The sequence below is a fragment of the Oncorhynchus mykiss genome, chromosome 2 (genome assembly GCF_013265735.2).
Source record: "Oncorhynchus mykiss isolate Arlee chromosome 2, USDA_OmykA_1.1, whole genome shotgun sequence".
Classification (NCBI taxonomy): domain Eukaryota; kingdom Metazoa; phylum Chordata; class Actinopteri; order Salmoniformes; family Salmonidae; genus Oncorhynchus; species Oncorhynchus mykiss.
In genome coordinates, this window is record NC_048566.1 from 50,632,089 (window position 1) to 50,704,177 (window position 72,089).

The 72,089-nt window shown below is 44.2% G+C and overlaps 1 protein-coding gene and 1 long non-coding RNA gene across 2 annotated transcripts; one reads left to right on the forward strand and one right to left on the reverse strand.

Moving 5' to 3' along the window:
* Window positions 1-33,207: 33,207 nt before the first annotated feature.
* On the reverse strand, window positions 33,208-46,725 carry rbm41 (RNA binding motif protein 41). The gene is made up of 7 exons (XM_021564460.2): window positions 46,602-46,725; window positions 44,827-44,943; window positions 42,998-43,199; window positions 42,283-42,487; window positions 35,656-36,194; window positions 35,265-35,412; window positions 33,208-33,643 (listed from the first exon to the last, which is right to left on the reverse strand). Exons 1-7 carry the CDS (start codon window positions 46,607-46,609, stop codon window positions 33,429-33,431), a joined length of 1,434 nt encoding a protein of 477 aa, XP_021420135.2. The 5' UTR covers window positions 46,610-46,725; the 3' UTR covers window positions 33,208-33,428.
* Window positions 46,726-57,059, forward strand: LOC110491108. The gene is made up of 5 exons (XR_002468779.2): window positions 46,726-46,753; window positions 53,154-53,228; window positions 53,304-53,381; window positions 55,834-56,223; window positions 56,307-57,059. It is a non-coding gene; the product is annotated as an uncharacterized LOC110491108 (long non-coding RNA).
* Window positions 57,060-72,089: the final 15,030 nt, after the last annotated feature.

Genomic DNA, 72,089 nt, shown 5'->3' on the forward strand with positions numbered 1-72,089 from the left:
TTTTTGATCGATCTGTTTTTGGGGAGGAGGCTTCCAGGGCCCTGTCTTCCCTATGTCAGGGTAATCGATCCATAACAGACTACTCTATTGAGTTTCGCACTCTTGCTGCCTCCAGTGGCTGGAACGAGCCGGCTTTGCTCGCTCGTTTTCTGGAGGGTCTCCGCGCAGAGGTAAAGGATGAGATTCTCTCCCGGGAGGTTCCTTCCAGCGTGGATTCCTTGATTGAACTCGCTATTCGCATTGAGCGACGGGTTGATCTTCGTCACCGAGCTCGTGGAAAGGAGCTCGCGTTCTCCGTTGCCCCCCTCTCCGCATCACTACCATCTTCCTCTGCCGGCTCGGGTGCTGAGCCTATGCAGCTGGGAGGTATCCGCATCTCGACTAAGGAGAGGGAACGGAGAATCACCAACCGCCTCTGTCTCTATTGCGGTTCTGCTGGTCATTTTGTCACTTCATGTCCAGTAAAAGCCAGAGCTCATCAGTAAGCGGAGGGCTACTGGTGAGCGCTACTACTCCTGTCTCTCCTTCAAGATCCTGCACTACCTTGTCGGTCCATCTACGCTGGACCGGTTCGTCAGCTTCCTGCAGTGCCTTAATAGACTCTGGGGCGGAGGGCTGTTTTATGGACGAGACCTGGGCTCGGGAACATGACATTCCTCTCAGACAGTTAAGGGAGTCCACGGCCTTGTTCGCCCTGGATGGTAGTCCTCTCCCCAGGATTCAGCGTGAGACGCTACCTTTAACCCTCACTGTTTCTGGTAATCATAGCGAAACCATTTCTTTTTTAATTTTTCGTTCACCTTTTACACCTGTTGTTTTGGGCCATCCCTGGCTAGTTTGTCATAATCCTTCCATTAATTGGTCTAGTAATTCTATCCTCTCCTGGAACGTCTCTTGTCATGTGAAATGTTTAATGTCTGCTATCCCTCCTGTTTCCTCTGTCTCTTCTTCACAGGAGGAGCCTGGTGATTTGACAGGGGTGCCGGAGGAATATCACGATCTGCGCACGGTGTTCAGTCGGTCCAGGACCACCTCTCTTCCTCCACACCGGTCGTATGATTGTAGTATTGATCTCCTTCCGGGAACCACTCCCCCCCGGGGTAGACTATACTCTCTGTCGGCTCCCGAACGTAAGGCTCTCGAAGATTATTTGTCTGTAGCTCTTGCCGCCGGTACCATAGTCCCCTCCTCCTCTCCCGCCGGAGCGGGGTTTTTTTTTGTTAAGAAGAAGGACGGGTCCCTGCGCCCCTGCATAGATTATCGAGGGCTGAATGACATAACAGTGAAGAATCGTTATCCGCTTCCTCTTATGTCTTCAGCCTTCGAGATCCTGCAGGGAGCCAGGTTTTTCACTAAGTTGGACCTTCGTAACGCTTACCATCTCGTGCGCATCAAGGAGGGGGACGAGTGGAAGACGGCGTTTAACACTCCGTTAGGGCACTTTGAATACCGGGTTCTTCCTTTCGGCCTCGCTAACGCTCCAGCTGTCTTTCAGGCATTAGTCAATGATGTCCTGAGAGACATGCTGAACATCTTTGTTTTCGTTTACCTTGACGATATCCTGATTTTTTCACCGTCACTCCAGATTCATGTTCAGCACGTTCGACGTGTCCTCCAGCGCCTTTTAGAGAATTGTCTTTTTGTGAAGGCTGAGAAGTGCTCTTTTCATGCCTCCTCCGTCACATTTCTCGGTTCTGTTATTTCCGCTGAAGGCATTAAGATGGATCCCGCTAAGGTCCAAGCTGTCATTGATTGGCCCGTCCCTAAGTCACGCGTCGAGTTGCAGCGCTTTCTCGGCTTCGCGAACTTCTATCGTCGTTTCATCCGTAATTTCGGTCAGGTGGCAGCCCCTCTCACAGCCCTTACTTCTGTCAAGACGTGCTTTAAGTGGTCCGTTTCCGCCCAGGGAGCTTTTGATCTCCTCAAGAATCGTTTTACATCCGCACCTATCCTTGTTACACCTGACGTCTCTAGACAGTTCATTGTCGAGGTTGACGCGTCAGAGGTGGGCGTGGGAGCCATTCTTTCTCAGCGCTCCTTCTCTGACGACAAGGTCCACCCTTGCGCGTATTTTTCTCATCGCCTGTCGCCGTCGGAACGTAACTATGATGTGGGAAACCGCGAACTGCTCGCCATCCGCTTAGCCCTAGGCGAATGGCGACAGTGGTTGGAGGGGGCGACCGTTCCTTTTGTCGTTTGGACTGACCATAGGAACCTTGAGTACATCCGTTCTGCCAAACGACTTAATGCGCGTCAGGCGCGCTGGGCGCTGTTTTTCGCTCGTTTCGAGTTCGTGATTTCTTATCGTCCGGGCTCTAAGAACACCAAGCCTGATGCTTTATCTCGTCTCTTCAGTTCTTCAGTAGCCTCCACTGACCCCGAGGGGATTCTCCCTGAGGGGCGTGTTGTCGGGTTGACTGTCTGGGGAATTGAGAGGCAGGTAAAGCAAGCACTCACTCAAACTCCGTCGCCGCGCGCTTGTCCCAGGAACCTTCTTTTCGTTCCCGTTCCTACTCGTCTGGCCGTTCTTCAGTGGGCTCACTCTGCCAAGTTAGCCGGCCACCCTGGCGTTCGGGGTACGCTTGCTTCCATTCGCCAGCGCTTTTGGTGGCCCACCCGGGAGCATGACACGCGTCGCTTCGTGGCTGCTTGTTCGGTCTGCGCGCAGACTAAGTCCGGTAACTCTCCTCCTGCCGGCCGTCTCAGGCCGCTTCCCATTCCCTCTCGACCGTGGTCTCACATCGCCTTAGATTTTGTCACCGGACTGCCTTCGTCAGCGGGGAAGACTGTTATTCTTACGGTTGTCGACAGGTTCTCTAAGGCGGCTCATTTTATTCCCCTTGCTAAGCTTCCTTCTGCTAAAGAGACGGCACAAATCATCATCAAGAATGTTTTCAGAATTCATGGCCTTCCGTCAGACGTCGTTTCGGACAGAGGTCCGCAATTCACGTCTCAATTTTGGAGGGAGTTTTGCCGTTTGATTGGGGCTTCCGTCAGTCTCTCTTCCGGCTTTCACCCCCAGTCTAACGGTCAAGCAGAACGGGCCAATCAGACTATTGGTCGCATCTTACGCAGTCTTTCTTTTCGCAACCCTGCGTCTTGGTCAGAACAGCTCCCCTGGGCAGAATACGCCCACAACTCGCTTCCTTCGTCTGCGACCGGGCTATCTCCTTTTCAGAGTAGCCTCGGGTACCAGCCTCCGCTGTTCTCATCTCAGTTCGCCGAGTCCAGCGTCCCCTCCGCTCAGGCTTTTGTCCAACGTTGCGAGCGCACCTGGAAGAGGGTCAGGTCTGCACTTTGCCGTTATAGGGCGCAGACTGTGAGGGCTGCTAATAAGCGTAGAACTAAGAGTCCTAGATATTGTCGCGGTCAGAGAGTTTGGCTCTCCACTCAGAACCTTCCCCTTAAGACGGCTTCTCGCAAGTTGACCCCGCGGTTCATTGGTCCGTTCCGTATTTCTCAGGTCATTAATCCTGTCGCAGTTCGACTTCTTCTTCCGCGATACCTTCGTCGCGTCCACCCGGTCTTCCATGTCTCCTGTATCAAGCCCGTTCTTCGCGCCCCCGCTCGTCTTCCCCCCCCCCCCCCATCCTTGTCGAGGGCGCACCCATCTACAGGGTCCGTAGGATTTTGGACATGCGTCCTCGGGGCCGTGGTCATCAGTACCTAGTAGATTGGGAGGGGTACGGTCCTGAGGAGAGGAGTTGGGTTCCCTCTCGGGACGTGCTGGACCGTGCGCTGATCGATGATTTCCTCCGTTGCCGCCAGGTTTCCTCCTCGAGTGCGCCAGGAGGCGCTCGGTGAGTGGGGGGGGTACTGTCATGTACTGTCATGTTGTGTCTTGTTTCTGTCCTTTCCCTTCACCCTGTCTCCCTCTGCTGGTCGTTGTTAGGTTACCTTTTCTCCCCCTCTTTTCCCCAGCTGTGCCTTGTCTCCTCCTAACTACCTCGTCACCCCTTTTCCCACCTGTTCCCTTTTTCCCTCTGATTAGTCCTCTATATCTCTCTCTGTTTCTGCTCCTGTCTTTGTCGGATTCTTGTTTGTGTTGTTCATGCCTGAACCAGACTATCGTCATGTTTGCTGCAACCTTGTCCTGTCCTGTCGGAACCTGCCGGTCCATCTGAGCCTACGTTTTGTTTTGTTATTAAAGAAGCTCTGTTTACGTTAATTCGCTTTTGGGTCCTCATTCACGCACCGTAACACGCTCACCAATTTAGATCTTTTATGACCGAGCCAAGGTCTCCCTGTGTAGATAAGCATTCTAGCCAGTCTGACAATAAGTTCATTAATTTCTACCAAGGAACAGACAGTCAATGTTCCAATTCTTGATTATATTTACACACATTATATTCAGTACTAGGATTAAAAGAAAATTCATACATCTATCTATACAGTAACATAATAGTATTCTGATTATTCAGTCCTGATTGAAATGTATACGTAATTAGTCATTATTGATTAAAAAAATCCCTTAACACAGTCAACTTAGTGTATGTACACTTCTGACCCACTGGAATTGTGATGCAGTGAATTATAAGTGAAATAAATCGGTCTGTAAGCAATTGTTGGAAAAATTACTTGTGTCATGTACAAAGTAGATGTCCTAACCGACTTGCCAAAACTATAGTTTGTTAACAAGAAGTTTGTGGAGTGGTTGGAAAAACGAGTTTTAATGACTCCAACCTAAGTGTATGTAAACTTCTTACTTCAACTGTATGTATACTGTAGCTACTTTTTATTTTTTTATTTCACCTTTATTTAACCAGGTAGGCTAGTTGAGAACAAGTTCTCATTTGCAACTGCGACCTGGCCAAGATAAAGCATAGCAGTATGAGCAGACAACACAGAGTTACACATGGAGTAAACAATTAACAAGTCAATAACACAGTAGAAAACAAAGGGGGAGTCTATATACAATGTGTGCAAAAGGCATGAGGTAGGCGAATAATTACAATTTTGCAGATTAACACTGGAGTGATAAATGATCAGATGGTCATGTACAGGTAGAGATATTGGTGTGCAAAAGAGCAGAAAAGTAAATAAATAAAAACAGTATGGGGATGAGGTAGGTGAAAATGGGTGGGCTATATACCAATAGACTATGTACAGCTGCAGCGATCGGTTAGCTGCTCAGATAGCTGATGTTTGAAGTTGGTGAGGGAGATAAAAGTCTCCAACTTCAGCGATTTTTGCAATTCGTTCCAGTCACAGGCAGCAGAGTACTGGAACGAAAGGCGGCCAAATGAGGTGTTGGCTTTAGGGATGATCAGTGAGATACACCTGCTGGAGCGCGTGCTACGGATGGTTGTTGCCATGGTGACCAGTGAGCTGAGATAAGGCGGAGCTTTACCTAGCATGGACTTGTAGATGACCTGGAGCCAGTGGGTCTAGCGACGAATATGTAGCGAGGGCCAGCCGACTAGAGCATACAAGTCGCAGTGGTGGGTGGTATAAGGTGCTTTAGTGACAAAACGGATGGCACTGTGATAGACTGCATCCAGTTTGCTGAGTAGAGTGTTGGAAGCCATTTTGTAGATGACATCGCCGAAGTCGAGGATCGGTAGGATAGTCAGTTTTACTAGGGTAAGCTTGGCGGCGTGAGTGAAGGAGGCTTTGTTGCGGAATAGAAAGCCGACTCTTGATTTGATTTTCGATTGGAGATGTTTGATATGAGTCTGGAAGGAGAGTTTGCAGTCTAGCCAGACATCTAGGTACTTATAGATGTCCACATATTCTAGGTCGGAACCATCCAGGGTGGTGATGCTAGGCGGGCATGCGGGTGCAGGCAGCGATCGGTTGAAAAGCATGCATTTGGTTTTACTAGCGTTTAAGAGCAGTCGGAGGCCACGGAAGGAGTGTTGTATGGCATTGAAGCTTGTTTGGAGGTTAGATAGCACAGTGTCCAATGACGGGCCGAAAGTATATAGAATGGTGTCGTCTGCGTAGAGGTGGATCAGGGAATCGCCCGCAGCAAGAGCGACATCATTGATATATAGAGAGAAAAGAGTCAGCCCGAGAATTGAACCTTGTGGCACCCCCATAGAGACTGCCAGAGGACCGGACAGCATGCCCTCCGATTTGACACACTGAACTCTGTCTGCAAAGTAATTGGTGAACCAGGCAAGGCAGTCATCCGAAAAACCGAGGCTACTGAGTCTGCCGATAAGAATATGGTGATTGACAGAGTCGAAAGCCTTGGCAAGGTCGATGAAGACGGCTGCACAGTACTGTCTTTTATCGATGGCGGTTATGATATCGTTTAGTACCTTGAGTGTGGCTGAGGTGCACCCGTGACCGGCTCGGAAACCAGATTGCACAGCGGAGAAGGTACAGTGGGATTCGAGATGGTCAGTGACCTGTTTGTTGACTTGGCTTTCGAAGACCTTAGATAGGCAGGGCAGGATGGATATAGGTCTGTAACAGTTTGGGTCCAGGGTGTCTCCCCCTTTGAAGAGGGGGATGACTGCGGCAGCTTTCCAATCCTTGGGGATCTCAGACGATATGAAAGAGAGGTTGAACAGGCTGGTAATAGGGGTTGCGACAATGGTGGCGGATAGTTTCAGAAATAGAGGGTCCAGATTGTCATGCCCAGCTGATTTGTACGGGTCCAGGTTTTGCAGCTCTTTCAGAACATCTGCTATCTGGATTTGGGTAAAGGAGAACCTGGAGAGGCTTGGGCGAGGAGCAGCGGGGGGGGCGGGGCTGTTGGCCGAGGTTGAAGTAGCCATGCGGAAGGCATGGCCAGCCGTTGAGAAATGCTTATTGAAGTTTTCGATAATCATGGATTTATCGGTGGTGACCGTGTTACCTAGCCTCAGTGCAGTGGGCAGCTGGGAGGAGGTGCTCTTGTTCTCCATTGACTTCACAGTGTCCCAGAACTTTTTGGAGTTGGAGCTACAGGATGCAAACTTCTGCCTGAAGAAGCTGGCCTTAGCTTTCCTGACTGACTGCGTGTATTGGTTCCGGACTTCCCTGAACAGTTGCATATCACGGGGACTATTCGATGCTATTGCAGTCCGCCACAGGATGTTTTTGTGCTGGTCGAGGGCAGTCAGGTCTGGGGTGAACCAAGGGCTGTATCTGTTCTTAGTTCTGCATTTTTTGAACGGAGCATGCTTATCTAAAATTGTGAGGAAGTTACTTTTAAAGAATAACCAGGAATCCTCAACTGACGGGATGAGGTCAATGTCCTTCCAGGATACCCGGGCCAGGTCGATTAGAAAGGCCTGCTCACAGAAGTGTTTTAGGGAGCGTTTGACAGTGATGAGGGGTGGTCGTTTGACTGCGGCTCCGTAGCGGATACAGGCAATGAGGCAGTGATCGCTGAGATCCTGGTTGAAGACAGCGGAGGTGTATTTGGAGGGCCAGTTGGTCAGGATGACGTCTATGAGGGTGCCCTTGTTTACAGAGTTAGGGTTGTACCTGGTGGGTTCCTTGATGATTTGTGTGAGATTGAGGGCATCTAGCTTAGATTGTAGGACTGCCGGGGTGTTAAGCATATCCCAGTTTAGGTCACCTAACAGAACAAACTCTGAAGCTAGATGGGGGGCGATCAATTCACAAATGGTGTCCAGGGCACAGCTGGGAGCTGAGGGAGGTCGGTAGCAGGCGGCAACAGTGAGAGACTTATTTCTGGAGAGAGTAATTTTCAAAATTAGTAGTTCGAACTGTTTGGGTATGGACCTGGAAAGTATGACATTACTTTGCAGGCTATCTCTGCAGTAGACTGCAACTCCTCCCCCTTTGGCAGTTCTATCTTGACGGAAGATGTTATAGTTGGGTATGGAAATCTCTGAATTTTTGGTGGCCTTCCTGAGCCAGGATTCAGACACAGCAAGGACATCAGGGTTAGCAGAGTGTGCTAGAGCAGTGAGTAAAACAAACTTAGGGAGGAGGCTTCTGATGTTGACATGCATGAAACCAAGGCTTTTTCGATCACAGAAGTCAACAAATGAGGGTGCCTGGGGACATGCAGGGCCTGGGTTTACCTCCACATCACCCGCGGAACAGAGAAGGAGTAGTATGAGAGTGCGGCTAAAGGCTATCAAAACTGGTCGCCTAGAGCGTTGGGGACAGAGAATAAGAGGAGCAGGTTTCTGGGCATGGTAGAATATATTCAGGGCATAATGCGCAGACAGGGGTATGGTGGGGTGCGGGTACAGCGGAGGTAAGCCCAGGCACTGGGTGATGATGAGAGAGGTTGTATCTCTGGACATGCTGGTTGTAATGGGTGAGGTCACAGCATGTGTGGGAGGTGGGACAAAGGAGTTATCAGGGGTATGAAGAGTGGAACTAGGGGCTCCATTATGAACTAAAACAATGATAACTAACCTGAACAACAGTATACAAGGCATATTGACACTTGAGAGAGACATACAGCGAGGCATACAGTAATCACAGGTGTTGAGTTGGGAAAGCTAGCTAAAACAGTAGGTGAGACAACAGCTAATCAGCTAGCACAACAACAGCAGGTAAAATGGCGTTGACTAGGCAACGGGGCCAACAGATAAAACAAACAAGCAGAATGGAGTACCGTGATTAATGGACAGTCCAGCGTGCATCAGCTATGTAGCCAAGAGATCAGTGTCCAGGGGGCAGCGGTGGATGGGGCAGGGAAGCTGGACTGGCGAGTGTTATCCAGGTTAAAAAAACTAACAATGACTAAATAGCTTGTAGCTAGTTAGCTGGTTAGCTTCTGGGGGTTCTTGAGTGAGTACTAAAAATTAAAAATAATAGCGATTCCGTATCACATTGGGTGAGGCAGGTTTCCGGAAGGTATAAACAAGTTAAAAATCAAAAAGAGATAGAAAGTAAATATGGATCCAGTGAGTGTTTGGGACGCGGCGATTCAGACGGTTAGCAGGCCTGTGCTAACAAGCTAACAGTTTGTAGGCCCGGGCTAAACAAGGTAGCAGTTAGCGGACCGGAGCTGGACAAGCTAGCAGTTAGCAGGCCGAATTAGCAAGCAGGGAGATAGCGAGGGCTAGAGAGTTAGCCTTTGGGGGACGTCGCGATGGGGTGAGTCTGTTTATTCCTCTTCATGCGGTGACATCGATAGACCGGTCGTGGGCCTGGGTATTGTAGCCCAGGAGTATGCTACGGTGGTAGCACAGGTGCGCTGGCCGGGCTAGCTTCAAGCTAAGTGGGTGGAAACGCTAGCCAGGAGTAATCATCCGAGGTTGCGGTTTAGCTAGATAGCTAGTTTTGAAGATCCAGCTGGGAAATGTTCCGTTTGCGGTGGGAATCCGGGGATGAATCCGGGGATGAAAAATAAATAGGTCCGTTATGCTCTGGTTAGTCGCGTTGTTCGAACTGGCGAGAGCTTTCCGAGCTAAAGGTTAGCTGATGACCGGTTAGCTGAAGACCGCTAGCACAGCTGGTGGTTAGCTGGCTAGCTTCAGTTGAGGGGTTCCGGTTCCGAAGTAAATATAAATACTTTAGGAAAAATAGCTACATTGGGTGAGGCGGGTTGCAGGAGAGTATTGGAAGCTTAGGTTTAGCAAAATGTTTTTAAAGAGATATGCTTAGAAAAATATGTAAAAAAACATAACGAAAGTAATACTAAGTGAATGTTGTGTAGTAAGCTGTTTGTAGCCCATGTGCCTCACAGTAAGAATTTGGTCCCTTTTCCCCTCATAACTTAGCCTACTATTGTGACTTGGATTTGAACATGTAGTCTATAGCCTGTTTTAGAGAAATGTCATCATCAAATATTGTAAGAGATTTCATTGTCTGCTTATATGCCTGCTTTACTTATCCTACGGTTCTGACTTGGTGTGCAGGGAGAATAATGTTCTGAATTCTGTAGCTGTACATTTGAAAAGTACTGAACAAATAGTTATATTGACTATGTCCGTCTTAGCTCGCTCATGAATGTCATAATCGAAATGACTGATTGCCTCTTATCAGCTCATTGTTCCCTTATGGCAAAGTTTGTACATGTTACGGTGCGTGAATGAGGACCCAAAAGCAAATTAACGTAAACAGAACTTACCAAACAACAAAACATAGGTAGGCTCAGATGGACCGGCAGATTCCGACAGGACAGGACAAGGTTGCAGCAAACATGACGATAGTCTGGTTCAGGCATGAAAAACACAAACAAGAATCCGACAAAGACAGGAACAAAAACAGAGAGAGATATAGAGGACTAATCAGAGGGAAAAAGGGAACAGGTGGGAAAAGGGGTGACGAGGTAGTTAGGAGGAGACAAGGAACAGCTGGGGGAAAGAGGGGGAGAAAAGGTAACCTAATAACGACCAGCAGAGGGAGACAGGGTGAAGGGAAAGGACAGAAACAAGACACAACATGACAATACATGACAGTACCCCCCCACTCACCGAGCGCCTCCTGGCGCACTCGAGGAGGAAACCTGGCGGCGACGGAGGAAATCATCGATCAGCGCACGGTCCAGCACGTCCCGAGAGGGAACCCAACTCCTCTCCTCAGGACCGTACCCCTCCCAATCTACTAGGTACTGATGACCACGGCCCCGAGGACGCATGTCCAAAATCCTACGGACCCTGTAGATGGGTGCGCCCTCGACAAGGATGGGGGGGGGGGGAAGACGAGCGGGGCGCAAAGAACGGGCTTGACACAGGAGACATGGAAGACCGGGTGGACGCAACGAAGATATCGCAGAAGAAGAAGTCGCACTGCGACAGGATTAATGATCCGAGAAATACGGAACGGACCAATGAACCGCGGGGTCAACTTGCGAGAAGCGGTCTTAAGGGGAAGGTTCTGAGTGGAGAGCCAAACTCTCTGACCGCGACAATATCTAGGACTCTTAGTTCTACGCTTATTAGCAGCTCTCACAGTCTGCGCCCTATAACGGCAAAGTGCAGACCTGACCCTCTTCCAGGTGCGCTCGCAACGTTGGACAAAAGCCTGAGCGGAGGGGACGCTGGACTCGGCGAACTGAGATGAGAACAGCGGAGGCTGGTACCCGAGGCTACTCTGAAAAGGAGATAGCCCGGTCGCAGACGAAGGAAGCGAGTTGTGGGCGTATTCTGCCCAGGGGAGCTGTTCTGACCAAGACGCAGGGTTGCGAAAAGAAAGACTGCGTAAGATGCGACCAATAGTCTGATTGGCCCGTTCTGCTTGACCGTTAGACTGGGGGTGAAAGCCGGAAGAGAGACTGACGGAAGCCCCAATCAAACGGCAAAACTCCCTCCAAAATTGAGACGTGAATTGCGGACCTCTGTCCGAAACGACGTCTGACGGAAGGCCATGAATTCTGAAAACATTCTCGATGATGATTTGTGCCGTCTCTTTAGCAGAAGGAAGCTTAGCAAGGGGAATAAAATTAGCCGCCTTAGAGAACCTGTCGACAACCGTAAGAATAACAGTCTTCCCCGCTGACGAAGGCAGTCCGGTGACAAAATCTAAGGCGATGTGAGACCACGGTCGAGAGGGAATGGGAAGCGGCCTGAGACGGCCGGCAGGAGGGGAGTTACCGGACTTAGTCTGCGCGCAGACCGAACAAGCAGCCACGAAGCGACGCGTGTCATGCTCCCGGGTGGGCCACCAAAAACGCTGGCGAATGGAAGCAAGCGTACCCCGAACGCCAGGATGGCCGGCTAACTTGGCAGAGTGAGCCCACTGAAGAACGGCCAGACGAGTAGGAACGGGAACGAAAAGAAGGTTCCTGGGACAAGCGCGCGGCGACGGAGTTTGAGTGAGTGCTTGCTTTACCTGCCTCTCAATTCCCCAGACAGTCAACCCGACAACACGCCCCTCAGGGAGAATCCCCTCGGGGTCAGTGGAGGCTACTGAAGAACTGAAGAGACGAGATAAAGCATCAGGCTTGGTGTTCTTAGAGCCCGGACGATAAGAAATCACGAACTCGAAACGAGCGAAAAACAGCGCCCAGCGCGCCTGACGCGCATTAAGTCGTTTGGCAGAACGGATGTACTCAAGGTTCCTATGGTCAGTCCAAACGACAAAAGGAACGGTCGCCCCCTCCAACCACTGTCGCCATTCGCCTAGGGCTAAGCGGATGGCGAGCAGTTCGCGGTTTCCCACATCATAGTTACGTTCCGACGGCGACAGGCGATGAGAAAAATACGCGCAAGGGTGGACCTTGTCGTCAGAGAGGGAGCGCTGAGAAAGAATGGCTCCCACGCCCACCTCTGACGCGTCAACCTCGACAACGAACTGTCTAGTGACGTCAGGTGTAACAAGGATAGGTGCGGATGTAAAACGATTCTTGAGGAGATCAAAAGCTCCCTGGGCGGAAACGGACCACTTAAAGCACGTCTTGACAGAAGTAAGGGCTGTGAGAGGAGCTGCCACCTGACCGAAATTACGGATGAAACGACGATAGAAGTTCGCGAAGCCGAGAAAGCGCTGCAGCTCGACGCGTGACTTAGGGACGGGCCAATCAATGACAGCTTGGACCTTAGCGGGATCCATCTTAATGCCTTCAGCGGAAATAACAGAACCGAGAAATGTGACGGAGGAGGCATGAAAAGAGCACTTCTCAGCCTTCACAAAAAGACAATTCTCTAAAAGGCGCTGGAGGACACGTCGAACGTGCTGAACATGAATCTGGAGTGACGGTGAAAAAATCAGGATATCGTCAAGGTAAACGAAAACAAAGATGTTCAGCATGTCTCTCAGGACATCATTGACTAATGCCTGAAAGACAGCTGGAGCGTTAGCGAGGCCGAAAGGAAGAACCCGGTATTCAAAGTGCCCTAACGGAGTGTTAAACGCCGTCTTCCACTCGTCCCCCTCCCTGATGCGCACGAGATGGTAAGCGTTACGAAGGTCCAACTTAGTGAAAAACCTGGCTCCCTGCAGGATCTCGAAGGCTGAAGACATAAGAGGAAGCGGATAACGATTCTTCACTGTTATGTCATTCAGCCCTCGATAATCTATGCAGGGGCGCAGGGACCCGTCCTTCTTCTTAACAAAAAAAAACCCCGCTCCGGCGGGAGAGGAGGAGGGGACTATGGTACCGGCGGCAAGAGCTACAGACAAATAATCTTCGAGAGCCTTACGTTCGGGAGCCGACAGAGAGTATAGTCTACCCCGGGGGGGAGTGGTTCCCGGAAGGAGATCAATACTACAATCATACGACCGGTGTGGGGGAAGAGAGGTGGCCCTGGACCGACTGAAAACCGTGCGCAGATCGTGATATTCCTCCGGCACCCCTGTCAAATCACCAGGCTCCTCCTGTGAAGAAGAGACAGAGGAAACAGGAGGGATAGCAGACATTAAACATTTCACATGACAAGAGACGTTCCAGGAGAGGATAGAATTACTAGACCAATTAATGGAAGGATTATGACAAACTAGCCAGGGATGGCCCAAAACAACAGGTGTAAAAGGTGAACGAAAAATTAAAAAAGAAATGGTTTCGCTATGATTACCAGAAACAGTGAGGGTTAAAGGTAGCGTCTCACGCTGAATCCTGGGGAGAGGACTACCATCCAGGGCGAACAAGGCCGTGGACTCCCTTAACTGTCTGAGAGGAATGTCATGTTCCCGAGCCCAGGTCTCGTCCATAAAACAGCCCTCCGCCCCAGAGTCTATTAAGGCACTGCAGGAAGCTGACGAACCGGTCCAGCGTAGATGGACCGACAAGGTAGTGCAGGATCTTGAAGGAGAGACAGGAGTAGTAGCGCTCACCAGTAGCCCTCCGCTTACTGATGAGCTCTGGCTTTTACTGGACATGAAGTGACAAAATGACCAGCAGAACCGCAATAGAGACAGAGGCGGTTGGTGATTCTCCGTTCCCTCTCCTTAGTCGAGATGCGGATACCTCCCAGCTGCATAGGCTCAGCACCCGAGCCGGCAGAGGAAGATGGTAGTGATGCGGAGAGGGGGGCAACGGAGAACGCGAGCTCCTTTCCACGAGCTCGGTGACGAAGATCAACCCGTCGCTCAATGCGAATAGCGAGTTCAATCAAGGAATCCACGCTGGAAGGAACCTCCCGGGAGAGAATCTCATCCTTTACCTCTGCGCGGAGACCCTCCAGAAAACGAGCGAGCAAAGCCGGCTCGTTCCAGCCACTGGAGGCAGCAAGAGTGCGAAACTCAATAGAGTAGTCTGTTGTGGATCGATTACCTTGACATAGGGAAGACAGGGCCCTGGAAGCCTCCTCCCCAAAAACAGATCGATCAAAAACCCGTATCATCTCCTCCTTAAAGTCCTGATACTGGTTAGTACACTCAGCCCTTGCCTCCCAGATTGCCGTGCCCCACTCACGAGCCCGTCCAGTAAGGAGAGATATGACGTAGGCGACACGAGCAGTGCTCCTGGAGTAAGTGTTGGGCTGGAGAGAAAACACAATATCACACTGGGTGAGGAACGAGCGGCATTCAGTGGGCTCCCCAGAGTAACACGGCGGGTTATTGATTCTGGGCTCCGGAGATTCGAAAGCCCTGGAAGTGGCCGGTGGATCGAGGCGGAGATGGTGAACCTGTTCTGTGAGGTTGGAGACTTGGGTGGCCAGGGTCTCAACGGCATGTCGAGCAGCAGACAATTCCTGCTTGTGTCTGCCTAGCATCGCTCCCTGGATCTCGACGGCTGAGTGGAGAGGATCCGAAGTCGCTGGGTCCATTCTTGGTCGGATTCTTCTGTTACGGTGCGTGAATGAGGACCCAAAAGCGAATTAACGTAAACAGAACTTCTTTAATAACAAAACATAGGTAGGCTCAGATGGACCGGCAGATTCCGACAGGACAGGACAAGGTTGCAGCAAACATGACGATAGTCTGGTTCAGGCATGAAAAACACAAACAAGAATCCGACAAAGACAGGAACAAAAACAGAGAGAGATATAGAGGACTAATCAGAGGGAAAAAGGGAACAGGTGGGAAAAGGGGTGACGAGGTAGTTAGGAGGAGACAAGGAACAGCTGGGGGAAAGAGGGGGAGAAAAGGTAACCTAATAACGACCAGCAGAGGGAGACAGGGTGAAGGGAAAGGACAGAAACAAGACACAACATGACAATACATGACAGTACATCTCAGTTGTTCGTAGACACCATCTTTGTTTAAGTAAATTAGCCATATCAGCTATGTTTTTTAAAAGGCAGTAACTGAGGCTGAATGAACTGTTTCGCTGCAAGACAAGGCTCCGCTGATAACCAGGTGTAGCGGTGGTAAGGATTCACTCCATGGTGCTGAAAAGAAAGCTCTGCTGTTGGAACAGCTTTATGTAGGCCCTAACAGTTTGTGGGCTCAGTTTGTCCCACGTTATAATGCAATGAATGTATTGTTTTGTGTAGTAGCTTTGCTGGCATGCAAAAAAAAAATTGGGGGAGTTTGCCCCGCCAAAATTGACATGCTAAAATCACCACTCTTTGTAGGTATGGCAAATCAGCCCACCAGGCCAATCTTATTTCTCATGCACAAACGGAGAAACTCAAGAGAAATGCTGCTCCTTTTTCTAATGCAAGAACACATGTTTGACACAGGAACTACATTTGTAAGAGATAATAACACAGTTAAACTATCAGAGCTACAGATGCCTGCACATATTGGCATTGCAGCATTGCAACTGTAGATCACCTGGGATGCGTTATTGAAGACATTGCAAAGACAGAAATCAATATCCACAGAACAAAATGCACAGCGCTGTATAAATGCAGTTATAGGGCCTGCAGGGCAAGAGGAACTAATAAAGGACATTGTGAATGAGTCATTGATGAAAGTACTGATGTCACAACCAAGAAGGAACTGTGTTATGTGATAAGATACCACATCAAGAAAGTCTCTCAAGTCACACTAAAAACAAAATTAAAAAAGCAGGGTGATTAACTTTTACAAGCGTTATTTGAGTCTACACACACTTCCTTCAGTCATCTGTCTGTAAAGTCTAATTCCCCCTGTTTCTATAACTGTCACATCTGCTCCTGCCACACCCCCTAGTGGTCATCCGGTGTCTGCTTGACCTGCAGCCATTCCCCCAGTTCTCTCTCTGTGTGTGGTTGGAGACAGGTGTGCTGGAGTCAGAGCAGATCCATACCAGCTGCAACTCGTTCTATAATCAATACCTATTATTATTATTATTCAAGAGCCTGTTACCCTGCTGTACCTGTTTCCCTGCTTGACACTATTTATCCTGTCACTGCAGTTTTGCCACCCTGACTCTGGCTCCTGTTCCACATCTCACCACCCTGCTACCCTTTTCCGGACTCACCACACCACCACTCCCTTGGATTCCCCTCCGGACCTGTTTACCCTGTCCCAACCCAGCACACTCCAACCTCAACATCTGGTTTCCTACAACTCATCCAAGCTTCCCCGGATCTGCACTCCATATCTCCCTGTTACAATAAATACCTTGGTTCATTCATCTGTTTCCTCATCCGAGTCTGCTCTTGGGTTCCCCTGTGCTGCGTCGCGTAACAATAACTCATCCCTCATATCTCTGTCTGTTCCTCTACTCTGTCTCTGTTATGTCGTGATGGGGAATGGCTGCAGCACCAACTTGTATGGAGATCACCAGCATTCACCTCCTTTGGCCCCTTACTGGCTGGAACACTGTTGCTGGGTGTCACTTATATAGTTCAGATTAAATCATTATGTGTGATGAACCAACAACAAAGGGAGAAATGCAGAGAAGCAATTTCACCATAAGTATTTAGATTGTCATTATAGAGACTAGGTGTCTCGATAATGACAATGCTTGGATACATGTGCAAACTCTTCTCTTGCTGCTGGAAATTTTTTGGGGGGGAGTTTTCAGGCCTTGTGGGTAGGTTTTTAGTAGTCTTTGGGCTATACCTGGCAACACTAGACGATTTCGAGAGTTTAGCTGTTATGCTAACCAGGTGTTAACAACAACACTACAGTAAGTTGGAGAAAATTAGCTAGCTAGATAACTTGAAACTCAGGCGACACAAGCTTTGGAGAAGCTATTTTTTCACTATAAAATGCACCTTTTTAACAAAGGATTGAATGTATCTATCACCACATTTGTAGACTACTGTAAGCCTATTTATTGTAATTTTTTATTGATCCTGTATTTAAACAACGATGGCCTACCCCAGCCAAACCCGGATGACTCTGGGCCAATTGTGCGCTGCCCTATGGGACTCCCAATCACAGCTGGATGTGATACAGCCTGGATTTGACCAGGAACTGTATGGACACCTCTTGCACTGAGATGCAGTGCCTTAGACTGCTGCACCACTCGGGATGAGAAGATTAGATAATATTAATTGCCTAAATTACTCACTATTTCATGCAATTCTACTACACTTTATATGACTGGAGACATTAGCTGAATCATTTTTAATACGATGGTAGGCTAGGCCTGCTCTACTGACAACAGATCAATAAAAACAACCGTCTTGAATGCAACTATGTAATCTAGGCCAAAAAAGGGTCCTGACTAAAAGGGATCCAGCTTTTGTCAAGTTAGCATCAAATTACTTTTTTAGGGCATTTTAGCTAACCCTAACCCTTTTCCTAATTTAACCCGAAATCTCCTAATATGCTGCATAAATTCTCCTAATCTGCCCACGAAAAGTCAAATATGTTACTTTTACAAAAGCTGTATCCCTTCTAGTCATGGCCATGAAAAGGGGAGATTTAAATTGTACGATATGACGTCCATATCGCCTGGAGGACATTATTGTCCAAACAAACTCCAGTGGTTATCATATATTCATATATTAACCCAAATACTTATTTATTTGTTCTTAATAGGAGGGAAAATGTATAGGCCTCAATGGGATAGGGTAATCTGCTGTGTTGACTATTGGTTGTTCCAGCCCAACAATAGATTTAATCATTATTTGACACTAAAACATCTAAATGAATAGACACAACCAAACACTTAAAGAATAAGTGATATTCTAACATCAGGTGTGCTTTTCATTGGTTTATGTACTGCTGTAGGTTCACCAGCTGACCTCTCAAGACATCCATGTCGACTGGATTCCCACTGAAGATGAGCAATGCTGCAGCAGCATCAGTTTATACTTCCACTACTTTGTCGTTTTCCAGATATGAAAGGAGACACTCAGTTATACGATATGGCTGTCATATACTGTGCTTTGGATTATCCAAATTATTCTGTTGTGCCATTTGAGTAGATAGCACCTTCACCTTGTTGTCATGACAAAGTGCCCCCTTAAACCGTATGAATATATACACTGCAAAAATATAAATCTAAGTTATATTAAATATCTTAAATCAAGGCAATATATGCTTGTTTTTTTGTCTGACAAGATATTTCTTCTTATCAGTTATGTTGGAGCATTTCACTTGTTTCAAGCTTTTTTGTCCTTAATTATCTTAATAAGATAATATAACTTGTTACTGAGATTGTATTACTGGTTCTGAGTAACTTAATGCTCGAAACTTGAAGTACCAGAATTCTAAAGCTGTTTGCTCAACACTGACAAGTACAAAACTGCTTTGTCAAAGTCACAATTTCTTATTTCAAGCATCTTATCCTTTTCATCTCTTCACATAATAAGATCAGATAATTACCAAATGGAATTCACTGTTTTATTGTCAATCTTACACACAGCAATCATGTAGACAAAATACAGTACAGAACAAAGACAGTACACTTTTCATATCTGGGGAACACACTACGAGTCATTTGAACTGTTGTACAATTCTATTACATCCCCAAGATGGTATTTGTCGTGGACATAAGTTTGGCTCTTGTTGCTAATTGTGTAATAAGAGGTCAAATCAACCAGCGGCCTGTGCAAGGCGTGGGACCTCAACTTGATAAGCCATGACATTTCTATCGAAGCGTATAGTTTGAAATGGTTGATATTCAAAACAATAAAGCCTAGAATCAACAAGATATATGTTTTTGACCAGTCCAAATTCTGGCATATTACCATTCAGTACTTTGGCAAAGACCATGGACTTCTGAGTTATGTATTTATGTCATATGTCAGTTGTGCAGAGGTGAGGACGGAGTCAAGCGCAGGACACAGAACTGGGTAAAATAACGTACTTTACTCGGAACAAATGAATTAGCCAAAATAATCCACGCAGGGATAACAACCCTAACACACACGACTAACACAAACCAGGAATAATCACACACAAAACATAATGGGAACCAGAGGGTTAAATAAATAAATAATAATAACTTGATGGGAACCAGGTGTGTACACTCAAGACATAACAAATGGAAAACAGAAACATGGATCGGTGGCAGCTCAAAAGCCGGTGACACCGAACGCCGCCCGAACAAGGAGAGGCACCAACTTCGGCGGAAGTCGTGACAATTTATTTGAATTTATTACAAGCCATTTGACTGATACAGCATGGTTTACTTCATTGAAACCTAGGAAGTCCCTCAATTTTCCACATAAATATTGTAGATCTTTAACCATCTCCCTTTCATTTGAAAAAATTGGGTGTTTTGAACTGTCAATATTTTGGCAGCTTTCATATACTTGGTTCTGATTGATCAAAGACTTCCAAATATTTTTTTAATTGAGCTTGGAAGCCCATTGTTTAAAGAAACAATGTTTAGACTCAGGGTAGCCTAGTGGTTAGAGCGGTGGACTAGTAACCGGAAGGTTGCAAGTTCAAACCCCCGAGCAGACAAGATACAAATCTGTCTTTCTGCCCCTGAACAGGCAGTTAACCCACTGTTCCTAGGCCATCATTGAAAATAAGAATTTGTTCTTAACTGACTTGCCTAGTTAAATAAAAAAAAAATTAAAAAAAATATGTCTGACCCAATGACTATCTGCGATGGCAAATGTATCATACAATGCTGTTTAGGTCTGGAAAAAGCTCCTTCCAATGCTTCAAATGATTTTCAATTAGTAACTTCAACCTAGACACAGCCACAATGGAAAGAACAGGGGCAAATACTACCTGTACAATCTCTATTAGCTCAATTATCAGTCGTATATAGGCTTTGACTTCCAAACTCTCCAAAACAAATGGCAATATCTTTAGTAGGACAAGCATTTGCCCAGATGTCTGTTTTAGTTTACCATCACTTGACGTTAATGTACTAACAGAAATTGTGGATGGCCGATCTCTAACATCTAGAGGGGAATAAGGGAAACCAAGAATCCAGATCAATCTGTCCTGACACAACAAGATGATTCAAAACACATTTGATTTCCTCTGGGGCTACGCCCTCCAGAATTACATGCATAATGTCTTGGGAGTTTTTTGTATGATATCAAAGGCTGGGAATTCAACTAACTTGCTCCTTCTATTGATCCCATATGTTTTTCAGTCTTTGCCTTTTCTATTTCATCACACTGACATGCTTCTCCAATGTCCTTTTAGTATATGCATCCTCATTGAAGTGTGACTGCATGTCCTCAAAAGAACACTCAGTGTCTGCACTTACTGTAGGCAAGGCCCACACCCTCTTTGATCCCTGCTAGTTTATGTTGTGCCAGGGTGTCTCCACAGAGACACCATGGCATATATCATTTTCTCTCTGTTAATAGTTAGCATTTTAACCCCACTGTACAATGCATCCATGTCTTCCTTGATTCTATTCAATATTACATCTCCACCAGATTGACGGAGTTCTGCTGATCGAGCCATGGCAGGTAGCCTGATAGCAGCCAGTTTAGACCTGCATTTTGGATTTATATTTCCTAGGGTGTAGTACACCATTAACAACTTGTTTTTTGATGCAAAGGAGCCTAGTGGTTTACAGATTTCTATTTCATCCGTGTATAGAAAAATCTGCAATGCATTTGGCTTCTCTGAAATTAAGGGATGTGATTTCAATAGAGCACCGTCAACAATGTCACAAAAAAAAAAGACTTTCCCTGCACACCTGGGGTCCCTTTTAAACCGTGGACATAATCCTTGGGTGTGATAAGAACTGTTCTAGACTTTTGACTAATGGTACATAATAAAATCATTTGTCTTTGATGAAAATGACTTTTGATCCTCCACAGTTCATCCTGCATATGGTTTGAGCAATTGGAATTTCCTCTGCGTCCAAACAGCTAAACTGCTTCTTAATAACACTGTCCTGTCTAAATGTTGTTGCAACACCAGCAAAACATCACAAAAGTAACTTACTTGTTTCACTGCGACAGCTCCATGTTGGTTAATGCCCCTTTGCCCTTCACCGGAGTCAGATGTATGGAGTTGCTGACCAGTGATGCTGGAGTTAGCCAGAAGCTGATCGGGTTGAATGTTGTCCTGTGTACCACACATCAAAGAAACATTATTATTTGAGATTAGCTCTATTAGTGAAACTAAATACAGTTAAGTGTTTTGTTGTTTTGTTACTATTTATCATTGATTATTTTCACATTAACCCAGCTTTAGCAATAAGTCATTATAGCTAAAATGATCGAATAGCCTATGGACAGTATGACTTTGGTCCGTGTATCATCATCGTTCATTAAATTATTTTTGAAAATCCAGAGAACAAAAAAAAAGAAATGCTAGCTAGCTACTTACTTGTTCCGGTGGTACTTGGCTGCCCTCCGATAGCTGTTCATCTGGTCGGGTGCAATCAAGTAGGTGTTGAAGGTGTCTTCTCTTTACATGATGAAAGAAGGAATTTTACACTCTATATTCCCCAGTGCATCCGTCAATACCACAGAGCAACTAGAAATCAGGGCTGCGACTGTGCAATCTATTGCTATGGCTCAATAACAGTTTCAATGAAAAAGTCATAAAAACTCAGCAGATAACGCACCGTCAAAGCATCTTGAACGTTACTAAAAGCAAACACAAGTAAAAACGTTCCCACTGCTTCCGATGAAAAGGGCAGAAAGAACTGAAAATGATGTTCACAGGTGTTTATAATACGAGCAAGTAATTTGATTGGAGTAGAGTACAACAGCACTGGGACTTTTAATTATACATGTATCACTCCGCTTTACAGGTGTTCTAAGAACCGTTAATTACATTAACAATCGTTATCTTATCTTAGATTGTAAAAAAAAACTTCGACCCGCAATGATCAATGTTTCCACAAATAACATTTGAGTTCTATTATGAATGGTCGTCAGGAGAGGACGGTAACGTGTAGACCTATACAAAGTAGCAGTAGCAAGCTAATGTGTAGGAAAATGTATATTGTTAGAGTTGCGTCAATTTGAATCCGGTATCAGGATAAATATGACAATGAGTCACCGATTGTATACTATGTATTTTTTATTAGCTAAGCAATAAGTGGTAAATGCAATTTTCGTATATAGATAGACAGTTCCAACCCGTCTGTTGGCCTATCACAGTAGAGGCTGGGCGTGGTTTAAACTTACTCAGCCTATTGCAGGCGTTCAGGCGGGTCCCCTCCTCTTGGCGCTTCTGTTGATAGATGTAACTGTTGCTGCGAAGAACATCCATGCGCTCATACCGTTATCTCGCACCTGGCTCCTGTTATCTAACAAAAGACCCCTTGTTCTCGCAACACCCCGCTCTGAATGTGCCCCCCTCCCAACTCATTGAACAGGTCCTGTCTTCTGTATTTTTCCATCATGAGAAAGGCCCATGGCCTTGAAACTGTTAACAATGTTTCAAGTCAGCTATGTTGCATAACACATACATACACCCACACAAGCCAACAGCAGATAATATTCAATCACATATATGGTAACGTGCTATAGTGCATAACACAGAAACCTCATAATATGTGGTGCTTGGCAACAGTCCAGTCCCAGACCAGTTGGGGAACTATGTGTCCCAGTCCAGTGGTGGAACTATGTGTGTTGGTGGAGCCAAATAAATGATTAAATAAATAAACAAATCATAATCTGCTGTCGCTTATTACTGTTCACTAAAAAATTGCGCTTGTAGAACTGTTGTATAAAAGCAATATCACACTGGAGGTCGTGCTGTTATCCTGAATATTATTATCTGTGGCCTCGCACCTACGACGTAATCACAGCCGTGCTGATGTTCAGCACTCCCTCTCGTGTGATATTGCTTATTAATTAACTGACCTACGTTCATCGCATTATCTAGCTACATAAGGGAGGCCTAACTAAAAAGTCAAAGACGGTCCAAATCTTTGAGTTATCTAACAACAACATGAATGAAGATGGAATGGATGACACATATCCAGGCATGGATCATATATCAACCGCAGTATTAAAAGGTCATGTTCATTTGTTTATACCCGTCTACCTTTCTCCTTAGCAAGCTAACGTTAGCTAATGTTCATTTGAATTGGATAGTTGGCAAACCAAGTTAGCATGCTAATTTTAACTAGGTAACGTTGACTCTTAGCAGTTAATAACTGCACGAACGGCCATTCACTTTGGTTAGATTGAGAGTGCTTTATTGCCAGAAATAGTGTTCATGAGGTGTAAATGTGCCCTAATGATTGACACCGTCGATTATTTAGCTTCGCCTTCTTTGGCACCCTTTCTATTGACAATAAAAAATAAATAGAAAGGGCGCCAAAGACAGAGAAGCTAAATTATCCATGGTGTCAGTCATGGTCTTAACTAGGCAAGCAAAGATGAAGTAACTAATATTTTTAATATGGGAGACAATTTAGCATTAACGTTAGTTTCATTAGCTTGCACTACCTTTTTGATAGTGTTTCCATATAAATGCAACTTCTATTACTACTCTAAATGAGGGACTAGAAACAAAGTGACTATTTAGTCTACAGTGTTTCCTGTGGAATGAGAGGTTTGGGGGGGTAGTACCAGCGGAATCACTGGTCTTAATTTCAGTCTAAATTTTTAAATGTTAATTGGTCGTGTTTGTTATGTTTTCTGGCATCAGAAACTACTGAGAGCCTACAGAACCAGGCCATACATTATAAAACTCTACAGGAGATGTACAAAACCAAGGACAGACCCAACCAGAAGGATCTCCCATCTCCTGGACCTTGAATTCCAAGCAAGACGGGCCTTCATCGACTCTGATGCTACTAAGGAGCAGGACAGGCCTACCAAGATTCTTCAAGCGTATCCCTGCTTCAGAGAACTGGATCATGTAAGCAAATGTATTCATTTTAAGTAGGCCTATGATTCTTTAGCCTGGTTAACACCAGACTGAATCTCAAATGAGATACAGTGTGGGAACTGAGCAGCTTGAGAAGCCATAGCAGGGACGGGGGTAAACTACTTCAGGAAAATGTAAAACAGTGAGCTCACGAGAATTAGTTCTGGTAGTAACCAGTCTAATGCTTCCTAATGCTTCCTTACACTGTCTGTCTGTCTGCCTGTGTGCCTGCCTGCTTGCTTGCCTATGGATGAACTCCAGCGGATCCTCGATTGAGGGAACTCCCGCTTCATACCTGAACTGAAGACCCGCTGGGGGACCTTTTACAACAAGTTTTATGGAGTGTTCAAAAAGGTAATGAAGCCACTGCTGCTGGACAAAGGTAATTACTGGCTCTGTTGACAATGGAGAATCCCATGAATGGATACATTTTTGTTTAAATAACTGGCTGCAGTAAATCAAATGAAACTATTTTCGTTTTTAACAGTGAATCACTCAATCACCATGATGAAGGCTTTACCAGATATGTTCCCATCACCTGTGGTTCCACTGAAGAAGATAGGACATGCAAGTGAGGATATGCTTCACATCCTTGAGGTAAGAAATGTGTGCATGTATTAGAATTTTCATTACTTAAGTATAATATACAAAGGCTGTGAATTGTCGTTGTGGTCATATTTTTTCTCTCTCTTTGTGTTTGTGTCAGTCTGCAGAAGACCCCAACCCATTTCTTCAGGCGAGACCACTCTTCAGCCCTGTCGTGATTGTCTGCAAAACCAACTGCGTACTGGCCATTGGAACCATGCCTGTGGTGACCTTCCCAAAAGAGGACATCTCATGGCGTGTTATTACGCCTTTCACCTCACATATCCCAAGATCATTGCGACACTACTCTCTGTGCTGCAGACAGAAGTCCTCTCAGACGCCATCCACGACCGGGACATGACTTCTGCATATAAAAAGGCTATGGCCGAGTGGAAAAGGTCATTTACTAACTAGGGTTGCACAATACAATTTTTTTTATTTCCGGTCCCAATAACAGAACTGTGTGTAATTGGCCCATCCGAGAACCAATCCGATAACCTTTATTAAATAGGCAGGGTGTTTGTTGTTTATCATAAGAAGGTTTAAAGCACTGTTACGTTTGTCATCTTCCCATTGGTCGTACGTTTTCACCTTGACCACCAATGGCCTTTGATGTTGTTGTTTTTGCATCCTTCGTTCTGCTCATATCAGCCACTGGATATACTGAGTCCTCAATTAAGAAGTGAAAAGAAATTAGATTCATTCTTTCTTTAAGCAAGCCAATCTCATTTCTAGTAGTATAAGTACATTTATCTCAGTCAGATGACTTATTTTAAGCACAAAATGCTATTTTTATGTAGATTCCTGGGCATATTGACTTATTTCAAGACGACTGCAATAGCATTGGATTCTAAATTTAAGCACATTTTCCTACATAGAGAAAATAATTCTTAAATATTTTCTTTATATCTAGACAAATGTACTTGGTTTTAGTGTAGCTGTACTGGTTTTAAGATATATTTACTCAGCATACAGCCTTATTTCAAGATGATGGCACTAGCATTTGCTACATTTAAGCACATTTTCCAACATATTGAGAAAAATATTCTTAAATATTTTCTTTGTATCCAGACAAATAGCTTGTTTTTAGTCTGAACGCACTGGGTTAAAGATATCCGTGCGTTCTTTGAGACTAGATATTTTTACTTGTTTAAAAAATCTTTGCAAGTTAAATTTTCCTGTTTTGCTTATTTTAAGTAATATTTCCCTAATTTTATTGCTTTTTTTTTCTTGTTTTTGGGAACTGACTTTTTGCAGTGTAAAATGTAATTTGGAACGTGGAAAATACTATTGTTTAGGATATTGCAAACATACTGTTCTTTAATAATAGGCTATATTGTTGTATGGGTGAAATGAAAAGTATTTTGTCATCTCTGCTTTGCCTAGCCCCATTGAATAAAAAGCATTTCGTACAGCCCAACTATTTTGTTTCTTTTACAATTTAAACACATTTATCATAGACAATGTAATTGTTGTGGTAGTCTTAGGCAAACCCTCATTATCAAGTCCCACATAGACCTGGGAGAAAAGGATCTGGCACTGAACTTGGTGGTAGTAGTTGTGTGTGTTTGAAGCTAAGGATCCCATCATATCACAGACATGTCACCATCTAGATCACAAGGGTTGGATTTGCACTAAACAATTTCACTTCAACCCAAGACATGTACAAAATCCAGCATAATGATTAGCCTCGTATACATTGTCTACTGGTATCGTTTTTAAACTGAGAACATATAGCAGAATATGTAGACAATGTGTGAGTTAAGCTATTTTCTGCATTAGATGCACAATGTCAAAGGGTGCATTGCAAATGCCCGTAAGGCTAATGGGATCATACTGTAGGCCAGTGGTTCCCAACTCCGGTCCTCGAGAACTCCAACAATACATATTTTAATTGTATCCCCGGACAAACACACCTGAATCAACTTGTCAACTAATCATCAGGCCCTGAGTTTTTTTTTTTATTTTATTTTACCTTTATTTAACCAGGCAAGTCAGTTAAGAACAAATTCTTATTTTCAATGACGGCCTGGGAACAGTGGGTTAACTGCCTGTTCAGGGGCAGAACGACAGATTTGTACCTTGTCAGCTCGGGGGTTTGAACTCACAACCTTCCGGTCACTAGTCCAACGCTCTAACCACTAGGCTACCCTGCCGCCCCGAGTTGAATCAGGTACAGTGGGGCAAAAAGCACCAGTCCCTCCTGCAGCAAAGTACCCCCACAACGTGATGCTGCCACCTCTGTGCATCATGGTTGAGATGGTGTTCTTCGGGCTTGCAAGCCTCCCCCTTTTTCCTCCAAACATAACAATGGTCATTATGGCCAAACCGTTCTATTTTTGTTTCATCAGACCGGAGGACATTTCTCAAAAAAGTACTATATTTGGCCCCATGTGCAGTTACAAACTGTAGTTGCTTTTTTATGGTGGTTTTGGAGCAGTGGCTTCTTCCTTGCTGAGGGGCCTTTCAGGTTATGTCGATATAGGACTTGTTTTACTGTGGATATAGATACTTTTGTACCTGTTTCCTCCAGCATCTTCACAAGGTCCTTTGCTGTTGTCCTGGGATTGACTTTTACTTCTAGAGATGCACATACTTTGGTGCGAGGAGACAGAACGCGTCTCCTTCCTGAGCGGTATGACTGCAGCGTGGTCCCATAGTGTTTATACTTGTATACTATTGTATGGACAGATGGACACGGTACCTTCAGATGTTTGGAAATTGCTCCCAAGGATGAACCAGACTCGTGGAGGTCTACAATTTTTTTTTCTGAGGTCTTGGCTGATTTCTTTCGATTTTCCCATGATGTCAAGCAAAGAGGCACTGAGTTTGAAGGTAGGCCTTGAAATACATCCACAGGTACACCTCCAATTGACTCAAATGATGTCAATTAGCCTATCAGAAACTTCTAAAGCCATGACATAATTTTCTGGAATTTTCCAAGCTGTTTAAAGGCACAGTCAACTTAGTGTATGTAAACTTCTGACCCACTGGAATTGTGATACAGTGAATTATAAGTGAAATAATCTGTCCGTAAACAATTGTTGGAAAAATTACTTGTGTCATGCACAAAGTAGATGTCCTCACCGACTATAGTTTGTTAACAATAAATGTGTGGAGTGGTTGAAAAACGAGTTTTAATGACTCCAACCTAAGTGTATGTAAACTTCCAACTTCAAATGTTGCATTTAGATTTTTGTTCAGTGTAGAACCTAACTATAAAAATGTAAAAAATCCTTCAACCCCACTACAAGCCAGATGGTTGTGAATTAAGGTGTTGTTAACCAGGCAAGACAGTTAAGAACACATCCTTATTTTCAATGATGGCCTACCGTGGAGCAGTGGTTTAAGTGCCTTGTTCAGGGGTAGAACGAGAGAGGTTTACCTTGTCAGCTCAGGTATTCAATCCAGCAACCTTCTGATCACTGGTCTACTGCTCTAACCACAAGGCTACCTGGTATACAGATAGATATACAGTAAATCCTATAATAACCATCATATTGTCTTCTTTTCCAGAACATCATGCCAAACATTAGCACATTGCGAAAGAACCCCAAGAATATATGGAAACGTTACTGCCAAGGGGCCATGGCTGTCGGAGGTGAGGGACAAAAAGGCTGTCAGTTAGGCGTTTGGGGTCCCCCACTCTACCTTGGTGGAGATCAAACATGGCATGTCTAGCTAACATTTTGCTTTCTCCTCACAGACGGGACCACTGCCACTGCCTCCTCCTAAACCACCCCAGCTGGACCCAAGAAACGTGTTCCGCCTCCTATGCCAACCTGTAAAAAGCCCTTCTTTTTTACAACTTTTTCATGATATCCAAATGGTATTTACAGCCTTGGCCCATCACTGGAACACTCCAGCCACGCATCCTCCGAAACACAACCCTGCCAAGCTGCTCCCTTAATCCGGAAGCCGCGGCAATGTGTCGCAGGAAATAGTGCGCCGCCTCATGGGTCTCCTGGTCTCAGCCAGCTTTGACATAGCCTAGCCTCGAACCTGGGTCCGTAATGACCTTCTCAAGCAGTGCCTTAGACCGCTGCACCAGTGTTTATTTCCTACCCATTGAATCTGATGTACAACTGATGTAAGGATGTATCCAGCTAGCACAGTTTAGTAAATGCATGTTCTCTTTTTCTCAACAGGCCACAAAAGAAAAGGTAAATTTAAAGTCAACAGTTCCTTCTGTGGCCGATGCAAGGGGGGAGTTCCCTCCCACCAACGAGGATACACCGTCTTGGGTCCAGTGTGAAAACTGTGGTTTCACTTTAGATGTGTGGGGTGGAACGGGGAAGAAGAGGAGGATGTACAATATATATATATGCACATGGTGTAGCTCTTGAAAAACAAATCAGTTAAAATATATATTTTTTATGTCTTGAGTGGAGGGTTATGTGTTATTCTAATGAAAGTTATATAGCCATATAAGAACAAAAACACTGTGTGGTTCTCTCAATTCTGCATTAGATTAAAAACAAAATTGTTCAAGTAAATATGCTCAACAGTAGAATGTTTACTTGATTCTAACGCAAACTGAAAAGAAAGCAAAAGACAGGTTAGAATGATTATTTTCCTAATTATTATTATGTTTAATGTTGATACTCATACTATTGCAATGAATGACTAATAATCAAAGATGGTTTAAATATAATGACAAGGCTTTTAGGGAAGCAAATACCACAACCTTTTGCTTGTTTTATGCTTTTTTTTGTTGGGGTCTTGAGAACAGTGTACAAACAAATATCCACAGGGTGGCAACATTCTGTAAATAATGAGAATTGAGTCCCATGAAGTGGCAGGAGTCGATAATTCCATTGTTGATCGATAGAATTAGATGACACATTTGTTTGTGGTCTTTCGGACGACAGTCAGTAACAAAGCTGTATCTTTGTTTTTCGGCGGATTTGGCACAACTGTACTGTGACTGGGGTCGGCATGGCAGATAGGTCAGATGGTAGTGTTAGGGCAATTGATATTGATGATGAAACCAATGATGATCAGCTAGTTACACCGGTTGTAAATAGTCGGAACAGGAGTACGAGAAATTGCAGGCACTTGTTTGAAATTGAAAAGCGTCATGGTAGCATTTGATAAAGAAGGACATCAAGACGAAGCAGCTGCATTATAAGTGGGATGCATTGTTGAGTGCTACATCACAAGGGGTTCGTGCTGATTGTACGGAGACTGTGACAGCCGTTTAAATGGCGTCCCTTGAGAAAGCAAGAACAAGATGTATGTCAGAAGAAGTGCAGTATTATCATAAGGAGACGTTTACTTGGAAGTGGGGGTCTAAGAGAGAGAGGGAGGAAGAGGGTGAGCTTGAGTCGATTAAAAAATGGCGGGAAAAATAGAGCTGGTTTGAAGAATGGTAGAAAGTGTAAGCAGAGTGAGCTGAAAAGGAAGTGAATGAGGGTGAATTATCAGAGGTTCTAGGTGTGGTGGAGGCTTGTACTGAGGGTCAGGATAAAGATGAGTCTGACAGTAGGAGTAAAGTTTTAGGAAAAAGTGGACCCTTGCCTTTTGACTGATCCATTTGTGGTTTCAGGGTGGATGAAAACAGAGTTGGGTGCTGTAGAATCGGTGAAGGTATCCAGAAGTGGTCTTGTGATAATTGTTTGTGTTTCTGCTGGTCAGAGGGAGATTAAACGAATGGGGGCAAGAAATGTACATTGTTTTGCTCTCAAGAAAAGATAGCCATTGAAAGAAGTGATTACAGAGGTAGCAGTAAATGTAAAAGTTGAAGGGGAAGATTCCTGGTGTTTGTGATGCTCGTCGTTTGGTGTGACGCAGACAGGGTGGTAGAGTGGTGAAACAGTCTGTTCTTTTGAGTTTTGATGTTGAGTCGTTGCACGACAAAGTGATGTTAGGATATATAAGTTATCCTGTATGTGCAAAATACATTACATTCTTACAGGTGTCAAGCTTATGGGCATGTGGCAGCAGTGTGTAGGAGGGAGGTTCCTAGGTGTGAGAAGTGTGCAGAAGGGCATGAGACAAAGGAGTGTGTGGCATTTGGGAAAGTAGTGGTATGTGTTAATTGTAGGGGTGCCCATGGGGCTGAGAATCAGAAATGTCCGGTGAGAGAGGCAGTTTGTGGTTTCCAGGGTTAGAGTAGTGCAGAAGTTGCTGTATGCAGAGGCAGTGAATAGAGTAGAGGAAGATGGGTTAATGGGGAGGAGTGGTGGGAGTAGTAGATCTGTACCAGTACAGAGGGATAAACCAACAAGTGAAATATGTTTCAGTAAAATAGGATTTTTAACATTTATCGCAATGGTTATCAACTGTACTGCAGGAATGGATTGTAAGTCACAGGAAATAGAGGTTGTGGTGGCAGCTGCAGTGAGGTATTTGGGTGTGTGAGACTTAACATCAGAAGAGTTACAGTGTGTATTAAGTGGTGGTGTCCTTTCAGGCTATTGGCCTGAAGTAGGACTAAATAGATTTAAATAGTGGAGTATGGTAATTATTAAAAAATATAATTATGAGTGTAGTGTTAGAGAGATAGGGTATTTGTTAATTTATTCATTTTTTCATGCAAAGTGTAAGGGAGTTGTACTCCAGTCTAGTAGGTGGCGGTAATGAAACATTTATTGGATGCCAACCACCGTTAAACCTAATCGAAAAATAAAATAAATCGCAATGGGGGTGATGGAGGGATGAATAATGCTGGGGAAGCATTGAGTAGTGCGTGTTGAGAGTAGACCTGTAAAGCGCGGGACCCGTTTAGATAGAGGTCGGAGTAGAAGGTTCTAAAGTTATTGTAGTGTTCCCAGCAGCAGCAAGTAAACACTTCCACCGTTACATTTGACAAAATAAATGAGGAAAGCGATTGGGGTGATTAAGGATGCCAAACCACTGAGTTATGGGAAGGTTCTGATCATTGCAAATTGTTTTGAAAATGAACTCACTAAATGGCAGTCGGGTGAAATGTCACATTCCTATGTCTAAACTGAGGGGGTTATTTACTGGGATGCCATTGGATATTAGACAAAGAAGTGTAACGGGTTCGCACAGAAATATGTTGCAGAAAGCCTACTTCATTATTCAATGTTTGTTATTTTTTTACTGCATCAGGGATAGCGTACACAGACTTTTCGGCTTTACAGTCTTCTTTAGTGTGTAGGTACAATTTCCTTTCATTCAAAGCAGCATTTGTAAAGAACAACAAATGAGCAGCAGGTGCTTCTAATCAGGGTTGCCACTCATCTGCCAATCAGGAATGTGGCCTCTCTGGTCTACCTGCATACAAATTAGTCCCAAAAATATATAGAATGATAGGGTATGGGAGCACGAAGGGCAACTTACAAATCAATCGCCCAAGCTGTCCGCTCACCTAAACACGTCACATCAATTCACCACAAAGGACATCGGGCAAAGCCGCTGGGGCGACTCATAAACAATATGGAAAATCTGATATGGACAGTGTTCTAGTTTAACAGTCTAAAGGTGGCGCCTCTTCAATCTCAGGAGGCTGAAGAAATTTAGCTTATCACCAAAAACACTCACAAACTTTTACAGATGCACAATCGAGAGCATCCTGTCGGGCTGTATCACCGCCTGGTACGGCAACTGCTCCGCCCACAACCGTAAGGCTCTCCAGAGGGTAGTGAGGTCTGCACAACACATCACCGGGGGCAAACTACCTGCCCTCCAGGACACCTACACCACCTGATGTCACAGGAAGGCCAAAAAGATCATCAAGGACAACAACCACCCGAGCCACTGCCTGTTCACCCCGCTATCATCCAGAAGGCGAGGTCAGTACAGGTGCATCAAAGCTGGGACCGAGAGACTGAAAAACAGCTTCTATCTCAAGGCCATCAGACTGTTAAACACCTTTTTTTCACTATTGGTTAGAGCCTGTGAGTAAGCATTTCACTGTAAGGTTGTATTCGGCGCACGTGACAAATTAACTTTGATTTGTGAAGATGCTGGAGGAAATGGGTACAAAAGTATCTACATCCACAGTAAAACGAGTCCTATATCAACATAACCTGAAAGGCCGCTCAGCAAGGAAGAAACCACTGCTCCAAAACCGCCGTCAAAAAAAGCCAGACTACAGTTTGCAACTGCACATGGGGACAAAGATCGTACTTTCTGGAGAAATATCTGATGAAACAAAAATAGAACTGTTTGGCCATAATGACCATCGTTATGTTTGGAGGAAAAAGGGGAGGCTTACAAGCCGAAGAACACCATCCCAACCGTGAAGCATGGGGGTGGCAGCATCATGTTGCTTTGCTGCAGGAGGGACTGGTGCACTTCACAAAATAGATGGCTTCATGAGGCAGGAAAATTATGTGGATATATTGAAGCAACATCTCAAGACATCAGTCAAGAAGTTAAAGCTTGGTCACAAATGGGTCTTCCAAATAGACAATGACCCCAAGCATACTTCCAAAGTTGTGGTACAATGGCTTAAAGACAACAAAGTCAATATTGGAGTGGCCATCACAAAGCCCTGACCTCAATCCTTTAGAAAATTTGTGGGCAGAACTGAAAAAGCATGTGCGAGCAATGAGGCCTACAAACCACAAATACTGCATTTGTAAATGGTGTTGGAGTCCCTGCCTGCCTATAAAAAAATATATATGTTTTCTTTGGTTTGCTTACTTATAGTCAAGTATTATTTTACTTGGGTGACTTTCACTTGAGTCATTTTTTATTAAATATGACAATTTTTCACCACTGGACCCCCGGAGGAATCTCCCCATTAGAATGAAATGCAACAGAGAACAGATTTTTAATACTTCACATTCCAAACACAGCCTATGATCATACAAAAAAAACACTTAACATCCAGGACAAAAATACAAATTAATCCACGTTCATCGACCTTCACACAACAAATGGTACAAGGAGCAGAAATGTCAAACCTCAGTCATTGAAGAGTCACTCTCCTCCTTTGAACACATATATGTATGTGGTCGGTCTGTTTCTCTCTCTTATTTGTGTGTTGAAGTCCTGTCGTAGTATTTAGTGTCTGTAGTACTGGGGTTAGGTAGAGATGGTACACTACATTCTCTCGTTTTCTCCTCTTCCCGTTCCGTTTTTGGTTTCTTCTCATCCCTCCGCTCTAGACCAAACTCGATCACCAAAGGTTTCCCTAGCAACCGGTACCCATTCACCATCTCCAAGGCTCTCTGGGACGTTTCGGTGTCTAGAAAATTTTATAACACGACAATATTAGTGATGGGAGAAAATAAGAAATATATCAATACAGTTACATATTAGGATGTTATTTTTGGACGATATATACAGTACCAGTCAAAAGATTGGATTTAGATTTGTTTAACAATTTGTGGTTACTAAATTATTCCATAAATGCCATTTCATAGTTTGACGTCTTCACTATTATTCTACAATGTAAAAATAAAGAAAAACCCTGAAATGAGTAGGTGTGTCCAAACTTTTGACTGGTACAGTATATACTGTATATGGTGAATTCTGAATACTTTCCGACCCCTTCCCCTTCTCCACATTTTGTTACGTTTCAGCCCTATTCTAAAATTGATCAAATATTTTTTTCGTCATCAATCTACACACAGGACATAAGGACAAAGCAAAAACAGGTTTTTAGACATTACATTATTATTCAGACCCTGTACTCAGTACTTTGTTGAAGCACCTTCGGCAGCGATTACAGCCTCGAGTCTTCTTGGGTATGACGCTATAAGCTTGGCACACCTGTATTTGGGGAGTTTCTCCCATTCTTCTCTGCAGATCCTCTCAAGATCTCAGGTTGGATAGGTAGCATCGCTGCGCAGATATTTTCAGGTCTCTCCAGAGATGTTCGTTTGGGTTCAAGTCCGGGCTCTGACTGGGCCACTCAGAGAGACTACCATAAAGGCCTGATTGGTGGAGTGCTGCAGAGTCTCCATAGAGGAACTCCAGAGCGCTGTCAGACTGACCATTGGGTTCTTGGTCACCTCCCTGACCAAGGCCCTTCTCCCCCGATTGCTCAGTTTGGACAGGTGGCCAGCTCTAGGAAGAGTCTTGGTGTTTCCAAACTTCTCCCATTGAAGAATGATGGAGGCCACTTGGTTCTCGGGGACCTTCAATGCTGCATACATGTTTTGGTACCCTTCCCCAGATCTGTGCCTCGACACAATCCTGTCTCGGAGCTCTATGGACAATTCCTCCGACCTCACGGCTTGGTTTTTGCTCTGACATGCACTGTCAACTGTGGCACCTTATATAGACAGAAGTGTGCCTTTCCAAATCATGTCCAATCTATTGAATTTACCACAGGTGGACTCCAATCAAGTTTTAGAAACATCAAGGATGATCAACGGAAAAAGGATGCACCTGATCTCAATTTTGAGTCTCATAGCAAAGGGTCTGAATACTTATGTAAATAAAGTATTTCTGTTTTTAAAAACCTGTATTTGCTTTGTCATTATGGGGCATTGTGTGTAGATTAATGAGAAACAAAAAGATTTAATCAATTTTTGAATTAAGGCTATAATGTAATACAATGTGGAAAAAGTCAAGGGGTCTGAATACTTTCCGAATCACCGTACTATATTATACACAATTATTACAGCACGTGTTATGTGCAATGTATATACATAACAAGCACATTTGAATTGGTGTGTTGCTTAGAGATAGAGCGAGGGAGTGCATGTGTGTATGAGTTAGTCAGTCACCTTAAATATAGAGGAGTGTATGCATGCGTGTAATCTGAGCCTACAGGGAGAACTTGTGTGTGTGTGTGTGTGTGTGTGTGTGAGTAAACTCAGTCATCTGACAAAGTTTGTGTGTGCACACGTCAGTGTTACCTGATAGTGTGATGAAGGCGTGTCCCTTCAGTCTGCCAGTGAGTAGGCGGTAGACAACAGGCTGGGTGATGTCACAATCAAACCTGGAGAATAGCGCCACCAGCTGTGCCACAGAGGCACGGGCACTCAGGTTCTTCACACACAGCACCTATGGACAACCACAGGGACCAGACAACAGCAAGGTGGTGTGGCAGATCTCAAAGCCATGAGACTGAACTCAGACAGTTTTTTCATTTCTCATTCTTAGTCTGTAATATGAGTAGCTTATATATCAGACACGTAACCGAGTCTGGTTAATGTCATTAGAACAAGTGAGTGATACTCTTATCTCTCAGGGAAACACAGTTACTAAAACACAATTAGTTTGATGTTACGTTGAGGAAGGTTCTACCTTTGATGGTTTCCCTGGCTGGTAGTTGTGGAACCGTGGTATGCTCCGGATCCCTTGCTCTGTTTCCCGGTTCTGCTGAATCTCTTCCTCTGGAACCTCCTCTACCTTGCCCCGCACCATCACCGGACCCCAAGGCCCCGCCTTTGCCACACTACACAGACTCCCAATTGGCTGGCTCACATTTATCTTCTTTGGAGCTGACAATTGCTTGTGTACAGATCTGTCCTGATCTTGTGATAGGCCAGAAGTGTCCATTGTAGTTGATTGGTCAGAGTCCCTGATCCCACTTCTCAATGGATCAGATCTACAGTCAAGCTGGACTTGCGATTGGTCAGTGCTTTTCCATGAGCTCTGTGATTTCTCAAAGTCAGTTTGTGGTTCAGGCTGAGGTAGAGATAAGTGTCCTGTGGTTTTCAGCTCAGAGTCCTCTGATACAGACACAGACGTGTGTTTTCGCCTATCACTTAGGACATCTCTGTACAGGGAGTCCAGGGGGTTTGAGGAAGATGCCCCCTGCTGGTCAGCTTGGGTATCTTCCTCTAAGGGAAAGACCAAAAAAGTGTTAGTAGTCCATGACAGCTTGTAGCCTACTTTTTAAAAAACACATTGGCCATTTAGCAGACTCTTATCATAGCAAAGAAAAAATGTTCACTAACAGGGAGCATTTTTCTAGATTTTTCTCCAAAGCTCAGTTGTCCTGAGTCAGTAGCGGCTCTCTATCCACCGGATGTGTAGCAAACTCACTAAAAGTGGCAGTAAGAAAGCCTCTCTTGAAAAAGCCAAACCTTGACCCAGAAAATATTTTTAAAACTATCAGCCTATATCGAATCTTCCATTCCTCTCAAAATGTTTAGAAAAAGCTGTTGCGCAGCAACTCACTGCCTTCCTGAAGACAAACAATGTATACAAAATGCTTCAGTCTGGTTTTAGACCCCATCATAGACTGAGACTGCACTTGTGAAGGTGGTCAGACCAAGGCTCTGCATCTGTCCTCGTACTCCTAGACCTTAGTGCTGCTTTTGATACCATCGATCACCACATTCTTTTGGAGAGATTGGAAACACACGGAAATATATCAGTTTGTCTTTGTGAATGGTTTGTCCTCTGACAAATCAACTGTAAATGTCAGTGTTACTCAAGGTTCCGTTTTAGGACCACTATTGTTTTCACTATATATTTTACCTCTTGGTAATTCGGAAAAATAATGTCAACTTTCACTGCTATGCGGAAAATACACAGCTGTACATTTCGATGAAACATGGTAAAGCCGCCAAAATTGCCCTCCCTGGAAGCCTGTGTTTCTGACATAAGGAAATGGATGGCGGATTTTTTAAAACTCAGACAAAACAGAGATGCTAGTTCTAGGTCCCAAGAAACAAAGAGATCTTCTGTTGAATCTGACAATTCATCTTGATGGTTGTACAGTCGTCTCAAATAAAACTGTGAAGGACCTCGGCGTGACTCTGGACCCTGATCTCTCTTTTGACGAACATATCAAGACTGTTTCAAGGACAGCTTTTTTCCATCAACGTAACATTGCAGAAATTGAAAACTTTCTGTCCAAAAATTATAAAGAAAAATGCATCCATATTTTTGTCAGTTCTAGATTAGACTACTGCAATGCTCTACTTTCCGGCTACCCGGATAAAGCACTAAATAAACTTCAGTTAGTGCTAAACACGGCTGCTAGAATCTTGACTAGAACCAAAAAATTTGATCATATTACTCCAGTGCTAGCCTCTCTACACTGGCTTCCTGTTAAAGCTAGGGCTGATTTCAAGGTTTTCCTGTTAATCTACCAAGCATTACATGGGCTTGCTCCCACCCATCTTTCTGATTTGGTCCTGCCGTCAATACCTACACGTACGCTACGGTCACAAGACCCAGGCCTCCTTATTGTCCCTAGAATTTCTAAGAAAACAGCTGGAGGCAGGGCTTTCTCCTATAGAGCTAAATTTTTATGGAACGGCCTGCCTACCCATGTGAGAAACGCAGACTCGGTCTCAACCTTTAAGTCTTTATTGAAGACTCATCTCTTCAGTAGGTCCTATGATTGAGTGTAGTCTGGCGCAGGGGTGTGAAGGTGAACGGAAAGGACCTGGAGCGACAAACTGCCCCTGCTGTCTCTGCCTGGCCGGTTCCCCTCTCTCCACTGGGATTCTCTGCCTCTAACCCTATTACAGGGACTGAGTTACTGGCGCTCTTCCATGCCATCCCTAGGAGGGGCGCATCACATGAGTTGGTTGAGTCACTGACGTGATCTTCCTGTCCGGGTTTGGCGCCCCCCTAGTGTTCATGCCGTGGGGAGATCTTTGTGGGCTATACTTGGCCTTGTCTCAGGGTAGTAAGTTGGTGGTTTGAAAATATCCCTCTAGGTGTGTTGGGGCTGTGCTTTGGCAAAGTGGGTGTGGTTATATCCTGCCTGGTTGGCCCCGTCCGGGGGTATCATCAGATGGGGCCACAGTGTCTCCTGACCCCTCCTGTCCCAGCCTCCAGTATTTATGCTGCAATACTTTGTGGTGTCGGGGGCTAGGGTCAGTCTGTTATATCTGGAGTACTTCTCCTTTCTCATCCTGTGTCCTGTATGAATTTAAGTATGCTCTCTCTAACTCTCTGAGGACCTGCTCAGGACAACCTGTCCTGATGACTCCTGGCTGTCCCCAGTCCACCGGTTGTCTCCAGTCTACCTGCTGCTGCTCCAGTTTCAACTATTCTGCCTGCGGCTATGGAACCCTGACCTGTTCAACAGACATGCTACCTGTCCCGGAACTGCTGTTTTCAACTCGCTCTCTCTACAGCACCTGCTGTCTCTAACTGTGAATGATCAGCTATGAAAAGCCAACTGACATTTACTCCTGAGGTGCTGACCTGTTGCACTTTCTACAACCACTGTGATTATTATTATTTGACCATGCTGGTCATTTATGAACATTTGAACATCTTGGCCATGTTCTGTTATAATCTCTACCCGGCACAGCCAGAAGAGGACTGGCCGCCCCTTAGCCTGGATCCTCTCTATGTTTCTTTCTAGGTTCTGGCCTTTCTAGGGAGTTTTTCCTAGCCACCGTGCTTCTACACCTGCATTGTTTTAGGCTGGGTTTCTGTACAGCACTTTGTGACATCGGCTGAACTAAAAAGGGCTTTATAAATACATTTGATTGATTGAATGGATGTAAACAAATTTGTGTACACAATTTGAGAGAAATAAGCTTTTTTTTCCCATATGGAACATTTCTGGGATCTTTTATTTCAGGTCATGAAACATGGGACCAATAATTTACATGTTGCGTTTTATATTTTTGTTCAGTATATATAGATGTATGCTATATAATTTATGTGGCTATTACATTGTACTTCACTGTTCATTGTGTCGTTGTAGCCCTGTACCGAAGATGGCGGCACTATGCCTTGTAGTACATGGCACCCCTTTGATCTCTAATTAGTGGAGTCGCGTTGTATGGCGCTGTATTGTCTTGTATAGCATTAAGCCATGTTATTATTAAATGCATATTGTTTATGGTGAATTAAAGATTGTATTATGTATATAGGTCATTCACTATTGTATATTTATTTCTCTCTTTACTTCCAGACCACATACACACTCTCTCTCGGCTATTACAAGCTGTCAAAGCCTTAAAGTGCCCTAGCCCATGTACTACATAGTACAAGCACAGCACAACGTATGAACCTGTCAATCAAAGCCTTAGTCCCCTAGCCCATGTACTACATAGTACAGGCACAGCACAACGTATGAACCTGTCAATCAAAGCCTTAGTGCCCTAGCCCATGTACTACATAGTACAAGCACAGCACAACGTATGAACCTGTCAATCAAAGCCTTAGTCCCCTAGCCCATGTACTACATAGTACAGGCACAGCACAACGTATGAACCTGTCAATCAAAGCCTTAGTGCCCTAGCCCATGTACTACATAGTACAGGCACAGCACAACGTATGAACCTGTCAATCAAAGCCTTAGTGCCCTAGCCCATGTACTACATAGTACAGGCACAGCACAACGTATGAACCTGTCAATCAAAGCCTTAGTCCCCTAGCCCATGTACTACATAGTACAGGCACAGCACAACATATGAATCTGTCAATCAAAGCCTTAGTGCCCTAGCCCATGTACTACATAGTACAGGCACAGCACAACGTATGAACCTGTCAATCAAAGCCTTAGTGCCCTAGCCCATGTACTACATAGTACAGGCACAGCACAAAGTCAATCAAAGCCTTAGTGCCCTAGCCCATGTACTACATAGTACAGGCACAGCACAACGTATGAACCTGTCAATCAAAGCCTTAGTGCCCTAGCCCATGTACTACATAGTACAGGCACAGCACAAAGTCAATCAAAGCCTTAGTGCCCTAGCCCATGTACTACATAGTACAGGCACAGCACAACGTATGAACCTGTCAATCAAAGCCTTAGTGCCCTAGCCCATGTACTACATAGTACAGGCACAGCACAACGTATGAACCTGTCAATCAAAGCCTTAGTGCCCTAGCCCATGTACTACATAGTACAGGCACAGCACAAAGTCAATCAAAGCCTTAGTGCCCTAGCCCATGTACTACATAGTACAGGCACAGCACAACGTATGAACCTGTCAATCAAAGCCTTAGTGCCCTAGCCCATGTACTACATAGTACAGGCACAGCACAACATATGAATCTGTCAATCAAAGCCTTAGTGCCCTAGCCCATGTACTACATAGTACAGGCACAGCACAACGTATGAACCTGTCAATCAAAGCCTTAGTGCCCTAGCCCATGTACTACATAGTACAGGCACAGCACAACGTATGAACCTGTCAATCAAAGCCTTAGTCCCCTAGCCCATGTACTACATAGTACAGGCACAGCACAACGTATGAACCTGTCAATCAAAGCCTTAGTCCCCTAGCCCATGTACTACATAGTACAGGCACAGCACAACGTATGAACCTGTCAATCAAAGCCTTAGTGCCCTAGCCCATGTACTACATAGTACAGGCACAGCACAAAGTCAATCAAAGCCTTAGTGCCCTAGCCCATGTACTACATAGTACAGGCACAGCACAAAGTCAATCAAAGCCTTAGTGCCCTAGCCCATGTACTACATAGTACAGGCACAGCACAAAGTCAATCAAAGCCTTAGTGCCCTAGCCCATGTACTACATAGTACAGGCACAGCACAACGTACGAATCTTCAGCGTTATTAAACCACCTCGACCGTAATCCTCTGTCTTGTCATCTGTGACCTTATCAGCACACAGGAGCGAACACAAAGTAAAACAAAACTTAAAGAATATTCAGTCCACCAAGTCCTCATTTACACTAACAGGAGCTCAAACAGGTACATATAAGCAGTTGGCCCCTCCCAGGACCATATAATTACCCAAATGGCAATTACAACCAATAAACTGGTTCAACAATGTAAAAGGCAATTTCCATATCCATTGTTACATTCATCTTAAAATCAGACTTAAGAATTATTAGCCTAATGATATTTCCTCATGGAACAATCATGTCCTCTTATTCAACGTACCTTCTCCAAAGCGTGGTGCGCAGCCCACGTAGCCTATTTCTATGCACAATCTTTTACGCACGACCAGAATGATACAGACACACGGAACTCTGACATAACCCAGGAAATATGAACAAACCATGCAGTGAATTAAATAAACAGAACTTCTACCTCATGAGTCTTGCGAACGTTCATGTGCATAATAAACATTGCGCCCACTCAGATGGTAAGAAATGGTCAATGAAAATGTATTGTATCAAACATGAAACAAACGATATGGAGATGGAATGACAAAACGGTAACAATTATTGTGGGATTAGATGGAATACAGATTTTTCACATATGCATTTAAACGTGTGAAAGTACCAGTAAACATTTCAACAAGAGAACAAAGCTCTCTCCAATGGCGGGAGTTGGGAGAGCGCAAGTGGAGATGGTGCGTCTTCGCCACTGTAGGCTAATAATTCATTTGAACAACTAATTACAAATGCAAGTTTCAAAAGTGAATTATCAATTTCAAGAAATGTTGACATACCAAAAGACCAGTAGGCCTAAAAACTAAGCTGTCATTTTTGGAAGGGAACAAACTAAACAAGTAATATTCTTGATCACCTCAATTTTTTTGGGAGCTGCATATTTATTTATTATGGCTATCCTCAATCCCTACAATTTGACATTCGCGCTGCACCCGATCCTATATATGTACAGAAAATCAGCAGTCTGTTCACCTGTGTTGATTGACAGTTTGCTGGTCCAATCAAAGGGCCGAGTGCACATTTTTTTGCAAGGGAGATGCTGCGGCTACGGTCTCTGGTTATGTGGAGAGTAACCCACAGTAGACGAGACGGTCCGGACCCTTTCAGTCAATCAGAGCCTCACAAGCTGAAAGGCCAACCCACATCCTTCCTAAGAAGGCCTGGTTCCCGATAGAGATAAATGGCGAACAAAGGCACTCGCACGTAAATACGTTCATGCTTTCTTATTCCAAACGGGCGGTGGTTCGTGTGCAAAGTATATGATAAATGTGAGAATAGTTCTAAATTCATTAGTTATGTTAAACAACACTGTATTCAAAGTGTCCACTATTATTTTTGGTGTTAGTTGAATCATCCCACCTTGATGATAGAGTGCAGTGAGGAAGCCCAGGCGGTCATTGCCCTGGAACAGGGCCTTCTCTATCTCCATCTCTCTGCGGGACAGGGGTAGGCTGGCAGAGAAGCGCTGTGGGCGGGAAATTAGCTCTAACCTGGCATCCATCTTGTCCTGGATCACCAGAAGACGCTGTTGCCGCACCCCGGGGGCCACACACACCCCATGGCCCTGTAGGGCAGAACACACAACATGTCTGCCTGTAGAAAACACACCATGGCCATAAACCACCACCATGGATGCCTGAGGTACCACAGAGACCCATGGTAGGTCAAACAATCAATATCTATATCAGGCTACACCACCAGGAGGTTTTGGCATCTGAAAAAACACTCACAGTTGGTCAATCAGTAAATATCACTTTTCAAATATTTTCTTTGGTTTACATACAGGCTCTGTATTCCTTCTTGGGAGGTGTAATTGAAAACCACAACCACACCATACATATAACATATTGTCATGATATCCAGCATTATCAGTGGGCAAAACTGGTTAGAATGACATTATTACAATCTGGTTGTACTGATGTCATTTCAACCAGTTTTGCACACTGGAAAGCAACAATCACCGTCTCTTTGATATTATTACCTGCTTTTCTCAACAGGATGCAGGACGTGGGTGTCCAACAACTGTACCGTCCCTTGTTATATAATATCAATGATATATATAAATAACATTCACCTTCTCAGTGTTCTCTGGCTGGTCTCTGTTGAGCCACAGTTCTACCTCCAGGTCTGTGAGCCCCAGCTCCCTGAGACTGGCCAGCTCACTCTCCCCGTCCTGTAGAGCCTGGAACTGGGATAGACTCCTCACCCCGGCAGCCTGCTCCCCAAATGGCTTGTACAGCGCAGCAGGGGCAAAACACTTCCTCTTGGCAACACATCTAAGACAACAAATGAGAGATCTAAATCCATGTGGTCTCTCTGAATGAGAGGTCTGAGTCTGTCTCTATTTAGATAACACATCTGAGACAACACATGAGAGATCTCTATGTCCATGTGGTCTCTCTGAATGAGAGGTCTGAGTCTGTCTCTATTTAGATAACACATCTGAGATAACACATGAGAGATCTCTAAGTCCATGTGGTCTCTCTGAATGAGAGGTCTGAGTCTGAGTCTGTGTCTAACTAGATAATAAGATTTCATTTCGGGAGCAGCAATTCTTAATAATTTAGTTCTCATGCAAAAATGTAGCCTAAATTAAGTGGAGGCCTATTATTTTGCTCAATCGCGTATAGGCAACTCCCATAAGCCCACAGAAGTTGTGAAATATAAACACAAAAATAATATTTATATTTTATTCTGTTATATTATTTCTATAAAACATATGTTTGTTGACTGTGATTATGGCAGGGGGATAAGGTTATCTTGTCTGTTTAATGAACAAACTTGATTTTATTTCATAGTCTGCGCAGACAAGTAACAAACTCAATATGCTATTCTTGTGAAAATACATTGTATTAGTCTTATAATGTTTCCTAAGGGCCTGCCTCAACGAATGAATAACAGATCTTTGAGATGGTGTATATTCAATGGATTTAAAAAAAATGAGAAACACCTACCCACATCTTGCTCTACTCCTGTGCACTCATCACCGGTTCCGGCATGTGAGGTATAATAGGCTTATAATGGTAAAAAGGTGGTAAAAATAGGCTGGTTTGAAAGGTAGTCATAGTAACCTTACCTCATTGTCTTTTACAGGCGACATACCATAAATCCTATGTGAAAAGTGAACTGTCAGTCATGACCTAGGGTGTAATAAGAATATGTAAATAGTGTGGCTGCTGCAACTTGCTATTGTAATGCTGTATAAGAAAAGAAACAGTATGATGAGGTGAGTTTCCCCCTTACTATGTAAAGCGCTTTCAGCTTTCAGCTGGTAGAAAAACTCGATAAATCCAATCTAGGCTATGTCGCAGTGCCAGCTGTGCCACTAGAGATTCTGGGCTTGAGTCAAGGTTTTGTCGCAGCCGGCCGCGACCGGGAGCCTCATGGGGCGGCGCACAATTGGCCCGGCGTCGTCCGGGTTAGGGGAGGGTTTGGCTGGGAGGGATGTTCCTGTCCCATCGCGCACTAGCGACTCCTGTGGCGGGCCGGGCGCAGGGTGAACGGGGTTTCGACACGATCGCCAGGTGTACAGTGTTTCCTCCGACACATTGGTGCGGCTGGCTTCCGGGTTAAGCGGGCGTTGTGTCAAGAAGCAGTGCAACTTGGCTGGGTTGTGTTTCGGAGGACGCACGGCTCTCAACCTTCGCCTCTACCGAGTCCGTACTGGAGTTGAAGCGATGGGACAGGACTGTAACTACCAATTGGATACCACAAAACTGAGGAGAAAAGGGGGTGTAAAGTATATATATATATATACATATATACACACACACACATGTCTATATCCAATCTATCATTATTATCATTTAGTAGAAGTGTAGGTTATTGTATCTGAACTGTGTGGCAAATGCTATTGTAATTCTATGTGTGTGTGTGTGTGTGTGTGAGAGTAGGGAGGCTCACCTGTCTATGTTGACATCTGTGTCTAACTGCTGTAGGAGGAGACTGTGGAGCTGTCTCTGTCCCTCTGTCTCCTGTTCCTCCAAGACTGGGCCGTCCTCACACGCATGACGAGTCATACTGTAACACACACAGGGTCAAAAAGTATACACGTTGGTCTCATACACATCTTACTCTACACATTTTCATTAAAGCATACATACAGTACAACTGTCGTTAGCAACCGATTATTGGGAAAACCCGTTAAATAAACAGCTTGTTTATGGTTTAAACAGCAGATTTTACCTGATTAAGCACAATACCATTGGATGTTAATGTTGAAAGTTTGATTTATATTCCTATAACTTAAGTTGAAAATTATGCTGTCTCTGCATCCAGTTGATAAGACATTTTGATAAATAGCCCAATGTCAAAACAGTTAACGTGCCAAAATCAATAACCAATATGCAGAAACAGTTTGTGACATTGAAAACCTTAAGATAAAAATGTACCATCTACACATACAGTGCCTTCAGAAAGTATTCACACCCCTTGACTTTTTCCACATTTTGTTGAGTTACAGCCTGAATTTAAAATGGATAAAATTGAGATTGTGTCACTGGCCTACACATAATACCCCATAACATCAAAGTGGAGTTATGTCTTTAGAAATGTATTAAAAATGAAAAGCTGAAATGTCTTGAGTCAATAAGTATTCAACCCCTTTGTTATGGGAAGCCTAAATAAATTCAGGAGTAGAAATGTGCATAACAAGTCACATAATAAGTTGCATGTTTAACATGATTTTTGTACCCCACACATAATTATAAGGTCCCTCAGTTGAGCAGTGAATTTCAAACACAGATTCAACCACAAAGACCAGGGAGGTTTTCCAATGCCTAGCAAAAAAGGGTACCAATTGGTAGATTGGTAAACATAAAAAAGCAGACATTGAATATCCTCTGCAGCAGAGGAAACTCTGGGTCTTCCTTTCCTGTGGCGGTCCTCATGAGAGACAGTTTCATCATAGCACTTGATGGTTTTTGCGACTGCACTTGGAAGAAACTTTCAAAGTTCTTGACATTTTCCAGAATGCACCAAAAACCCTGTTGTTTTGACAAGTGGCAACAAATCCCTCATATTGATTAGGAGGTAAATTATTTTGCAAGCTCTGTTGAAACTACCACAACTCAAAACCCACATGGAAACTGGAGGTTTTATTTTACTTCACTAGTTAGAGAACAACCTGCAGAAGAGTGTCAGCAGATGTTTGGAATGTTGCATTTTTAAAACGGGGGGTCACGAACAGAACAAGAAACGCAACACTATTTTGTAAATTACACATATTGATTATCACGCTGAAATCAATAGCACCTACAGTTAAAACTAACACAGCTCAAAAAACACCCGGAACATGAGAATAATATGTACATCACTGGTTAGATGACAACTTGTAAAAGACGCCTAGCTAGCTACATTTTGAAATGTTGCATTTTGATTCAAGTGTGTCGCCAACGCGGTAAGTGTAAAGCAACTGCTTTTTGGTGAATCACTTTCATCGATATCACGTTGAAATCAATAGAATCGGGGTAAACGTTTAGGGTGTAAACGCTATTTTAACTAAGACTTTTGAAAGACCACCCGGAATATGAGAATGCTCCTAAACAAAATGCAACCGTGCGCTCTAGACTAGATTCGGCGACAGACGCGTATATCTTATTGGCTACAAGATTGTATGCATGCATATCATACAGTAAACTGTTGAAATTAATATAACCGTAGCATATAATGTTGTTTACCGTCGCATATCTCCGTGTTCTTCTGAGGTTTAATGGCAGATTACAGCCTACTGGTAGGAGTCATAATACCCAGAAAACCTAGCGGTAAAACCCGGAAATGTTTCTTCCCCATTCTTTTTTCTGTCGGGGACGTTATAACCACTTCAAATAAGGTCTGTGTTTCGTGTTGGCTGACCTTGGCTTGACGTTTTGATAACCGCGCAAATAACGATATGAATAAGCTGAAACATTTTTATGTAATTCATTTCATTAGTCTTTTGGCCAAATGTCATATTCACAAATGTAAATTTACAAACAAAAAAACTTTTTCTTACCCTACAAAAATAAATTGAACTGTATTTTAGGATACTCTACTAACAAAAAAGCTGTTAGAATTATAAGTGAATCCCTTAATGTCCCTTAATGTCCTTGTGTAATGTGATATTGTACCCCCTAGCTCAATTGTCCATTGTATATAATCTATATATACTTGTGTTCCCTCATGTACTTTATGTATTGATTTGTTGTTAATAAAATAAAACATTTAAAGATAACCGAGCAAATATATTTCGGATAAGGTAACTTTCATTCATATATTCGCCTGTTCCTAGTCAGCACGCGTTCATCTCGCCGACGTCGGCCTGGCAGCGGTATATCGTTTGTAGATCGTGTTCCGTTTAGAACGTCGGCGGGAGGGCTGTGAGTGTGGTGGGTCGAAATGCATGCGCGCTGCACAGTCACAGAATCGGCGGTAGATCGGTCAGACATCGAAATGGGGACGAGTGTCACAATGCGTAATCCTTGCGTTTCATATATTTTAGGGATAGCCTACCCATGGACAGTCAGGTCGTGGCTGGCAATATTTTTATCTGAAAATATGTATAAAGCACAGGTGTCAATTTGGCAAATCATAAACCAATTGGCCACCTTTTCTGCACTGTGTAGAAGATAACCGAAAAAATGAGTTGGCAATGTGAAATTAAATCACTGAGCCATCCATCCACATTGGGTCTCCTAACATACTACATTGCTTAACACTTTGGAGAAGTCATTGGGTTCTCAAACGGGATTCTCAAGCGAGAGACCACAGTTGACATCCACCAGTTGCACATTTTACTCATACACTTTTTTAAAATGATCATGCAAATCTTAAAATTACTAAACGATGCTGTGATGCCAAATATTTAAAAAATAAATCTAACTAATGAATAAAAAGCAGGCTACATTCAGACATCAAAGATTATGTTCTCTATAATAATAAGGGGATTAGGGTATAGGCCTACATGAGGGGATTTGATGGAGGAAGAAATTAAATCAATAAATGGGGCGATCTGGACTAGAATTAATAAAGCAATTTTACAAAATAGGCTTTACAAACTGACCCCGTATAGCATGCATGCAGCAACCACTTTAAATTATCCAGTCATTTAATTCCAATAAAAAAAATATATTCAAATAATTGAGGGTTGTTATCTACAGGTAAATAGAAGACTATCAGACAAAGATCAGTACAGCCATGATCAAAGCTCATGCGAGAGACTAACGCTACACGGATCATAGCAAGCACGCAAAACCTTAATTATATCTAGCGCGTGCACACTGGCAAGGCTCAGAACTTTTTGACTGTTGGTTTGCCTGTGTTGCCAGTAGCTACTCGTTGAAGCTGAAGAAGCTAACGTTAACTGTCAAATTGGGTAATTATCAATTATTATTACATCTAATTGTCACTGAATTTAACTAGCTTAACGTTTGTAAATGCTAACTAACATTAAAGTTAAAATATCATAGCTAACATTATATCATCTGCTGTAGCTAGCTAGCTACATTTGTCACCTATAGCTAACAATAACGTTAGTTTAGCTGTAGCTGCAAATTAATCTGTTAGCTAACTTTAGCTAGCTAGAAAACTATTGTATAGATTGATTTAATGTAATTGCATTTTAATCTAATCTTATACTATCAGACTGCAGATTTGTAATGGTAACGTTAATTTACCTCTAGTGACTCCCCATCCCGGGTCCGAGAGCGTAATCATCGACTGACACTAATTAGCATAACGCAACGGATATATTACTAGAAAATATTCCTATTCATGAAAATCACAAGTGAAATATACTGAGACACAGTTTTGTGTTTTGTTAATCACCCTGTCATCTCAGATTTTCAAAATATGCTTTACAGCCAAAGCTAGACAAGCATTTGTGTAAGTTTATCGATAGCCTAGCATAGCATTTTGTCCAGCTAGCAGCAGGTAACTTGGTCACGGAAATCAGAAAAGCAATCAAATTAAATTGTTTACCTTTGATGAGCTTCGGATGTTTTCACTCACGAGACTCCCAGTTAGATAGCCAATGTTCCTTTTTTACAAAAATATGATTTTTGAAGGCGAAATAGCTCAGTTTGTTCTTCACGTTTGGCTGAGAAATCAGCCGGAAATTACGGTCACGAAAACTCAGAAAAATATTCAAAATTAGCTCCATAATATCGACAGAAACATGGCAAACGTTGTTTATAATCAATCTTCAAGGTGTTTTTCAAATATCTATTCGATATAATATCCACCGGGACAATTGGTTTTTCAGTAGGACCGATTGGAAAAATGGCTACCTCTTTATTTTCCGCGAGAATCACTCTGAGAGCCATCAGGTGACCACTTACACAATGTAGCCGCTTACGGGTATTCTTCAACATAAATGCGTAAAACTACGTCACAATGCTGTAGACACCTTGTAGAATACGTAGAAAAAGTAATCTGGTTGATAGCCCATTCACTGCTCAATAGGGACGCATTGGAACGCTGCGCTTTCAAAACATGAGGCACTTCCGGATTGGATTTTTCTCAGGCTTTCGCCTGCAATATCAGTTCTGTTATACTCACAGACAATATTTTTACAGTTTTGGAAACTTTAGAGTGTTTTCAATCCTAAGCTGTCAATTATATGCATATTCTAGCATCTTGTCCTGACAAAATGTCCCGTTTACTATGGGAACATTATTTTTCCAAAAATGAAAATACTGCCCCCTAGTCACAACAGGTTTTAAGTGCGGTTGCTAGCTATCTAAAACTTTGGACTGGAGAACACTCACTTTGAAGAATGTGCCGGAAGAGATGGCTGCCGTTTTACGGGCTCCAAACCAATTGTGCTATTGTATTTTTCTCTCTCATTATTTGTAACTTATTTTGTACATATTGTTTCTGGTACAGTCTCTTATGACCGAAAAGAGCTTCTGGATATCAGGACAGTGATTACTCACCTCATACTGGACAAAGATTTTTTTCTTCAACTAGTCGAATGCGAAGGATTTACTTCAGACACCGAACAAGACCCAAATCCATGTCATTCGCATGAAGAAGAGACTGAGATATCAGGGATGTAGTTAGGGTGGAGCCTTGGAAGGATCCGACGGCGAGTGAGTAATTTATTAGCAAGTGCATCGGTGATTTCGTACCCACAGCAACTATTAAAACCTACCCAAACCAGAAACCGTGGATTGATAGCAGCATTCGCACGAAATTGAAACCACTGCTTTTAATCAGGGCAAGGTGACCGGAAACATGACCGAATACAAACAGTGTAGCTATTCCCTCCGCAAGGCAATCAAACAAGCTAAGCGTCAGTATAGAGACAAAGTAGAGTCGCAATTCAACGGCTCAGACACAAGAGGTATGTGGCAGGGTCTACAGTCAATCACGGATTGCAAAAATAAAACCAGCACCGTCACGGACCAGGATGTCTTGCTCCCAGACATACTAAACAATGTCTTTGCTCACTTTGAGGACAATACAGTGCCACTGACACGGCCCGCTACCAAAACCTGCGGACTCTCCTTCACTGCAACCGACGTGAGTAAAACATTTAAACGTGTTAGCCCTCGCAAGGCTGCAGGCCCAGACGGCATCCCCAGCCGCGTCCTCAGAGCATGCGCAGACCAGCTGGCTGGTGTGTTTACAGACATATTCAATCAATCCTTATCCCAGTCTGCTGTTCCCACATGCTTCAAGAGGGTCACCATTGTTCCTGTTCCCAAGAAAGCTAAGGTAACTGAGCTAAACGACTATCGCCCCATAGCACTCACATCCGTCATCATGAAGTGCTTTGAGAGACTAGTCAAGGACCATATCACATCCACCCTACCTGACACCCTAGACCCACTCAAATTTGCTTACCGCCCCAACAGGTCCACAGATAATGCAATCGCAACCACACTGCACACTGCCCTAACCCATCTGGACAAGAGCAATACCTATGTGAGAATGCTGTTCATCAACTACAGCTGAGCATTTAACACCGTTGTACCCTCCAAACTCGTTATCAAGCTCGACCCCGCCCTGTGCAACTGGGTACTGGACCTCCTGACAGGCCGTCCCCAGGTGGTGAGGGTAGGTAACAACATCTCCACCCCGTTGATCCTCAACACTGGGGCCCCACAAGGGTGCGTTCTGAGCCCACTCCTGTACTCCCTGTTCAGCCACGACTGCATGGCCATGCACGCCTCCAACTCAATCATCAAGTTTGCAGACGACACTACAGTGGTAGGCTTGATTACCAACAACGACGAGACGGCCTACAGGGAGGAGGTGAGGGCACTCGGAGTGTGGTGTCAGTAAAATAACCTCACACTCAACGTCAACAAAACAAAGGAGATTATCGTGGACTTCAGGAAACAGCAGAGGGAGCACCATCCTATCCACAGACGGGACAGGAGAGTTCAAGGGTCAAATGGCTGCACTGCCCGTCTACTGTCAGATTTCTAACACTTGGGAGGCCTTGAGACACAGTTCATATGTTCATCCCTCAGTGTGTGACAGGAAACACCGTCTCCTGGGTGATGAATTAACCCCTGTTGGCCTTAAATATCCTCATGGCTCCAATTTGATAGTGTAAATCAATCAAATGATGTTAATGCAACTTTATACACAGTTCACTGTAATTACCTCATACACAGTTCATTGTAATTACCTCATACACAGTTCCCTGTAATTACCACATACACAGTTCACTGTAATTACCTTATACACAGTTCATTGTAATTACCTAATACACAGTTCACTGTAATTACCTTATACACAGTTCACTGTAATTACCTTATACACAGTTCACTGTAATTACCTCATACACAGTTCACTGTAATTACCTCACACAGTTCACTGTAATTACCTCATACACAGTTAACTGTAATTCCCTTATACACAGTTCACTGTAATTACCTTATACACAGTTCACTGTAATTACCTAATACACATTTCACTGTAATTACCCCATACGCAGTTCACTGTAATTACCTCATACACAGTTCACTGTAATTACCTTATACACAGTTCACTGTAATTACCTAATACACAGTTCACTGTAATTACCTAATACACAGTTCACTGTAATTACCTCATACTCAGTTCACTGTAATGACCTCATACACAGTTCACTGTAATTACCTTATAAACAGTTCACTGTAATTACCTCATACACAGTTCGCTGTAATTACCTCATACACAGTTCACTGTAATTACCTCATACAGTTCACTGTAATTACCTCATACACAGTTCATTGTAATTACCTAATACACAGTTCACTGTAATTACCTTATACACAGTTCACTGTAATTAACTTATACACAGTTCATTGTAATTACCTAATACACAGTTCACTGTAATGACCTAATACACAGTTCACTGTAATTACCTCATACACATTTCACTGTAATTACCTCATACACATTTCATTGTAATTACCTCATACACATTTCACTGTAATTACCTCATACACATTTCACTGTAATTACCTCATACACAGTTCACTGTAATTTCCTCATACACAGTTCACTGTAATTACCTCATACACAGTTCACTGTAATTACCTCATACACAGTTCACTGTAATTACCTCATACACAGTTCACTGTAATTACCTCATACACAGTTCACTGTAATTACCTAATACACAGTTCACTTTAATTACCTGCCGTCACATATACTCAAAGTCAAATAATGTATTCAAGATATACTGGATCTTCCTGTATTAATGAACTGTGCCAAAGACCTTGCAGCATATTTTAATATAAGAGAAGGCAGGGGGCTGAAAAGTAAGAGTAATGTCTTATCACTCTGTCCCACACTGTTTGAACATTTATAAAGCGTTAGAGCTATAATTTCCATGTCTTGCAGAACAAGGCAGAGAATACTTCCTAACTGTGGAGTGAACACAGTCATAATTTGTTTACTCAGAAGGGCTTGTCCTTCTTAAAACTTAATGTTCAATTCAAGAGACAGGCTTTTTGAAGTAACTGTAAATAAGCAGAAACACTACAAATTCCAATGTTTTTCTAAGGAAGTGAGACATAAAGACAATGCCTGTTTGAATGTATAACATTGCTTTGGCTTGGATCTATGGACATGCCACATTTAAGTCTCTGGCTGGTTTTTAGCCTGTAGTCCACCCAGATTTCCCCTGGCCTGTGTTAACTCCTGAAAACAGTTTTGTAGCATGACCTGTTCAGTTGAATTATACAAGCCCAGAGTGCACACAGGCAGTTGGGATGCCCCTGTACACTATTACATTTTTTCCCTAATTTCAGCTTTCAGAATCCTGCTCCTCTCAGACCCAGTTCACGGCAATAAAGAAGAAACCCTAATCTGGTGAAAAAGTGGAGGTATGTGTCTTTATCAGACCTCTGAACCTTATGAACACCAATGTTGGTTAATATACATCAGGTACTTTATTGCAGAAAACGAGAGCACAAAGTGGATCCAGCAGAGCCACAGGCAGGTAGAGGTCAAGTTAAGCTGGAGGAGCGATGGGCCTGGTAAGTCAAGGGCACCTCTTACGTTGATTGGCCAGTTGAGACACCTTCTCATGAAGGTGTCTCAATGAAAAACATATTTCAGGGTAAATGCAGTTAAATCGAGAGGATATGTTGGAGATGTATAAAAAAAATTAAAACATCTGATGAAGCAGTTTTTTTTCAGTTTCTTGTACAGTTTTAGAGGGTAACTTGCCTTACAGTTCAACTTGTAGTGCAGTCAGGCACAGAAAAAGTGAATAGGAATGTCAGAGTGTGCGCAACTGGTCGAAGGAAGTCAATTGCAGGAGAGAAATCTTATGACTCAAAGTCAATAAAGTTTCAAATCCAACAAAATACATTATTAATTACATGACATTTAGGAAGGCTAACTAAGATAGTTTTGTTTGATCTACTTATTAATTCATTGAACTTATTTGTGGTGTTCTCCATGTCACTGGCCCTTGGAAAAAGAACTGGCAAAGAATCTGGCCTGGAGCTAAAAAACTCCCAAAGACAGGTGTTTTTTAGGCCTCTCCTCATTTGTTTCACCTGCTTGGTTGTCCTTCTAAAAAACCTGTAAAAATATTTTTAAAGAAAAAACAAGTGAACAGTAAAAAAGTGTAACAGGTGAAGTGTTAGATGCAGTAACAGGTGAAGTGCTAGATGCAGTAACAGATTAAGTGTTAGATGCAGTAACAGATTAAGTGCTAGATGCAGTAACAGATTAAGTGCTAGATGCAGTAACAGATTAAGTGCTAGATGCAGTAACAGATTAAGTGTTAGATGCAGTAACAGTGTTAGATGCAGTAACAGGTGAAGTGTTAGATGCAGTAACAGGTGAGGTGATAGATGCAGTAACAGGTGAAGTGTTAGATGCAGTAACAGATGAAGTCTTAGATGCAGTAACAGATGAAGTGCTAGATGCAGTAACATATGAAGTGTTAGATGCAGTAACATATGAAGTGTTAGATGCAGTAACAGATTAAGTGTTAGATGCAGTAACAGTGTTAGATGCAGTAACAGGTGAAGTGTTAGATGCAGTAACAGATGAAGTGATAGATGCAGTAACAGATGAAGTGCTAGATGCAGTAACAGATTAAGTGTTAGATGCAGTAACAGATTAAGTGCTAGATGCAGTAACAGATTAAGTGTTAGATGCAGTAACAGATTAAGTGCTAGATGCAGTAACAGATTAAGTGTTAGATGCAGTAACAGTGTTAGATGCAGTAACAGGTGAAGTGTTAGATGCAGTAACAGGTGAGGCGATAGATGCAGTAACAGGTGAAGTGTTAGATGCAGTAACAGATGAAGTCTTAGATGCAGTAACAGATGAAGTGCTAGATGCAGTAACATATGAAGTGTTAGATGCAGTAACATATGAAGTGTTAGATGCAGTAACAGTGTTAGATGCAGTAACAGATGAAGTGTTAGATGCAATAACAGATGAAGTGATAGATGCAGTAACAGATGAAGTGTTAGATGCAGTAACAGATTAAGTGTTAGATGCAGTAACAGGTGAAGTGATAGATGCAGTAACAGGTGAAGTGTTAGATGCAGTAACAGGTGAAGTGTTAGATGCAGTAACAGATGAAGTGTTAGATGCAGTAACAGATGGTGTTAGATGCAGTAACAGGTGAAGTGCTAGATGCAGTAACAGGTGAAGTGTTAGATGCGGTAACAGGTGAAGTGTTAGATACAGTAACAGATGAAGTGTTAGATGCAGTAACAGATGAGGTGTTAGATGCAGTAACAGGTGAAGTGTTAGATGTGTAACAGATGAAGTGTTAGATGCAGTAACAGTGTTAGATGCAGTAACATATCAAGTGTTAGATGCAGTAACAGATGAAGTGCTAGATGCAGTAACAGATGAAGTGTTAGATGCAGTAACAGGTGAAGTGTTAGATGCAGTAACAGGTGAAGTGTTAGAAGCAGTAACCAGGTGAAGTGATAGATGCAGTAACAGATGAAGTGATAGATGCAGTAACAGATGAAGTGTTAGATGCAGTAACAGATGAAGTGTTATATGCAGTAACAGATGAAGTGTTATATGCAGTAACAGATTAAGTTTTAGATGCAGTAACAGGTGAAGTGTTAGATGCAGTAACAGGTGAAGTGTTAGATGCAGTAACAGGTGAAGTGATAGATGCAGTGATAGATGCAGTAACAGATGAAGTGTAGATGCAGTGACAGATTAAGTGTAGATGCAGTAACAGATGAAGTGTAGATGCAGTAACAGATGAAGTGTTAGATGCAGTAACAGATGAAGTTTTAGATGCAGTAACAGATGAAGTGCTGCTGTGGTTAAAGCGTTGAAGGCGTGGAGACATTGGCTTGAGGGGGCTAAACACCCTTTTCTCATCTGGACTGACCACCGCAACCTGGAGTACATCCGGGCAGCGAGGAGACTGAATCCTTGTCAGGCAAAGCGGGCCAAAATGAGCTTTACCCGTCTTCTTTTCACCCTATCCTACAGACCATGTTCCCAGAATAAGAAGGCAGACACACTGTCCCGGCTGTATGACACAGAGGAGCGGCCCATGGATCAGACTCCCATACTCCCGGCCTCCTGCCTGGTAGCGCCTGTCATGTGGGATCTGGATGTGGACATTGAGCAGGCGTTGCGTACAGAGCCCGCTCCCCCTCCAGTGTCCCATTGGGCGTATGTACGTTCCGTCTGCTGTCCATGACCAGTTGATCTCTTGGGCCCACACGTCTCCCTCCTCTGGTCATCCGTGGATTGGTTGAACTGTGCACTGTCTGACTGGGAAGTACTGGTGGCCCCCTTTGGCTAAGGACGTGAGTGTTTATGTCCCCTCCTGCTTGGTGTGTGCCCAGTGTAAGGCTCCGAGACACCTGCCCAGAGGTAAGTTAACTCCCTTACCACCTCCACAACAACATTGGTCACATCTGTCAGTGAATTTCCTAACGGATCTTCCTCCCTTACAGGGAAATACCACGATCCTGTCGTTGTGGATCGTTTTTCTAAGTCCTGTCGTCTCCTCCCTCTGCTTGGTCTCCCTACGGCCCTACAGACTGCGGAGGCCCTGTTTACACACGTCTTCCGGCACTACGGGGTGCCTGAGGATATAGGGTCCCCAGTTCACGTCGAGAGTTTGGAAGGCGTTCATGGAACGTCTGGGGGTCTCGATTAGCATTACCTCAGGTTTTCACCCCGAGAATAACAGGCAGGTAGAGAGAGTCAACCAGGATTTGGGCAGGTTTCTGCGGTCCTATTTCCAGGTCCGGCCAGGGGAGTGGGCAGCATTTGTGCCCTGGGCCAAGATGGCACAGAACTAGCTTCGTCACTCCTCCACTAACCTTTCCCCCTTTCAGTGCGTATTGGGGTACCAGTCGGTTCTGGCACCGTGGCATCAGAGTCAGACCGAGACTCCTGCGGTGGACGAATGGTTTAGGAGGCGTTCGGTGAGCAACGTCACCGGCGCTCTAGCCATCGCCGCTCCATTTTTCATATATCCATTTTTCTTGTCTTGTTTCCATACACACCTGGTTTTCATTTCCCCAATCAATCTACTTGTATTTAACCCTCTGTTTCCCATCATGTTTTGTGTGTAATTGTTTCATGTTATTGTGGTGTCTTATTACGCGCTTTACTTTTGTTATGTTCCTTGTTTTGAGCGCATTTGATTTATGTAGTGCTCTCGTTTTGGAACTAAAATAAAAGTGTGCCTGTTTACATCACGCTACTCTCCTGCACCTGACTTTGCCTCTTATACACCCGTTGACAGTGTGGACTCGAGTCACATGACTTGGACTGAAGTCAGACTCGAGTCACAAATATGATGACTTGCAACTCGACTTTGACACTAATGACTTGTGACTTTACTTGGACTTGAGCCTTATGACTCGGCCTGACTTGATACCCTCCTCAAGCCCAAATATTTAAAATGATGCTATTAAAAAAAGTGTGCAGCACATCAACTCTTCATTTAACGGATTACAGTTAGAATCGGACAGCAGCCAATCAAATTGTGCCAGCTGAGAAAAAGTTGTGCGTGTCAGTGCAGAGGAACGTCGGCGGGTGAATTCAAATGGAGCCCTTGGAAAGATGACACCCAATTTTTTTTATCCGGATATAAAGACAACGCTGTATCAACACAAAATGGATTGCAACTTGCAAAACATGTGGCAAGAAAATTACAGACAGAGGCGCAACAATTTAACTTTGTTCGACATTTGAAGCTGCACAAAGAACAGTAAGTCACGGCTAATATAGCCGACAGATATATTTTATTACTTTACTATTTTAGGCTAACGTAACATTAAATCAATGAGCCTACACAGTCAGTCAGTGCGGGAACGTGATCATTGCACCCAAGATTGAGCTACAACTGGCTAGGCAGTTGGTAGTCTAAATCCTGCCTGATGTTACTGCTGTTCCTAAAACCATTGACATACCTTAGCCTACTGTAACCAGACAGACACACACACACACAGAGACAGACAGACAGAGACAGACAGAGACAGAGAGACAGACAGGAGTGTGTGTTTTGTGTGGGCGAGTTTGTGAAAGCCTACATCGCCCGATTGCGCCCCCATAGCGATCCTCGATAGTCGATCACTATTGGGGGGGTGTGTCTTTCTCATGGCTACCCATGTATTTCCATGGAAATAATGTTTATTTGGAAAGTAATAAATATATTGATATTTTTAAAAGCATTCATGATTTGCGTAAATGTAATATACTAACTTACTTTTGTTAAAAATATGAAATGGTATTACATTTGGTGAAGAGCACATTATGACTTGTTTAGGACTCGAAACTCAAAGTTTAAGACTTGAGACTTGACTTGACACTTGACGGTCTTGACTTGAGACTTGACTCGGACTTGCCCGTCTTGACTTGGGACTTGAGTCTTACTTGTGACTTGTAAAACAATGACTCTGTTATTAACATTTAGCTCTAAGTATAAGCAAGCGCAAGCAAACGAGCTGCGATGAGGTAGGACTATTCGTTCAGTGCTTTCAAAATGGACACCGACAGAAATTCAGAGAGATGTTAGTTCATTCAGATAAATTCAGCAAGATGTTGAGGTTTAACCTTACTCTTCTTTAAGTGACCACAGAGAGAAAGAGAGAGAAAGAGAGAGACTCAGGCTACCGTTTGAAGTATTTTATTAGGCTTACTGTATGTGGTCTAAAAAGGAAGGAAAATACAATCATGAGGATCCACTTTTATATACAATATACCAACGCAAAGACAGCGCATTGCGCAAACAAAACATCAATTGGAATTACATTTTATTTTATTTAACTAGGCAAGTCAGTTAAGAACAAATTCTTATTTTCAATGACGGCTAGGAACAGTGGGTTAACTGCCTGTTCAAGGGCAGAACGACAGATTTGTACCTTGTCAGCTCAGGGGTCTGAACTTGCAACCTTCCGGTTACTAGTCCAACGCTCTAACCACTAGGCTACCCTGCCGCCCCATGACATGGGTCTACTACTGAACTTTTTGTTGAAAACACATTTTTGAATGGGAAGAGACTGTCACTGGCAAGCATGGTTACAGACCCATCAACATTATATAGTATCTACTCCTCATCAAGAAAACACATGAGCTAATTATAATGCAATGAAATCATTCCAACATTGCCTAAAATGATGAATAAGATACGAATGAGATAGACCTATATAAGCAATAGGCCTATAACAATTGAGATGTACAAACTATGGCATAAGGGAACAAAGAGCTGATAAGAGACAATCCGTAATTTCAATGAAGACATTCATGAGTGAAGCTAAGATGGACATTGTTCAGCACTTTTGAAATGAACAGCGACAGAATTCAGAACATGGGCCGTTCTGACAGTATTCTCCCTGTTCCACCAAGCCAGAACTAATGGCTATTTTCTGAGGGAGAAAGGGACCAAGTTAGTAGCCCATGTGCCTCACCCTAATAACAGCTTACTTACTACACAACATACACTTAGTATTAATTTCTTAGCTTAAACCCAGACTTGGACCAAACACCCTCTCCACTGAATAGCAGGCAGGGGAAGCAAAAATAGGGATTTCTTTGCAACGCTTGCAGTTAGCCACTGATTCCTTCCAAACCACTCATTGTTTAATTTACGATTTCTGACCGATGAGCACCGATACATTTTATCTATCATTTCTCTTCATATGACAAGGGTTGAAAAGGATTTGCCAGTAGATTGTCGACGTGATTCATGATGATGACTGCTTGTCTAGCTTGCTAGCTAAGGTTTTGAAAGTATGATTTTGACATGATCAGTCCAATAAAAGCTATGGTAGACAGAACGTGATTTGACGTCGTTTTACCTGTGGCCAATGACCTTGAGCCTTCTTGGATGGGCACTTCTAATGTAAATGTCACGGTCGTCCTCCTCTTCGTCTGAAGAGGAGAGGCGAGATGGATCAGAGGACCAATATGCGGCGTGGTAAGTGTCCATGGTAAAATCTTTAATAAAGAAAGACTGAACACTATACAAGAGAGTAACAAAAACAATAACCCAAATTCGACCGTGACGCTACAAAATGAGACCTGTGCTGAAACAAGCCACTAACATAGACAATCACCCACAAACAAACAGTGCAACCCAGGCTACCTAAGTATGATTCTCAATCAGAGACAACTAATGACACCTGCCTCTGATTGAGAACCATACTAGGCCGAAAACATAGAAATGCCCCAAAACATAGAAAAACAAACATAGACTGCCCACCCAACTCACGCCCTGACCATACTAAATAAATACAAAACAACGGAAATAGAGGTCAGAACGTGACAGTAAATCTATGGCAGCACCCAAGGGGGCTTGAACTGCCTAGCTCTCCCTATAGAGTCTGCAGTGACATAGTGTCCCCATGAGTGACAGAACACTGAGCCAATCATGGCGTAAGAGAGAGGATTACCAACGCTCTGTATTTTCCACTGGCTGCCCCTCCACCATAGAAAGCAGCGAGCGGAACACCTGCATTTTGGAGCTGCCTTACTCAAGAAAGCAAGAAAGAGACCATGTTTGTATGCGGCTTTATTCACTCAATAAATGTGTTTTTACCTTGTTTGCAAACGGATTAGTGTAACGGTTTTCTGTATGAGAAGGAGAGTCGGACCAAAATGCGGCGTGTCTATTGCAATCCATGTTTAATGAATTAACACACTAAACACAAACACTACCAAAACAATAAACTTAACAAAACCCGAAACAGCCTATACTTGTGTATCCTAACACAGAACAATGACATCAGGACACTAAGGACAATCACCCACGACAAACTCAAAGAATATGGCTGCCTAAATATGGTTCCCAATCAGAGACAACGATAAACACCTGCCTCTGATTGAGAACCACTTCAGACAGCCATAGACTTAGCTAGAACACCCCACTAGCTACAATCCCCACACATACACACCACATACAAAAACCCATGCCACACCCTGGCCTGACCAAATAAATAAAGATAAACACAAAATACTTTGACCAGGGTGTGACAGAACCCCCCCCCTAAGGTGCGGACTCCCGAACGCACCTCAAAACAATAGGGAGGGTCCGGGTGGGCGTCTGTCCATGGTGGCGGCTCCGGCGCGGGACGTGGACCCCACTCAATCAATGTCTTAGTCCCTTCTCCTCGCGTCCCTGGATAGTCCACCCTCGCCGCCGACCATGGCCTAGTAGTCCTCACCCAGAACCCCACTGGACTGAGGAGCAGATCGGGACTGAGGGGCAGCTCGGGACTGAGGCAGCTCGGGACTGAGGGGAAGCTCAGGAGTGAGAGGAAGCTCAGGAGTGAGAGGAAGCTCAGGCAGGTTGATGAATCTACCTGGCTGGCTGGTGGTTTCGGCAGATCCTGGCTGACTGGCAGATCCTGGCTGACTGGCAGATCTGGAAGAGTCTGGTCGACTGGCAGATCTGGAAGAGTCTGGTCGACTGGCAGATCTGGAAGAGTCTGGTCGACTGGCAGATCTGGAAGAGTCTGGTCGACTGGCAGATCTGGAAGAGTCTGGTCGACTGGCAGATCTGGAAGAGTCTGGTCGACTGGCAGATCTGGAAGAGTCTGGTCGACTGGCGGATCTGGAAGAGTCTGGTCGACTGGCGGATCTGGAAGAGTCTGGTCGACTGGCGGATCTGGAAGAGTCTGGTCGACTGGCAGATCTGGAAGAGTCTGGTCGACTGGCAGATCTGGAAGAGTCTGGTCGACTGGCGGATCTGGAAGAGTCTGGTCGACTGGCGGATCTGGAAGAGTCTGGTCGACTGGCAGATCTGGAAGAGTCTGGTCGACTGGCAGATCTGGAAGAGTCTGGTCGACTGGCAGATCTGGAAGAGTCTGGTCGACTGGCAGATCTGGAAGAGTCTGGTCGACTGGCAGATCTGGAAGAGTCTGGTCGACTGGCAGATCTGGAAGAGTCTGGTCGACTGGCAGATCTGGAAGAGTCTGGTCGACTGGCAGATCTGGAAGAGTCTGGTCGACTGGCAGATCTGGAAGAGTCTGGTCGACTGGCAGATCTGGAAGAGTCTGGTCGACTGGCAGATCTGGAAGAGTCTGGTCGACTGGCAGCTCTGGCTGCTCCATGCTGACTGGCTGCTCCATGATGACTGGCAGCTCTGGCTGCTCCATGCTGACTGGCTGCTCCATGCTGACTGGCAGCTCTGGCTGCTCCATGCTGACTGGCTGCTCCATGCTGACTGGCAGCTCTGGCTGCTCCATGCTGACTGGCTGCTCCATGCTGACTGGCAGCTCTGGCTGCTCCATGCTGACTGGCTGCTCTGGCTGCTCCATGCTGACTGGCTGCTCTGGCTGCTCCATGCTGACTGGCTGCTCCATGCTGACTGGCTGCTCCATGCTGACTGGCTGCTCCATGCTGACTGGCTGCTCCATGCTGACTGGCGGCCCTGGCTGCTCCATGCTGACTGGCGGCCCTGGCTGCTCCATGCTGACTGGCGGCCCTGGCTGCTCCATACTGACTGGCAGCTCTGGCGGCTCCTTGCAGACTGGCAGCTCTGGCGGCTCCTTGCAGACTGCCAGCTTTGGCGGCATCCTGCAGACAGGCAGCTCTGGCGGCTCCTTGCAGACTGGCAGCTCCTTGCAGACTGGCAGCTCCTTGCAGACTGGCAGCTCCTTGCAGACTGGCAGCTCTATGCTAACTGGCAGCTCTATGCTAACTGGCAGCTCTATGCTAACTGGCAGCTCTATGCTAACTGGCAGCTCTATGCTAACTGGCAGCTCTATGCTAACTGGCAGTTCTGAACAGGCGGGAGACTCCGGCAGCGCTGTAGAGAAGGAATGCTCTAACAGCGCTAAACAGGCGGGAGACTCCGACAGCGCTGGAGAGGAGGAGGGCTCCGACAGCGCTGGACAGGCGAGGCGCACTGTAGGCCTGATGCGTGGTGCTGGCACTGGTGGTACTGGGCCGAGGACACGCACAGGAAGCCTGGTGCGGGGAGCTGCTACCGGAGGGCTGGGGTGTGGAGGTGGCACAGGATGGGTTAGACCGTGAAGGCGTACTGGAGATCTTGAGAGCGGTGCTGGCACAGGACGTGCAAGGCTAGGGAGGTGCACAGGAGGCCTGGTACGTGAGACTGGCACCATCTTCACCAGCCGACTAACACGCACCTCAGGACGAGTATGGAGCGCTGACCCAGGTGCCATCAAATCCCCGACACGCTCCGTCGGGCGAATTCCATGTTTAAAACACCAACACAGCAACTCCCTCATTTCTCTCTCCTCCAATTTCCCCATTAACTCCTTCACAGTCTCTGTTTCGCTCACCTCCAACACCGGCTCTGGTCTCCTCCTTGGCTCCTCACGATAAACAGGGAGAGTTGGCTCAGGTCTGGCTCCTGACTCTGCCACACTCTCCCTGAGCCCCCCCCCAAGAAATGTTTGGGGCTGACTATGGGGCCTCCGTCCGCGCCGCCTTGCTTGCTTCGCAAACTCCATTCTCCTATATCCTTCCGCGCACTGCTCCATCGAATCCCAGGCGGGCTCCGGCACTCTCCCTGGGTCGACCGCCCACCTGTCTATCTCCTCCCAAGAAGTATAGTCCATACTGTACTCCACTTTGGGCTGTTCCTGCCTGTTGACACGCTGCTTGGTCCGTTGGTGGTGGGTGATTCTGTAACGGTTTTCTGTATGAGAAGGAGAGTCGGACCAAAATGCGGCGTGTCTATTGCAATCCATGTTTAATGAATTAACACACTAAACACAAACACTACCAAAACAATAAACTTAACAAAACCCGAAACAGCCTATACTTGTGTATCCTAACACAGAACAATGACATCAGGACACTAAGGACAATCACCCACGACAAACTCAAAGAATATGGCTGCCTAAATATGGTTCCCAATCAGAGACAACGATAAACACCTGCCTCTGATTGAGAACCACTTCAGACAGCCATAGACTTAGCTAGAACACCCCACTAGCTACAATCCCCACACATACACACCACATACAAAAACCCATGCCACACCCTGGCCTGACCAAATAAATAAAGATAAACACAAAATACTTTGACCAGGGTGTGACAATTAGTGACACGAATGAATGCCAAAATGACATGCAAAACACTACCCTGAATTATGGGTTGCCACCGGTGACAATGAAAGACAGAAGTTAATACAGTTTACCCTAAATATTTTTACAATCAAGAATTTCCCTTTCACCAGACCCACCTTCAGCCCTGCTATGGCCTATTTGACGACCACGTTGCCTCTTTTCTCAGACCCTCTCTGGTTTAGCCTCTGTGAAGACCACTGCATCCGCTGTCTCTCAGCTCTGCTAGAACCTCGGTACATTATGCACTGTCATTTCGTAACTAATATCATTGCATCCCTCAAAACATCAGAAGAAATCAAACTCATTTTTGTCTTGTGTTGGTTTTATATGGTCTTAAAAATTTTCAGGAGCGCTGATTGGTGTGGACTACCTGCTCAGGCATTCTCAGAAGGCCATACTGGACTGAGACGCTGCTGACCTTGAGGATGAAGACATTGCAGGATGAGTAACGGACAGTTTGTCGTGTTATGGATGACCACCTCCATACAACCACCACTGACTTCTCTGCTGCCAGCCCCAGGCTGCTCCTACTACAGTTGAACCTACTTCCTCCGTTGCTCAGTCTGCGTCACCCAGGTCCTATTTGTTGCCAGCCAAATACACGCACACAAAATATTTGATTGTTTAGATTAAGTGGCAACGCATGTAGCCTCTCCTGTACTATACCATTTTTTTTCCTATAAAGGAGTCAATAAGTTTATGACTTTTAGAACCTTAGATTAAGTTATTTCCTAAGTTTCAAAACTGCAATATTTAAAATGAAAATGTCTCTGACAGCCAAGGCAGTGTGATAATAGAGAATCTGGGTCCCCAGAGCACTTGAAAATTGTTTGTTAAATGCACAGGAAAATGTGGGATATCATCCATGTTTTAACATGCTTTAATGAGGTGATGAGGACACCGCCATCTAGTGGTAGAGTTGCGCTATTTCATAAAAAACAGGCCTTTTAGCTAAAAATGTTTTTGTATCTGTCTGATTAGATCAGTTGAATAAGCGATTCATCAACACTGTTGCACAAACCTACGGAAGACCTGTTCCTCACCATTTAGTCAAGCAAAATAACGTTGACCAAATTTTTTTGGTAGGGAAATAGTATGAATGTACTCTCAAGTCATTTGAGTCTATAGCTGTTGTACTGACAAATTCATTTAAACTGACCAATCTAGAGCTTCAACAAGCAGACATGTTTTAACAACTCTCAGAATAATTTATTCATCAAAAATAATGCATGACATAAATGCATGTTATATAGGCACAATATAATAATAACATCAGCATGCATATTATGATGTTTTAATGGAGTGCCTAACTTAATTTCTGAAAAGCAAGTTACCATAAGAATTGTGTAGAAAAGGAAGAATGCTGCTTTATATACTATGAAAAAATACAGTGTTATTTTTAGAGCGCACAATATCGTGCCAGCCCACCTCCAGTGCCTTCAGAAAATATTCATACACTTGACCTATTCCACATTTTGTTGCGTTACAGCCTGAATTCGACATGGATTTCCCACCCATCTACACAAAATACCCCATAATGAAAAAGTGACAACGTTTTTAGAATTTTTTGCAAATGTATTGAAAATGAAATACGAAACTAAGTATTCACACCCCTGAGTCAATAGTTTGTACAAGCACCTTTGTCAGTGAATACAGCTGTGTCTTTCTGAGTAAGATTCTAGAGCTTTCTACACCTGGATTGTGCAACATTTTCCCAATATTCTTTAAAAAAAAGTATTACATCTCTGTCAAATTGGCTGTTGATCATTGCATGACAACCATTTTCAGGTCTTTCCGTAGATTTTCAAGTAGAAACTGTAACTGTGAGTCAAAACTGTAACTCGGCCAATCAGGAACATTCAGTGTCTTCTTGGTAAGCAACTCCAGTGTATATTTGGCCTTGTGTTTTAGGTTATTGTCCTGCTGAAAGGTGAATTCAAAGCAGACTGAACTAGGGTTTCCTCCAGGATTTTTACTGTGCCATTCCATTTATTTTTTATCCTGAAAAACTTCCTAGACCTTAATGATTACAGGCATACCCATAACATGATGCAGCCACCACTATGCTTGAAAATATGGAGAGTGGTACTCAGTAATGTGTTGTATTGGATTTGCCCCAAGCCTAACACTTTGTATTCAGGACAAAAAGTGAATTGCTTTGCCACATTTTTTGCAGTATTATTTTAGTGCCTTGTTGCAAACAGGATGCATGTTTTGGAATACATTTATTATGTATAGGCTTCTATTCCCTCTGTCAATTAGGTTAGAATTGTGGAATAACGAAAATGGTGTTGATCTATCCTCAGTTTTCTCCTATCACAGCCATGAAACTAACTGTTTTAAAGTCACCATTGGCCTAATGGTGAAATCTCTGAGCGGTTTCCTTCCTTTCCAGCAACTGAGTTAGGAAGGACGCCTGCATCCTTGTAGTGACTGGGTGTATTGATACACCATTTCGAAGTGTAATTAATAACTTCACCATGCTCAAAAGGATATTCAATATCTGCCCTCGCCCTATCAAAGTCCTTCATGGCAAACAGCGCCTCCCCTCCCCGGAATAGAGCCTTCTCAATGGCCTCGTCCAGCTGCAAGGCCTACACACAGGCGCATGAAAGAGAGAGCCGAAACCAAAAGTAGGTTGGTGAATAGGTGTGGTGTGGAATATTCAAGTATTCAGATAAGTTCGATACAGTCAGGTCAGGTGTGAGTCTCCTGAATGAGTGACTGACTGAGTGAGTGACTGAGTCAGTGAGTGAGTGAATGTACCCACAAAACACCAGTCTCAACATCAACAGTGAAGAGGCGGGATGCTGGCCTTCTAGGCAGAGTTGCAAAGAAAAAGACATATCTCAGACTGGCCAATAAAAAGAAAAGATTAAGATTGGCAAAAGAACACAGACACTGGACAGAGGAACTCTGCCTAGAAGGCCAGCATCCCCGACCCTCCAATCGGAAAATCTGACCACGACTCCATCTTGCTCCTCCCGTCATACAGGCAGAAACTCAAACATGAAGTGCTCGTGCTTCGTACTATTCAACGCTGGTCTGACCAATTGGAATCCACGCTTCAGGATTGTTTTGATCACGTGAACTGGGATATGTTCCGGGTAGTGTGCAGTAATCTAGACGCATACACGGATACGGTGACTGAGTTCATAAGGAAGTGCATTGGAGATGTTGTACCCACTGAGAATATTAAAACCTACCCTGATCAGAAACCGTGGATAGATGGTAGCATTCGCACAAAACTGAAAGTGTGAACCACCGCATTTAACAATGGCAAGGCGACTGGTAATATGGCACAATATATACAGTGTAGTTATTCACTCCGCAAGGCAATCAAGCAAGCTAAACGTCAGTATAGAGATAAAGTGCAGTTGCAATTCAACGGCTCAGACACGAGACGTATGTGGCAGAGACTACAGACAATCATGGACAACAAAAGGAAAACCAGCCACGTCGCTGAGACCAACGTCTTGCTTCCGGACAGGCTAAACACATTCTTCGCACCCTTTGAGGATAACACAGTGCCACCGACACGGCCCGTTACCAAGGACTGTGGGCTCTCCTCCTCAGTGTGAGTAAAAAATGTAAGCGTGTTAACCCTCGCAAGGCTGCCTGCCCAGACGGCGTCCCTAGCCGCGTCCTCAGAGCATGCGCAGACCAGCTGGCTGGTGTTTACGGACATATTCAATCAATCTCTATCTCAGTCTGTTGTTCACACCATTGTTCCTGGCCACCATTATTCCTGTTCCCAAGAAAGTAAAGGTAACTGAACTTAATGACTATCGCCCCGTAGTACTCACCTCTGTCATCATGAAGTGCTTTGAGAGACTAGTCAAGAATCATATCACCTCTACCTTACCTGCTACCCTAGACCCACTTCAATTAGCTTACCGCCCAAATATATCCACAGACGATGCAATCACCATCACTCTGCACACTGCCCTATCCCATCTGGACAAGAGGAATACATACCTATGTAAGAATGCTGTTCATTGACTATAGATCAGCATTTAACACCATAGTACCCTCCAACATCATCATTAAGCTCGGGGCCTTGGGTCTGAACCCCGCCCAGTGCAACTGGGTCCTGAACTTCCTGAAGGTCCACCCCCAGGTGGTGAAGGTAGGAAACAACACCGCCACTTCTCTGATCCTCAACACAGGGCTTTGGTTTCTGACTCAAAAGGGAATACCTCGCCATCTCTCTCTGAGCATTAATGCTGCATTCACAACAACTGGGAACAGGGAACTAGGAAATCTCTGACTTCCAACTTTAGTGCGTAACTCTGAAAAAAAATGAGCTTCGACTGGGGAATAGTTTTGAACGGTCATCCAACTCGGAAATCCAACTCAGGAAATCTGGCCTCTTTCTTGATCTCTGACATTCCGACCTGAAGATCACTGTCATCATGATTTGACCTTGCATTTCTCAGAGTTCCCAGTTGTCTTGAAAGAACTATAAAAGTAATGGTACCCTTCGCCATCTCATATCTTTGTGAAGCAGGATTCAGTGCTTTGGTCTGCATTAAAACCAAATATCGACCCAGGTTAGATGTCAAATCAAATCAAAGTTTATTTGTCACGTGCACCGAATACAACAGGTGTAGTAGACCTTACAGTGAAATGCTTACTTACAGGCTCTAACCAACAACACCATTTTTAAGTTTTAAAAAAGCTATTAGGTGAACAATAGAAATATAAACAACAGTTTCCTGAGGGGGAATAGGCTTTGTCGTGCCCTCTTCATGACTGTCTTGGTGTGTTTGGACCATTTTAGTTGGTTGGTGATGTGGACACCAAGGAACTTGAAGCTCTCAAGCTGCTTCACTACAGCCCTGTCGATGAGAATGGGGACGTGCTTGGTCCTCCCTTTCCTGTAGTCCACAATCATCTCCTTATTCTTGGTTACGTTGATGGATAGGTTGTTATTCTCGCACCACCCAGCCAGGTCTCTGACCTCTTCCCTATAGGCTGTCTCGTTGTTGTAGGTGATCAGGCATACCACTGTTGTGTCATCTGCAAACTTAATGATGGTATTACAGTCGTGCCTGTCCATGCAGTCGTGGGTAAACAGGGAGTACAGGAGGGGACTGAGCACGCACCCCTGAGGGCTCCAGTGTTGAGGATCAGCGTGGCAGATGTGTTGCTACCTACCCTCACCACCTGGGGCGGCCTGTCAGGAAGTCCAAGATCCAGTTGCAGAGGGAGGTGTTTACGCCCAGGATCCTTAGCTTAGTGATGAGCTTTGAGGGTACTATGGTGTTGAACGCTGAGCTGTAGTCAATGAATAGCATTCTCACATAAGTGTTTTTTCCAGGTGGGAAAGGGCAGTGTGGAGTGCAATAGAGATTGCATCATCTGTGGATCTGTTGGGGTGGTATGCAAATTGGAGTGGGTCTTGTGTTTCTGGGATAATAATTACCAGCCTTTCAAAGCACTTCATGGCTACGGGCCTGAGTGCTACGGGTTGGTAGTCATTTAGGCATGTTGTCTTAGAGTTCTTGGGCACAGGGACTATGGTGGTCTGCTTGAAACATGTTGGTATTACAGACTCAATCAGGGACATGTTGAAAATGTCAGTGAAGACACCTGCCAGTTGGTCAGCACATGCCCGGAGCACACGACCTGGTAATCCATCTGGCCCCGCAGCCTTGTGAATGTTGACTTGTTTAAAGGTCTTACGTTTGCTACGGAGAGCGTGATCACACAGTCATCCGGAACAGCTGATGCTCTCATGCATGCCTCAGTGTTACTTGCCTCGAAGTGAGCATAGAAGTGATTTAGCTTGTCTGGTAGGCTTGTGTCACTGGGCAGCTCGCGGCTGTGCTTCCCTTTGTAGTCTGTAATAATTTGCAAGCCCTGCCACATAAGACGAGCGTCCGAGCTGGTGTTGTACGATTCAATCTTAGCCCTGTATTGACGCTTTGCCTGTTTGATTGTTCGTCGGAGAGCATAGCAGAATTTCTTATAAGCTTCCAGGTTAGAGTCTCGCTCCTTTAAAGCGGAAGCTCTACCCTTTAGCCCAGTGCGAATGTTGCCTGTAATCTATGGCTTCTGGTTGGGGTATGTACGTACAGTCACTGTGGGGACGACGATCCTTGATGCACTTATTGATAAAGCCAGTGACTGATGTGGTGTACTCCTCAATGCCATCAGAAGAATCCCAGAATATGTTCCAGTCTGTGATAGCAAAACAGTCCTGTAGTTTAGCATCTGCTTCATCTGACCACTTTTTTATAGACCGAGTCACTGGTGCTTCCTGTTTACATTTTTGCTTGTAAGCAAGAATCGGGAGAATAGAATTGTGGTCAGATTTACCAAATGGAGGGCGAGGGAGAGCTTTGTACGCGTCTCTGTGTGTGGAGTAAAGGTGATCTAGACATTTGACATGTTGATTGAAATTAGGTAGAACTGATTTAAGTTTCCCTGCATTAAAGTCTCTGGCCAGTAGGAATGCTGCCTCTGAGTGAGTGGTTTCCTCATTGCTTATTTCCTTATACAGCTGTCTGAATGAGGTCTTAGTGCCAGCATCCGTCTGTGGTGGTAAATAAACAGCCACGAAAAGTATAGATGAAAACTCTCTTAGCAAATAGTGTGGTCTACAGTTTATCATAAAATACTCTACTTCAGGCGAGCAAAGTCTAGAGACTTCCTTAGATTTAGTGCACCAGCTGTTTACAAATATGCACAGACTGCCCCCTTCATCTGTGTGCTGTTCTATCTAGCCCGTGCAGCATATATCCCGCTAGCTGAATATCCATGTCATCATTCAGCCACGATTCTGTGAAACGTAAAATATTAGTTTTTCATGTCCTGTTGGTAGTATATTCGCGATCGTACCTCGTCTAATTTATTGTCCAATGATTGCACGTTGGCGATTAATATTGACGGTAACTGCAGCTTTCCCACTCGCCTTCTGCAGATCCTTACGAGGCACACCGCTCTGTGTCCTTTGTACCTGTGTCTCGTCCTCTTGCCAATAACTGGGATGTTGGCCTTGTCGGGTGTTCGGAGTATGTCCTGTGCGTCCTGCTTGTGGAAGAAAAAATCTTTGTCTAATCCGAGGTGAGTGATCACTGTCCTGATATCCAGATGCTCTTTTTTTACCATATGATACGGTGGATACGTAAGATACGGTATACATTTAATTGGATGTGACAGTAGAGATGACGTGCGCACTATCGACCACACCTCCTGACTTTGAGAAGCTCTGACGCGACATGCATCAAATACACCCATCTCATTAGGTTATTTGATTTGAGATAAGACAATAATTTGTCATAGTCCCACATGAAAACTATGTGATGGTGAGTTGAGAAGACAATCAGAAATACTGTTAGAATGTTTTTTAATTGATTGCCATAGCCCAAATAAAGAAGTAAACACAGCCTATTAATTACAACTTATTTCACATGGTTGGGGTCGCAAGAATTTTCAGATATCAAAATGGGGTTGTGGGCCAAAAGTTTGGGGACATGGCAGTATCATCAGAATACTGGACAATATAGTTATCAGGGTGTCTACTTGTATACAGTGTGAATAGGATGGGTGAACTCTCAGCCTTGGGGAGCACCTTAATGACCTTGGGCTAAGACAGGGTCTTGTTCACTCCAACCTGCTGGGTCCTGTTGGTCAGAAATGAGTGATACCACCTGATGGATAGGGGTTGACTGACATCTGCCTGAGCTTACTGAGAAGGATGTGTGGCTGCAAGATGTTAAACACTGCACTAAAATCCACAAATAGCAGTCAAGCATAGGCCTTGACGTTCTCCAGATGTCGCAGGATGAGAAGCACTATGCTGAGATTGCTTACAAATACAAACGTGCCACTGATGAAGCAAACTGATACAGTGTGTTAAGTCTGACTGAAGCTTACACACAATTACATTTTCAAGACACTGCCTTACAATGGGGGGGGGGGGGGTCAAAGCCACAAGTATACAGTCTTTTTTTTCTCTGGGAGACAGGTTTTGGGGAAGAGTGGTGATGGTTCTTCCACCGAGCTGGAACCGTGTGGGAATGTACAGACCTCAAAGACAGGGACCCAGGCTGGTGTAGCTACCTCTGCACAAAGCAGAGACGCCATCGAGGCCTGTTGCCAGTTTGCTTAAAGACTCATGGCCTCTCTAGGGTTAAATTCTAACTTGGGGTCACAGCCATCAACAAGAATGGTGTT

Excerpts from the sequence above, each read along its gene's own strand:
- rbm41 (XM_021564460.2), bottom strand. Across the intron at positions 43,200-44,826 it reads ACAGATGTCAACATAGACAG|ATGTGTTGCCAAGAGGAAGT; the intron begins GTGAGCCTCCCT and ends TTGTTGTCTTAG. Across the intron at positions 35,413-35,655 it reads AGCCAGGGAAACCATCAAAG|GTGCTGTGTGTGAAGAACCT; the intron begins GTAGAACCTTCC and ends GGTTGTCCATAG.